A 72,089-nucleotide genomic window follows, 5' to 3' on the forward strand; every position below is an offset into this window, starting at 1 on the left:
GGAAATAATGGAGGTTGAAAATATCCACCGTCCAAACCTTTATAAGACCCATCGTGATATTTATATTTATCAGGTGATTCGGTACAAGGATAAAAGGAAAGCACAAATATTAGCCTATTCCAACACTTTTGTGGGCCCTAATAAAATTTCAATAGTGGGAATTCAATATTTACTATTTCTCATGGTGTGGCCCACTAGACCATTGGATATGATTCATTTCCAAGAGATGAGTTGGCTTTTTTTTAAAAAAATAAAATAAAATTTTATATATATATATATATATATATATATATATATATATATATATATATATAGTCATGCTCACCTGTGCACCTACACACATGCACACGTGTCATGGGTGTCTAATCTGAACGGTCCACGTGATGCGGAATCCCATGAAACCTTATGTGACAAATTTTCACCCTGATTTAAAATTCTGGTGGGCCATAGCAAAGAGAAATGCGAATCAAGGGAGGAAACTGTTTTCATTTTTCATGGCCCATCAAAGTTTTAGATCAAAGTAAAACTTGGGCCCGGGGTGTTTCATGAGGTGCTGCTTCACATGAACGGTTCAGATTTTGGATCGACATCACGTATGATGGGTTCTCGAACAAGTTCGCACCAGTTCTGTCCGAACTGGTGCGCAGATGAGCAATTCCCTATATAAATATATATATATATATATATATATATATATATATATATATATATATATATATATTAAATTTTAATACTTAGGACCCATTTTAAAATTTATTAGGTTAGATGTGGGTCCAAAATTCTAATCCACTTTTCATATGGATGTTTATATGCCATCCTAGTCGTTCTTTAGGTTATTCCCACCGGGGTGAAGGGAACGTCACAAATAGAAAACTCCCCCATGAATATATGAATGGTAGGCGTTGAATCGGCACTGTCTGTGGTGTGGCCCACTTAAGATTTTGAATCACCTTTCTTTTTTTTAGATCATATATTAACATCGGCCGGACAACCGATGAACGGAATAGATATATCAGATACACCCCACGGTGGGCCCCACAGAGCTCAGTGTTGCAGGGAATTAGAAATAGCCCCAACACTTTTGTGGTTGCAAATTGACAGCACTACAATAGTCAGCTTCAATGGCTCCAAAACAACGGCTTAGGTTTCACCACACAAATCTTATCGTCTCTTCTTGTTTCTGATGCTGTAGTCTTTCCTCGAACATCCAAGAAGATCTGCAATATCCCACGCGGCCATGGATGCATTGTATGCATAGATATCCAATTCAAACAAGTGGGATCCATGGTTGGGTTATCTGGACCGTTGATCTGTCGTATCCCACCTTGGATGGATCATGATGCCTCGTAGAATGTCCTTGATGTAACTACGTTAATCCCTGAATTTATGGCCCACTTATAAGTGGTTAAAAAGAAAAATGCATGTGTGTCAATGTGGCAGACAGGTAGAATATCCAGTCCGTCCATTAGGTGGGGCGAACCGTGTGATTTCCAATCCCAAAAAATCTGGCTGCTATACTCACTAGATGGGCCAGATGTTAGAAACAGTTGGACGGTGTGGAGAACTTCGGTTACGTTATCTCAGCTACAAATCTATTTTGTAACTTCATCCTACCTGGTTAGTGGGCCCACATGATTCTTGGCTTGGATATCAAAATACTGGTCCCTCATGATGGATGGATTAAATCTCGTGCGTTGGTGGTGTATACATGAGCTGGCTTACACACGCGTGTACGCTTAGCACAGCCCTCCATTGGAATTACCACCAATTACCGTTTGACCTCTAGACCCTATGTTGGTTTTCCACCATTTAAAAATGGACAGTGACTGATCATCCTCACTTGTGGCACTGAAAAACAGCTATCCAGACCAACCAAATTGAGGGTCCCATTGGGGATGGACCATATTTTTAAAATTAGACTGATCATGCAATCCTAACCATTCAATTAATGGGCTATCAAATGGATGGTTAAAAGTAAAATAGTGGGCTGTTCAAGTTCTATAGGAAAACCCAGAAGGTTAATGTTATCATCTCAGTGCAATTCGTTGGTTATGCTCTATCCATAGTTGGGTCAGCGATTTGGACAGTCTTGATCAACCTACAACTATGCCACGTGTACGGTGGAAGAGTCACCAACCCTTTTTAAACTGTGAAACAATGTCCGCATATACAACAAAAAAACAAACAGGTTTAAGGATGAGAAATTTACGACTGTACGACCCATTTACGCGTTGAGGCCACCGCATTTTACCTTACCGGAATAAGTCCCAGCTGTACGGACGACTCGCCAAAGGTCGAAAATGTCCCTGCTTTTTCACCTTATTGAGTTGGGAAAGCTGGGGGTTTACCTTTGGCTACGGATTATAACCGTAGCTACAACCATACCATAACCCTAGAAAGCTGGACAGTGAGTTGGGGTCGACCAGGTTTGGATCCAGTCAACTTCGAGTCACTGTCCCACTAACCCAGTCGACCCCAACTCGCTGTTCCACCTTTACACTTTTTATTTTTGATTTTTTTACAAGGAGAACTTTTTCTCTCCTACATTTTTCTCTAATACATATTTATATAAATATGTATATATAAGCATATAAAATTTTTTTCTCTCTTTTTATTCATTTCGTTCTTTATTCATTTAATAAATATATCTCTTAAACCAGAATGAGTTACCTGACATACCATATAGGATTTGGGGTAGGAGATGCTACTTTAGCTAACCAACCTACTTATTTTCTAAGATTCCATCAGGTCGATGGTCGAAAATTCATTTCATTCACTTCGAGGCCAATTTCAATCAGTTCGTGGTCAATTTCATTCATTTCATTTCACGGTCAATTCCCTTCACTTTCACGGTCAATTCGCTTCACTTCACGATCAATTCCATTCATTTCATGGTCAATTCGCTTCAATTCATGGTCAATTCCCTTCACTTCACGGTCAATTCCCTTCACTTCATGGTCAATTCGCTTCACTTCACGGTCATTTCCATGCATTTCACGGTCATTCCCGGTGATTCTGTGTTGATTCACGGTCATTTCCACGCATTTCACGGTCAATTCCCTTCACTTCACGGTCATTTTCACGCATTTCACGGTCAATTCGCTTCACTTCACGGTCATTTCCATGCATTTCACGGTTAATTCCCTTCACTTCATAGTCATTTCCACGCATTTCATGGTCAATTTGCTTCAATTCACGGTCATTTCCATGCATTTTATGGTCATTCCCGACGATTTCGTATTGATTCACGGTCATTTCCACACATTTCACGGTCATGCCCCTTCCCTTCACGGTCATTTCCACACATTTCATGGTCAATTCGCTTCACTTCACGGTCATTTCCATGCATTTCACGGTCATGCCCGACGATTCCGTATTGATTCATGGTCATTTCCACGCATTTCACAGTTAATTCCCTTCACTTCACGGTCATTTCCACGCATTTCACGATCGATTCGCTTCACTTCACGGTCATTCCCAGCATTCCGTGATTCACGCTCATTTCCACGCATTTCACGGTCAATTCCCTTCACTTCACGGTCATTTCCATGCATATCCATGAAGTGAAGCGATTGGAAGTTAAAATGCGCGGAAATGACCGTGAAAATGCGTCGAAATGACCGTGAATCAACACGAAATCGCCGGGAATGACCGTGATATGCATGGAAATTACCGTGAAGTGAGGTGAATGGACCGTGAAATGTGCGGAAATGACCGTGAAGTGAAGGGGCATGACCGTGAAATGCGCCGAAATGACCGTGAATCAACACGGAATAGGCAGGAATGACCGTGATATGCATGAAAATGACCATGAAGTGAGGTGATTGTACCGCGAAATGCGCAAAAATGACCGTGAAGTGAAGGGGCATACCGTGAAATGTGCCGAAATGACCGTGAATCAACACGGAATAGGCGGGAATGACGGTGAAATGCATGGAAATGACCGTGAAGTGCAACGATTGGACCTTGAAATGCACGGAAATGACCGTAAAGTGAAGGGACATGACCGTAAAATGCATCAAAATGGCCGTGAATCAACATGGAATCGCCCGAAATAACCGTGATATACATAGAAATGACCGTAAAGTGAGGCGATTGGACCGTGAAATGTGCGGAAATGACCATGAAGTGAAGGGGCATGACCGAAAAATGCACCAAAATGACTGTGAATCAACACAGAATAGGCGGAAATGACCGTGATGTGCATGAAAATGACTGTGAAGTGAGGTGATTGTACCGCGAAATGCACGAAAATGACCGTGAAATGCACGGAAATGACCGTGAATCAACACGGAATAGGCATGAATGATCGTGAAATGCATGAAAATGATCGTAAAGTATAGCGATTGGACTGTGAAATGCGCGAAAATGATCGTGAAGTGAAGGGGCATGACCGTGAAATGCGCCGAAATGACTCTGAATTAACACGGAATAGGTGAGAATGACCGTGATATGCATGGAAATGACCGTGAAGTGAGGTGATTGTACCGCGAAATGCGTAAAAATGACCATGAAGTGAGGGGCATGACCGTGAAATGCGCAGAAATGACCATGAATAAACACGGAATAGGCGGGAATGAACGTGAAATGCATGAAAATGACTGTGAAGTGCAGCGATTGGACCGTGAAATGCGTAGAAATGACCGTGGACTGAAGGGGCATGACCGTGAAATGCACTGAAATGACCGTGAATCAACACGGAATAGGCGAGAATGGCCGTGATATGCATGGAAATGACCGTGAAGTAATGCGCCAAAATGACCGTGAATCAACACAGAATAGGCGGGAATGACCGTGAAATGCATGGAAATGACCATGAAGTGCAGTGATTGGACTGTGAAATGCACGGAAATGACCGTGAAGTGAAGGGGCATGACCGTGAAATGCACCAAAATGACCGTGAATCAACACGGAATTGCCGGGAATGACCGTGATATGCATGGAAATGACCGTAAAGTGAGGCGATTGGACCGTGAAATGTGCAAAAATGACTGTGAAGTGAAGGAGCATTGATTGCTTGCCTCCAAGTGCAGAGGTTCGTAAGTAGTATCCCATGAATACAGGGTCGATCCCACAGGGAGATGAATTGTGAGAAGGAAAAAAAATTAAATGCAAAACAAACTAAGTAATAAAAATTAATCTGATGATTTGATTTTGGAATTTTAGAATGAATGTAATTCAACTGAATAAAATAACACCCAAGCTTCAAAGTTCCACATATAGATTAATGTTCCAAAATCATGATGACTTGGATAACACAACTAGGATCTGAGCACTATGGTCAGCCTAATCGAAAAATAAAACAGTTTAAATATTTTAATAAATGATATAAAAGATTAAAAAATAATGGATTTGCACCATGGACATATATTCTCGAGCGCCAGTGATTTTAAGTATTCAATATCTATAGGATAATGAATATCAAAGAAATATAACAGGTTGAGAGCATCTCCTATTAAGAAAATCTGATTGATATAGGATAAGCCTATCCATCAATGTGGATCTCATATGTTGAAAACATATGGATCTCACTAGAGGATAAAAAACAAAACCTAAATAATAGATAACATGCATAAACTATTCTTCTCATCATTAAAACAATCAATCATCATAACTTTAAAAAATTATTAAACCTATGTGCTTCCCTTCTAGCTTGAGCTAGAAGGAACTTAGAAAAACATAATTAAATTGCAGAAATAAAAAGCTACAAGAAATAAAAAAAAATTTGTAAATAGAAAAGATCTAAAAAAATAACTTACAAAGCTTTAATAAAACTAAAAATTCTTAAAAAATCCTAAATTTTGCTTTGAGATGCCTTGAATAATGCTTAAGAATGCCTTAGGAAGCCCTATTTATAAGTAGGGAACTCCAATTTTCGTATAAAGTTGAAAAACCCTAGAAAATGCCTCATATATACGTATTTTTTCAAAATAGACTTCTCGCTGTATAGTTCGTGTAAAACAGACTTCCTGCTATGCAGTTTTTTAAAATAGACTTCAGAGCTTTAGAATACACTTTTCAGGACGATTTCAGGATTCTTCACTTTAAATCTTTGATTCCTTTCATTCCTCACTTGACTTTCTTGGATCTTTGGCATGTGAATTCTTCAATCTTGGTCTCCTAAGATCCATCCCTTGCCTTGGTGATTTTTGAGCATCAAATTCTTACTTTTTAGCACTATTTTTCAATCCAAGCTCTTAAATTCACCTTGCAACACATACATGAGTAAAATAGAATATTAAGATGATTTATGTTCATAAAATCAAGATATAAATGGGGAAAATTATGCAATATTTGAGTCTCAACAGGCATGACCGTGAAATGCGTCTATTTTCACCCATTTCACGGTCCAATCGCCTCACTTCACGGTCATTTCCATGCATATCACGGGCATTCCCGGTGATTCCGTGTTGATTCACGATCATTTTGGGGCATTTCACGGTCATGCCCCTTCACTTCACGGTCCAATCGCTACACTTCATGGTCATTTTCATGCATATCACGGTCATTCCTACCTATTTTGTGTTGATTCACGGTCATTTCAGCACATTTCACGGTCATGCCCCTTCACTTCACGGTCATTTTTGAGCATTTTAAGGTCCAATCGCTTCACTTCACGGTCATTTTCATGCATATCACGGCCATTCCTGCCTATTCCGTGTTGATTCACGGTCATTTTGGCACATTTCACGGTCATGCCCCTTCACTTCACGGTCATTTTCGCGTATTTCAAGTCCAATCGCTTCACTTCACGGTCATTTCCATGCATATCACGGTCATTCTCGCCTATTTCGTGTTGATTCACGCTTTCAAGCATTTGATCAATTCTCACTTCAGCATTTCCCATTCACGGCTCGGATATTCTTACGCCATTTCATGCAGATGCCTGAAATCAGGAAATGACTAGGCGAATGACCGTAAATGCTGAAATTCTAATGGACCAGTGGTCGCCTGAGGAATCCCGTGAAATGGCAATGCCGTAAATGACGAATTACATGAAATGCGGAAATGACCCAGTGAAGGGAATGACCATGAAATGCGTGGAAATGACGGTAATCAACACGCATTGTGGAATGACCTGAAACTGGGAAAATGACCTAAGTGAAGAATTAGCCTGAAATGTGGGAAATGACCTGAATGAAGGGAATCGTGAAATCTGGAAATGATTGTGAAGTAACATTTTAATACCACTGAAATGCGGGCCAAATGATCTGAAGTGGAAGGAATTGACCGTGAAATGATGGAAATGATAGAATCAAGGGTGAATACCTGAAATGCCGTGAAAGCTGGAAATCGACCGTGAATCAAATGTTGAATGACCAATTTGTTTCACCATGAAAATGAAGTGAGAACTCGACCGTGAAATCTGGAAAACCATGAAGAAGGAATTAACCATGAAGGTGGAAATGACTAACAACAGGAATTGCTGGGAATGACCGTGAAATGAAGCGAATTTACCGTGAAATGCATGGAAATGACCATGAAGTGAAGTGAATTGACCATGAAGTGCGTGGAAATGACCGTGAATGAACATGGAATCGCCGGGAATGACCGTGAATGAACATGGAATCGCCGGGAATGACCATGAAATGTATGGAAATGACCGTGAAGTGAAGCGAATTGATCGTGAAATTCGTGTAAATGACCGTGAACTGAAGGAAATTGACCGTGAAATGCGTGGAAATAATTTCGAATACACCATTTCAGTAGAACGCATAATACCGGAATAATCGACGACGTGAAATGTGTGGAAATGACCGTGAAGTGAAGGAATGACCGTGAAATGCATGTAAATGACCATGAATTAAAACGGAATCGCCGACGATAACCAGAATGAAATTGACCACGAAATGAATGAAATTGACCGCTAAGTGAATGAAATGGATTTTCAACCATCGACCTGATCGAATCTTGGAAAATAACTAGGTTAGTTGGTTAAAGTAGCTTCTCCTACCCCAAAATCATATAGGGTACATCAAGTAACTAATTTTAGTTTAGAAGATATTCTTGTTAAATGAATAAAGAAAGAAATGAAAGAACGAGGGAAATTTTTTTTTACATGCTTATATATACATATTTATATAAATATGTGTTAGAGAAAATTATAGGTAGAATAAAGTTCTCCATGTAAAAAATAAAGAAAAAAAAAAAATGCACAGAATGTTGTCATGGTAATCTGTTAATAGCTACGGTTATAATCCGTAGCAGTAAGGGGGCCGCTAGTTCGTGAGCCCACATCAGATGGTCCTTTATGGCTACGGCCTATTGTGTAAAAAGCTACGGTTATAATCCGTAGCCATAGGTCTGATCGTAGCATATGCCATTACCATTCTGCTTTAAACGTCTACCATTGAAACCCTTTTAGGGGTCACCGAAGTTTTGGATCATTATGAAATTTGTTTTTCCTGTTCATCCAGGTCTTTGTGACCTTATGAATAGATTGGATGGAAAATAAATGTTATGGTGGGCCCTACAAAAGTTTCAATGGTGAAAATCAATTTTCTGCTGCTCTTTGTGGTGTGGTCCAGTTGATCTTTGGATATGATTTTGTTTATTTGAATAATGCTCCGGAATGAAACAAAACCTAAATAATAGATAACATGCATAAACTATTCTTCTCATCATTAAAACAATCAATCATCATAACTTTAAAAAATTATTAAACCTATGTGCTTCCCTTCTAGCTTGAGCTAGAAGGAACTTAGAAAAACATAATTAAATTGCAGAAATAAAAAGCTACAAGAAATAAATAAATGATATGGACAGCTTAGATAAAACTAAAAATTCTTAAAAATCCTAAATAAGCTTACCCTGAATAATCTATAAGAATTTAGGAAGCCCTATTAGTATAGATCCATTTGATAAAGTTGAAAAACTCCTAGCAAGCCTCATATATTTTTTAATAGACTTCTCTTTTTCGTTACAAGGACAACTCCTGCATGCGCTAAATAGATTCATTTCAAATACACTTTTCAGGACAATTTCAATTCATTAAAATCTTTGTTCCTTTTTATCTCACTTGACTTTACTTCACTTTCATGTGAATTCTTCAGATTGGTTCACTAAGATCCATATTGCCTTGGTGATTCTTTGAGCATCAATTCTTATTTTAGCACTTTTTTCAATCGGCTCTTAAATTCATTCACTTCACTTAGGATGATTTATGTTCATATCAAATTTATTATTATGCATATTTTCAACAGGCAATTACCGTGAAATCGATTTACATTTCACGCAATTCACTTCACGGTCATTTCCATGCATATTCACGGGATTCAATTCCTTGACTTCACGGCATCAATTCTTTCACCATTTCACTTCACGGCCAATCGCTTCACTTCATGGTCATTTTCATGCATATCACGGTCATTCTCGTCTATTCTGTTGGATTCACGATCATTTCATGCATTTCACGGTCATTGCCCTTCACTTCACGGTCATTTTAGCACTCTAGGTCCAATCGCTTCACTTCACGGTCATTTTCCATGCATTTCACGGTCATTCTCGCTATTCCGTGTTGATTCACGGTCATTTTCAGCATTTCACGGTCATGCCCCTTCACTTCACTGGTCATTTTCAGCGATTTCATGGTCAATTTGCTTCAATTCACGGTCATTTCCATGCATTTCACGGTCATTCCCGACGATTTCATGTTGATTCACGGTCATTTTCACGCATTTCACAGTCATGCCCCTTCACTTCACGGTGATTTCCACACATTTCACAGTCAATTTGCTTCACTTCAGGATCATTTTCATGCATTTCACGGTCATTCCTGGCGATTCCGTGTTGATTCACGGTCATTTCCACGCATTTCACAGTTAATTCCCTTCGCTTCACGGTCATTTCTGCGCATTTCACGATCGATTTGCTTCACTTCACGGTCATTTCCATGCATTTCATGGTCATTCCCGATGATTCCGTGTTGATTCACGGTCATTTCCACGCATTTCACGGTCAATTCCCTTCACTTCACGGTCATTTCCATGCATATCACGGTCATTCCCACCTATTCCGTGTTGATTCACGGTCATTTCAGCGCATTTCACGGTCTAATCGCTGCACTTCACGATCATTTCCATACATTTCATGATCATTCCCGACGATTCCGTGTTGATTCACGGTCATTTCGACGCATTTCACGGTCATGCCCCTTCACTTTACGGTCATTTCCGCGCATTTCAAGGTCCAATCGCTTTACTTCACGGTCATTTTCATGCATATCACAGTCATTCCCGCCTATTCCATGTTGATTCACGGTCATTTTGGCGCATTTCACGGTCATGCCCCTTCACTTCACAGTCATTTCCACGCATTTCACGGTTAATTCGCTTCACTTCATGGTCATTTCAATGCATTTCATGGTCATTCCCGGCGATTCCGTGTTGATTCACGGTCATTTCCATGCATTTCACGGTCAATTCCCTTCACTTCACGATCATTTCCATGCATTTCATGGTCATTTCGCTTCACTTCATGGTCATTTTCACGCATTTCATGGTCAATTCCCTTCACTTCACGGTTATTTCCTCGCATTTCATAGTCAATTCGCTTCACTTCACGATCAATTCCATGCATTTCACGGTCATTCCCGGCGATTTCGTGTTGATTCACGATCATTTCCACGCATTTCATGGTCAATTCCCTTCACTTCACAGACATTTCCACTCATTTCACAGTCATTCCCCGCGATTCCATGTTGATTCATGGTCATTTCCACGCATTTCACGATCATGCCCCTTCACTTCACGGACATTTTTGCGCATTTCAAGGTCCAATCGCTTCACTTCACGGTCATTTCCATGCATATCACAGTCATTTCCGCCAATTCCGTATTGATTCACGGTCATTTTGGTGCATTTCACGATCATGCCCCTTCACTTCACAGTCATTTTCACGCATTTCACGGTTATTTCGCTTCACTTCATGGTCATTTCAATGCATTTCACGGTCGTTCCCGACGATTCCGTGTTGATTCACGGTCATTTCCATGCATTTTATGGTCAATTCCCTTCACTTCACGGTCATTTCCACGCGTTTCATGGTCATTTCGCTTCACTTCATGGTCATTTCCATGCATTTTACGGTCATTTCCCTTCACTTCATGGTCATTTCCACACATTTCACGGTCAATTCACTTCACTTCATGGTCATTTCTATGCATTTCACGGTAATTCCCGGCGATTCCGTGTTGATTCATGGTCATTCTCACGCATTTCACGGACAATTCCTTTACTTCACGGTCATTTCCTCGCATTTCACGGTCAATTCGCTTCACTTCACGGTCATTTTCATGCATTTCATGGTCATTTCCATGCATTTCACGGTCATTCCTGGCGATTCCGTGTTGATTCACGATCATTTCCACGCATTTCATGGTCATTCCCGGCGATTCCGTGTTGATTCACGGTCATTTCCCACGCCAGGAATGACCGTGAAATGCGTGGAAATGATCGTGAATCAACACAAAATCGCGGGGAATGACTGTGAAATGCACGAAAATGACCGTAAAGTGAAGCGAATTGACCATGAAATGCGAGGTAATGACCGTGAAGTGAAGGGAATTGACCATGAAATGCATGGAAATGACCGTGAATCAACACGAAATCGCTAGGAATGACCATGAAATGTATGAAAATGACCATGAAGTGAAGTGAATTAACCATGAAATGTGTGGAAATGACCATGAAGTGAAGGGAATTGACTGTGAAATACATGGAAATGACTGTGAATCAACACAGAATCGCGGGGAATGTTCGTGAAATGCATGGAAATGACCGTGAAGTGAAGCAAATTGACCGTGAAATGCGGGGAAATGATCATGAAGTGAAGGGAATTGACCGTGAAATGCATGGAAATGACCGTGAATAAACACGGAATCACTGGGAATGACCGTGAAATGCATGAAAATGACCGTAAAATGTGTGGAAATGACCATGAAGTGAAGGGAATTGACCGTGAAATGCGTGGAAATGACCGTGAATCAACACGGAATCGCCGGGAATGACCATGAAATGCATGGAAATGATCATGAAGTGAAGCGAATTGACCGTGAAATTCGTGGAAATGACCGTGAAGTGAAGGGATTTGACCATGAAATGCGTGGAAATGACTGTGATTCAACACGGAATTGCTGGGAATGACCGTGAAATGCATGGAAATGATCGTGAAATGAAGCGAATTTACCGTGAAATGCATGAAAATGACCATGAAGTGAAGGGAATTGACCGTGAAGTATGTGGAAATAACCGTGAATGAACACAAAATCGCCGGGAATGATCGTGAAATGCATGGAAATGACTGTGAAGTGAAGCAAATTAACCGTGAAATTCGTGTAAATGACCGCGAAGTGAAGGGAATTGACCGTGAAATGCGTGGAAATAACCGTGAATCAACACGGAATCACCAGGAACACCATGAAATGCATGGAAATGACCGTGAAGTGAATCGAATTGACCGTGAAATGTGTGGAAATGACCGTGAAGTGAAGGGAATTGACCGTGAAATGCATGTAAATAACCGTGAATCAAAACGCAATCGCCGGGATTGACCGTGAAATGCATGGAATTGATCACGAAGTAAATGAAATGAATGAAATTGACCGCTAAGTGAATGAAATGGATTTTTGACCGTCGACCTGATCGAATCTTGGAAAATAACTAGGCTAGTTGGTTAAAGTAGCTTCTCCTACCCCAAAATCATATAGGGTACATCAAGTAACTAATTTTAGTCTAGAAGATATTCTTGTTAAATGAATAAAGAAAGAAATGAAAGAACTGGGGAAATTTTTTTTTACATGCTTATATATACATATTTATATAAATATGTGTTAGAGAAAATTATAGGTAGAATAAAGTTCTCCATGTAAAAAAAAAAAAGAAAAAAAAAGCGCAGAATGTTGTCATGGTAATCTGTTGATGGCTACGGTTATAATCCGTAGCAGTAGCGGCCACTAGTTCGTTGCGCCCACCCCCAGATAGTCCTTTATGGCTACGGCTTATTGTGTATACAGCTACGGTTATAATCCGTAGATATAGGTCTAACCATAGCGTACGCCATTCTGCTTTTAACGTCTATCATTGACACCCTTTTAAGGGTCACCGAAGTTTTGGATCATTATGAAATTTATTTTCATCCAGGTCTTTGTGACGTTACGAATAGATTTGATGGAAAATAAATGTTATGGTGGGCCCTACAAAAGTTTCAATGGTGAAAATCAATTTTCTGCTGCTCTTTGTGGTGTGGTCCGGTTGATCTTTGGATATGAATTTTTTTTTTTTTTTGATAATGCTCCGAAATAATCTCAAAATAGGGATGAACGTTGTGGATATAATAAATACATAATTGTGGGGCCATGTAACTTTGATTTCCAACCGTTCGTACAACTCGGAGTTCCAGGAGCGCCAGTGCTCGTCCTCGAGCACCAGCCGATCCGGTTGAAGGAAAAAGAAGGGGCATTTTCGACCTTTGGCAAGGCGTCCGTACAGCTGGGGCTTATTTTTTGCAAGGTAAAATGAGGTGGGCTTGGTCTCCTAAATGGGCCATAAATGGGTCGGAGATGGAGATGAACCCAAACACGGATCTGACTTCACTGTTTCACATGGAGTACTATAATAAGAAATTTTGGTGGACCACATGCATGCACACGTATGCTGACATGCATACATGTCAATCTAGACCATTCAAATCATGGGTCCCACTGAGGATGTCAAGCAAGCCAAAAATCAAACCAATCGGATGATCCAAACCGTCCGACCATTTGGATCAAGAGTCCACATTCACTGGGTAAAATCCAACCATTTGGATCATTGGATTAATGTGATTTCTGGGCTTTGCCATGTCCACAGTAGGGCCCACAAAGACATGTGAGACAGCTAAGGTGACGAGGTTTATGATTTTCATAGATGGAAATGATCCAGTGCTCTCAGGGCACTCTTAGTTCTTGAAGCAGTATCAGGACATTTGGACAGTCCTATCAATTGATCAGAACCGTCCATTATGTCCATCACATGTTTACAAGCTACCACACAAAAAATGGCACACTGATCAAACGATTATAACCATCCAATTAATAGCCAATAAAATGGAAGGTCCCCATCCTCCATGGAAAAATAGGCTCATCGAACAATTAAAGCCACCTAGATGCTGGTTCTCATCATGGTTCAGGGCATTTGGACAGTACCATCAATTGATCGGGACCGTCCAACAGGTTCATCGCTCATTTATAAGCTACCAGGCAAAAAATCACATTGATCAAACGATTCTAACCATCTAATCAATAGTCAATAAAATGGAAGGCTGAGATTCTTATAGAAAAATAGGCCCATTGAACAATTTAAGCCATCTAGATGCTAGTTCTCATCATGGATCACTCATCGTTCATGAAAAATCACTTTTATCAGACAATTCTATCCATCCCATGATTCCCATCTATGGGTATGAAAATGGATGGCTGTAAAAGATAAAGGAAATGATTGAACGGATCAGATCAGCTAATTCTCAAACCCAAACTTACAAAACTGCAGAGAAGAAAATAAACACATTGGAGATGACAGATCATATACACAAGGATTTGAACATTGGTCATGTCAAAACATTGGCATCTAAGAAGGAAAATGTCTGCATCTGATGCATAGAAACAAAACAGATTAAATACGCATTTGATCATAATCTCCCACTAAAAACACCATAAAATCCTATGAATTCGATCAGATCAGTTTCCATGATCTGAAAATGCTGTCGAGAAAAGATTTCAATCTGTTGTCGTTATGGTTAATATACACCATAAGCTTCATTTCATTCACTGGGGTCCATGTAGGAGGTGGGCCATCAGAATCTGCTTCTCTCATCGATTTCATTCGAGCGGTCGATCCTGGAAACTCATTGGGAATTAGCTCAAATGGGTTTACGTCCAATCGCTGCTTCGACCGTCCGATGATCTTCAAATGCAATTCAGATATCCATAGCATAACGGAGATCAGGCTTGAAAATTTGAATCTCAGCGGTTGGATCAACGCGGATTCGCTGTGCAAGCTTCCATCACTGCAAGTCCTTAGCTTAGCGAAGAATCACATCATAGGAAGTATTCCTGATTCGATATCCAACTGCACGAGCTTGACCCACCTGAATCTGAGCAGTAATTCATTGCATGGGCGGGTCCCAGCCTCTCTAACCAACTTGAAGAATCTCAGAAGCTTGGACATATCAAACAATAGCTTGTTTGGGCCTGTCCCGAATTTTGAACCAGATCTTGAGCTGGTCTACTCAATTACAATGGAATCGAATACAACCGACAATGGAACACATTCACCAAAACTGGACTGGGAGATTTCACCTCAGCCTTCTTCAGAAGATTCAAATAGAAAGAGAGGAGGAAACCTGAGATGGGTCTATAACTACAGCCCACTGCTTCTTGTACTCATGTGTTTTGTGCTCTTCGTGGCCGTCTCGAGAAACAGAGTACCGAAATCATCAGAGGAGAAGGAGAAAAAGGTCTTCCTCCAGGACTCTCCGAGTCCTATCAAGATTCTAACATCTGAAGCGAAGGAAGAAACGGAAACAGAGAACGAACAGTCGGAGCTTGTTTTCTTCGTCAACGAGCACGAGCGATTCAAGCTAGAAGAGCTTCTTGGCTCTCCAGCAGATTTACAGGGGCAGAGCTTTTACAGCACCCTTTACAAGGTGACGTTGAAAAACAACGACAGCTTTGCTGTCAAGAGATTGAAGAAATTGCAGGTCTCGATGGAAGCATTCCGGCAAATGATGAGGTGGGTGGGGAGCCTGAAGCATCCAAACCTCATACAGCTCGTCGCATACCATTCTTCAAATGAAGACAAGCTTCTGATCTACAGATTTCAGAGGAACAAAAGCCTATTATACCTGCTCGAAAGTAAGTATTTCAATTCAAGTAGAGCTACGCAATGGCTACTCGAGATAGGAACTGATCCTACTCTCATCTCAGGCAGGCCTCACCATTTATGTGACGTGGCCTGACAACCCGGCCAGTTGAGTATCAGGTGGGCCACCCATGTAGAACAAATGTGGACAATCGGATGATTTGGTCTAGTGTTTTAAATAGTCAATAGCGTATACCATAGCGTTCACCCTTCTGAAGCATGAGGCATAAGCTACATAGCGTGTAGCATAAGCTACACACTATCCCAAGATTTTCAATAAAGGTTGTGCTTGGTTGCACTAATTCATGATATTCTGCACCAAATTAAACTGATAAATAATGAAAATTTTACAAAATTTCATTATATTTGGTGCAACCAAAAGCAACCTAAAGTAATAGAAAAGGGCAATGATTAAGTATAAAAGGTAAAGAAAGAGCAACAAAACTGATTTAATAGTGTTACTTATATTTTTTTTTTGAAAGCATTGAAAAGATTAACTAATTTTTATTGAAAATAGAAAAGCATAACAAATCATTAAAAATACTAATTGATTTTAATGTTGTAATGAAAAATAACTTGTAATGTGAGCTACGTAGCATGTAACGTAGTATATGTAACATGTAGCATATGCAAATTATCATGTGGTGTAAGCTACACACGACTTAAGCCATTTTCATGAGCTATGTAGCGTTAAGGCTAAGGCACACGCTACATAACACAGCATGGTTATTTAAAAGACTGGTTGGTCAACTTGATGACTGCATTGGCCTTAACACATGGTGGGCCCCACCAAATGAATGGGCAAGATCTCGCCACACATGCCCCATTGGCACACGATCCTACTAAAGGGCACACACGTCTCTTTAATGTTTTTCTTACCATAGTTTAAAAACCCGAAAACTTCACCTTACTCGACTTGGTGTTCATCCAGGTGGCTTCGACTCGAAGTTTCGACCCAACTAGACTCAATATTAATAATTGTAAATTAAAAATAAAGAAGATTTAATTACATATGCATGCGTATTATTAACTACAAAAACTAACAGCAACCCATACCATAACCTCTGAGGGTAATACAAAAACTAACAGCAATGGATACCATAACCTCAGAAAGGTTTGTCTTCCCAGGTCCCAGATGAGTCAGTTTCAGAACCAAGTTTCAGAAGGACTTGGTTCCAAAAGTCGCTGAGTCGAGTCGACTCGGCTGAGTTTCGAGTTCAGTCAGCAAATTTTAGAACTATGTTTCTAACATCCTCTCTATGTTTTCTGATGAAATTTACATTGGTTTTTTTTATGTTGTGAAGATTATGCAGACGGCAAGAGAGATTTTCCTTGGCGGCACCGGCTATCTATCGCGAACGGGATCGCAAGGGGATTGGACTACATATATAGAAAGTCAGTAGATGAACATGTCCCACATGGGAACCTCAAGCTTTCTAATATCTTATTAAATGAGAATGAAGAACCTTTGATCAGCGAATATGGATTCCAAAGATATATAGATCCGAAGAGAGCGGTGCTCTATGCTTCGAACGGGTACAAAGCCCCTGAGAAGAGCTTAACAGAGAAGGCCGACGTATACAGTTTCGGTGTAATTCTTCTCGAGTTACTGACGGGAAAGACGATAGAGAGGACTGGCTTGGATCTTCCAAAATGGGTCAGGTCCAAGGTAAGGGAGGAATGGACGGGAGAGGTTTTCGACAGGGAGGTGAACAGAGTGGGAAACCAGTGGGCCTTCCCATTGCTCAATGTCTCTCTGAAATGCGTGTCCCACTTGCCTGAGAATCGACCGACCATAGCAGAGGTCTTGGACAAGATCGAAGAGGCCGTGATTGGAGCGGATGACTACTCTTTCTCGTCCGCCTCTTCTGTTGAATCCACACAACGAGATGGTTGTCTACTCCAAACTGTTATACCCGAGGGAGGGGAAACTCCAGGTTGTCTACTCCAAACTGTTATACCTGAGGGAGGGGAAACTCCAGGTTGTCTACTCCAAACAGTTATACCCGAGGGAGGGGAAACTCCAGGTTCAGACCTTTAAATGATTGCATAGCATAAAGGAATTAGAGGACAGTTGATGAGAGGAACAGGGATAGTAACCTTGGGTTTTCAGCTTGTAAAAGTGGGATACATGGTAAATGATCCAGATCGTTGATCTGATGGGCCCCTGCTGTCGAAAGAACACGCCCCAAAAAACCAATGGGAGATTCTACTCATACAATCGTCAGCATTTTTCCAATTGAATGTGAACCACCTACTTGCAGGCCATCAATCAAACAGTTATGACTCTGGGTCATCAAGGTTTGAGGCGTGGCCTACCCGTCAGATCAATAGTCTAGATCACCATTTATACAAATTGAAAACCATGGATCCTATAATTCCTCATATTTCAGAGGGCTTTTGGTATGGGGTTGATTTTGTTTTTCTTCATTGAGTAGGAATAAACAAAGCATGTATTAAAAAATTAATAAATAAATAAAGCATGTATTGTAAGATCATATTCAGTCAGTTGTACCTTTCCTGCAAATATAGGCGGGTGGGCAATGTGGTGTAGAAGATCTTTTACCTGCAATGGATGCTTTCAGGTTTCAGATTAGAATTACCATAGAAGAGAAATTGGAAGACAAATACACATTGATGTAAGAGGTATTACATGATCCTTGATCCATGGATATGTGTGGTGTCCTCCAGTGCTAGTTCATACAAATGGGGCCCATGGTTCGATGCACGGTGGGGCAGTATACCAGGACCATTGATTTAGCATGTGTCCTATCCTTCAATGGTTCTAGGTCAAAAGTCACGCTGAATGGACTATACTAGCCATACAAACAATGGCCTTGAAATGGTTAACAGTCAAAATCAAACTGATGGTAGGATCATCTGTTTGGTGAAATTCAATGACCAGGGGCCATCAGTAGTACCCACTAGATGGACGGCCTGGATCCACTACACAACCTCCCACATGTCAAGTATTAGGCAATCCAACGTGACAATCAAAGTTGTTTTTTCTTTCTTCTATTTTTCTCATCCACTCTTTATATCCAGAACATAACCTTCTTCTTTTAAAATGCAAGCCAGTTCTCTGATCATCTCATATATCTGCTCTGTCTGTTCATGAGATTTATCTCCCACAAAGAAAGTATGGACCTCTCTCTGGACCTCAATCCAACTGCAACCGGGCTCCTTACTCATCCCTGACTGCTTCATCATTTCACGGACAACTGCAACATTTTCCCACAACCCAAAACCAGCGAAAGCATTCGACAGCACCACATATTTCCCTGCATTCTCTGGTTCCAATTCAAAAAACCTCTTCGCCGTAATCTTTGCCAACTCTATGTCACCATGAACCCTACACGCGCCAAGCAAAGCACCCCAAATCACCGCATGTTGCTTGCAAGGTGATTTCCAAACTAAGTCATAAGCCTCATCTAAGCGGCCCGCGCGGCCCAAAAGATCGACCATGGCTGCGTAATGCTCCCCACTTGGCTTAATTTTGAAGTCTCTTGTCATTGATGAGAAATACATCTGACCCTCGGTAATCAGACCTCCGTGGCTACAGGCTGAGAGGACAGCAAGAAACGTAATGTAATTCGGCCTAAATCCTTCATCTATCATCCGATGGAAAAGACCTAAAACCTCTTCTACACACCCATGCTGGCCGTAACCCGATATCAGAGCAGTCCACATAACGACATTCCGCTCCGATGACTTATCAAAAATACGGCGGCCATCATCAGGACTGCTACATTTGAAATACATATCCACAAGGGCACTGTTTACAACGATGTTACCCTTGATTTGGGTCTTGATCATGACACCATGGGCCTGCTTCCCCTCCTCAAGCGTTGCCAAGCCAGCACACGCCCGGAAGACCGATGCAAACGTGAACTGATCTGGTTTCAAACCAACCCGTCTCATCCCATGGTAGAGGTTCAGACCCTCCTCTTCAAGACCCTTTTGCACGTACCCAGAGATCATTGCATTCCAAGAAACCAGATTTCGTTCGGGAATTTTAGCAAGCAGTCGGTGGGCGGTTTCCAAATCCCCCTTTTTTGCATACAATATTACCAATTTAGTCCTCAGATATTCATCGATAGCGAACCCAACAATTATCATTTGGGCATGAATCCGTCGCCCTAACTTAAAATCTTTCAGATTTATGCATTCCTGAAGTAGGAACGCATATGTTTGGGGATTTACCGGTGACCCTTTTCGGCACAAAATCTCTACGGCTTCGAACAACCTTCCAGAAAAGCAAAGACCCTTCAACGTCTTGTCAGGTTCGAAGAAGTTCTTGCAGATTCGGCGTGAAAAGTGAAAATTTCGCAATACTGATGAGGGCATGGAGAGTGAGAGAGAACCTCCAACGGTTTTTGAATTTGTGAATAAAGCGGGAATCGCAACGGTTAGATGGAGCCTAAATGACCAAACTGCCACTGGGCTGATTCCAGGCGCGCTCCCATCACAAACAGCCCACACGTGCCTGCGTGTCCCACGTGTGGGATCAAGGCCGTTCTTTAGATGGTCCCGCAAAGTGAATTGTCTGTATAAAAATCATGCCGGCGGACTTGGTCAAGTGAGGTGAGAGAGAGACAATAGCGAGCGTGTTGAATGTAGGCCGTTGATTATTATTTGCTGAACCGTCCATTTCTTTGTCCACGTTGTGGTGGCCCATTTGACCCAAACAGGTGGGGCCCATGGTCTAGTGATCCAGACCGTTGATACTTTGTTACCAATTTGGATGGTGGATGAACGACAAATCTCCTCGATGGAAGAAGCTTATGACCCTTGAATAGGTGGCTCGACAAATTGACGGTTGAGATAGAAAGCAAATCAAGGGTCCACATTCAACCGAAAAAGGCACAGATATTCTGTATCTATGATCTTTCAATGTTTATTTTATTCATTTACTTATTTTTTTTGGTGGATGAGTAATCTAAGGTGAGATCCATCATATCCATGGTTTAGATCATTCAGCCCTGGGGCCCACTGATACAAAAGCCTACTAGACCACATTCTTTTACAGCTCTCCATCAAGAGGGCCCCACATGAGTAGGAAAATCAATGGCCATTACTCGCCTGTCTTGTGGACAAAAGCACAATCACTCCCTGCCGGCCTAATAAACGGCCTAGATCTTGCGTCCGTGCCAGCTGGCATGTACACGGCCTATTCGTGTCCACAACTGCCCGTGTCCTGCAAGTGTATTTTTAATCCGTACCGTCCATCCGGTGGTTCTATTTGGATGGCCGAAGATAGAAAACTCAGGTTTTAAAAAAAAGAAAAAAGAACGGCGATGATTAATTGGCTATTTTCAGCCACATGATGCAAAGTTGAGAAAACTTTACAGATGTGGCCAATGGTCTGGTGATCCGAACCGTTGATTGACCATTCCACAGAATGCCCAACATTCTCACCACAAATCTTGCCGTATTTATGATCTTAACCATCTATTTGTAGCGATCTGGACCTTTGATCTGATGGGCCCCACATGAATGGACCTTTGATCCTGGCATCCACCGTTTGTACAACTGGGAAAATCCCAACCATCAAATTGGTCGGAAAATAGGCAGGTAAATCAAAGAACTCCATCCAGCTTGGGACCCACCAAAATGGGCTGGACCGCTGAACTATGTGCCCCACACCGTTACTTTTTAAAAAAAACAATTTTAATTTCATATTATAATGTCCATTTCGGTTTGGGCCGGGCCTGTGTTCGACTTCGGCCCAATTTATAAGAGATTCCAGACGGGCCTGTAGACTGTAGTGGGGACCCATTTAAAATTGACGGCCCTAATGAGGCCACCACAACATTCTTTTAAACCTTTCTTTCCAATCATGGAAAATGAAATTGCACTTGGGTGTGTGTTTGGATGCTCTAATAGATTGAATTGCAATTTATCAGTGTGATATTGTGGAAAATGCCACAATGTTATTTCCTTCCACCGGGACCCCTAGGATTGAGAGAAGCGAATTTTGGGCTGAAATGTTCCACCCAAGCTCAATCCAATGGACACAGAAGAAGAGGCCTAGATCAGCGCTCGAGTGGGCCGCAAATGGAAAGCGCCCTTAACAAATAGGGGTCCGGCTCGCTTATTCTTTGGGCCAAAAATCAAGACCCAGCCCACTTCCACAGGATTAAAAATAAATGCCGGGCTAGCCAGAAGTGGGTTTGATCAAGAGCCCGATTAGCCGGCCAGACCCACTGAAAGACCTCCTTCCTTACCACTTACATTGAGGGTCTAGGCTCCAAATTGCAATTACAACTTTCACCATTTATTATTATTAGTATTATTTTTTTTTTTTTGTATTTGGTTGGATTGATCATTCACAATTCAATTGGTTTGCACATCCAAACAGGTGTACTTACATGATTTTAATTCCAAGTAAAACAAAACTGGCAACCAAAGAACCTGGGGTTACCTAGACCGGACAAGGACCGAACCACACCAGATACAATATCTAACTCCATGACCAGGTCGAACTGGCCCAGTCCTGAGTCTTGAGTTGAGTCAGGGCTCATTCAAGTTGGGGAGTGAATAGAGCCAGGTCTATTAGGGGATGACTTATGGCACCAAAACGAATCAGAATTAACCAAGTCCGAGTCAACTCAGCTGAGTCTACAATCCATTATTTTGTCCAATACATGGTACGTCGGATCGGGCGGGTCGCTCTGTGCATAATTGCAAGTAAACAATAACATATGCCCATCATGGATTTGGACCGTCCATTCATTCACAATGCTTGTGAAGAGTGCCGCATCTATGGTCCATACAAGGCAATGATATGACAGCCCCGTCATGGAACCACACACTAAGTGAGCCCCACCATGATGATGATTGAGATGCTCCAAAATTCAGGCCTATCCAATCACCAGGTTGGCCATACCATATAAATCTACTTCATCAATAATATGGGAATAGAACCACTTGGGTCAGTAAAAATAGCAATCTAGATCGCAAATGGCTTGTAATCTGGATCACAAGGTTTGGAATGGAAAACATAGCAAATGGCCCATAATCCGGATCACACGTTTCGGAGTGGAAAACATACTGGAGTTGATAATCTAAGAAGGATTGCTTGAAACATCAAAATGGCCTGGACCAACTATGGTATAGAAGGCGGCATTTGAATGCACAACTCAAATGAATTGCAATGAGGAGACAGGAAATGCCCACATTCATAATTGGTAAAAAAAATCCAACTTGAAAAGAACATAATTGCAATTTGGGAACATAGCCCCCTCATCAAGCTATTATTGCAATTCACTTTGATTGTGCATCCAAACGCGGCCATATAGAAATAGGTGCATTGATACTTCTGCTCATTCGCATTCCAACGCCACTGAATGCTCAGTGCACTCGCTCACATGCTGATGGACAGGGTGACTTTGTTGCACCTGTGTGAGATCTGGGCCATTCATTAGGTAGGACGCACAATAAGCATACCCTAGACCTAAATCAAGCATCAATCCATCCATAAGGTAGGCCACGTGTAAATACAATATTCACCATTGATCACTATTTCTTACCCTTCGTCCAATGGGCCACACACATATATAGAACATGGGCCATTGTTTTTTACCCCCCTCTCATAACAGTGTCCCACTTGATGAGTGACCAAACTGATTTATCAGGTAGATCAAGTCCAGAGCGTGTCCTACCTCAAATGGTCCTGATCTTTCACATGTGTGCATGTTGGCACTTGTTCTTTGCCCCGTCCATCGCACCGGAGCGAGTTCACCTAGCCTTCCTCATCTGGCATCACAAGTTAGATGGGCCCCACCTGCTTATTGATACATAATCATATCTGATTAAAGATGTATTATACAATACATGGACTGGAAGCTTGTACTGTATATTCAGGTTTTCAGTCTCTACAACTGGGGCACATGGTTCATGCATCTAAACAGTCAATGTTCAGCTAGGATCTTCCAATCTGGGGGATTTCTAATGCACAGATGACCAACGGTGAGGCCCATCGTATCAACGTTCTGGATCATGGGATCATGGGACCATGGGACACTCCTGCACAAATAGAAAACCAGAACAGCACCATACAACCTTTCAATGCAAATAGCATAGACAAAGAAATCATTAACACAACAAAGCAGAAAGATACAACAATCTCAAACACATTTTCTAAGTAACTTGTATTTCTACATGCCGCCACACATGACAACCCGGCACATGTGCCGGACATCCAGGGCATAAATTCGGACAGCCCCACCATGCAAATGACCTGGCCTAAAGTCAGGTCATGGATTAATCAGATGGGCCACACATGTATTAAAACAATGGATAGTTCAAGAAAATGTTGCCTACATTCAACATACTCCATACAGTGAGTTCCACCAAAGGTAGCTGGCGTAACGCCGGTCCATGTATCAGCCCTAACATGCTCATATTCATCTATTATGGATTCATATCAGCCCATCAGGGGCTCGTAACAGTTACAGGCCTTCTTTTTTTTTTTTTTTTCCTTCAGATCGGGTGTAATAGCCCTATATCAAGTAGCGGGTCCCACCATTATCATTACATTACCATTTTTGAATACCTTGGTCCCACCTGATCCATGGCCGTGATGTCCCATTTATGTGCCACGTGGGCATGTGCAGCAACATGTGGAGATGCATGGACTTAGAAGAAATCTACAGTTCAAATAGCACAAAGCTGGCGAAAGAAACATCTACTGCTATAAAATCAGTCCTATCTCAGTTATATTTTAGAGTCACCTGTATATCCTCTGAAGCTGTCCAAAAGAAGCTCAAAAGAAGGCTCTACTCCCATAAAACACTCTCGATCCAGTGCCCTTTGATGCTTGTAATTTCTGATCAGAGCTCGGATTCACATTCTCCAAATCGGTGCTGCCGTTCTCGATATCCATTGGGAGCTTCATCTTCGCCAACGATTCCGTGAATTGCTGCATGCTTTTCATGTACATGTTGACTATATCCTGCTGAACGACTGACTGCTCTGGTTCGATCTTTATATTGAGAACAGATTGTGCGAATGTGTTGTTAGTTGGTCTGCCTGAGGAATCGGCCTCACTGTCTGTGTTGTCGGAGCTTCTCTCTTTCTGAGATGAAACAGCCTGGTCATGATTCGGAGATTTCGAAACTCCCAGAGGGTAAGATTTAGAACTTGTTGGAATGGGAGTGGAGGGAGAGAAGTTGATCGGAATGCTGCTTGGGGGATTATCACTTTTTAAAGCTTTGATGGTATCAAGACTCCCTGTTGAGAAGCTTTCCACAACAAGAACACCTATTTCCGAGTTCAGGTGATTGCCATCATCTGAAGTGACCAAGCTCTTGGAGCTTTGGGAATCCATGTCGGTAGTGCACGGGAGGCCGATATACTCCGAAACCATTAGACAGTTTTCATTTGCCATCTTCAGATCAGGGAATTCGATCTTATCGTATTCACATGCAGGTGGACTATCTGTCTCCGAATAAAGCAAACTGCTATTCGGGTTCACAGATGAAGGCGGCCTGGAAACAACCATGACTTCCGGTGACGACCCACTATAGGAAAGTGACAATTGGACGAAACCTGCGGGAGAATGGAAGAGATTGGTAGACGAGAGTGGAAACTCTTGCATCAGTCTCCCATTTCCAACCACCACCTCCGATAACGGCACCAATGCAAATCCGAGCAACTGGTCTTCGAGATACTTCTTCACTCTACTCAACATCCATATCTCGCACTTGAGCGATGATTCGATTGTACGGACGTTGAGCTGAAGAGTCTCGTTGAAGACTGGATTCTTTCCTCCTCCATTGATGATTTGGGTTGATGCCGTAGATTCGGGGTTGCTGGTCAGGCAGAGCTTGGCATATACATCTTGTTTATGGTATATGCAGATGTTGTGGATGTCCCTAGCTTGATGTATGTAAACCTCAAGAACGCCAATGTAACTATCTACATTCGGGATGCCAATGCCTGAAGAGAAACTGCTAGAATTCTGCACATCTAGTAATGTGAATCCTTGCTTCTCCGAATGGAGAATGATCGGAGAGTTAGAGAATGGTGAGAATGATTGTTCAGAATCCATCATCAGATTGCTGAGAGTCCCGAATTGGTGAAGGACACTTCCAAATGGCAATGCAAGAGAACAGAACAAAATTAAAAAAACTTCAGTTCGATATCTGAAAATGGACTCCTCCAAACACAAAAAACAGGAAGAGATTGCTTGCAGACTTGATTCTTGAAAACCTCAAAAGCTAAAACCCTAACTTGGGATTGCAGGTTAAGTCAAGAAATCCTAAGATCCCTAATTTTTTTACTTAGAATCTGAGAGCGAAAATTGAAGACTGTTTCTTGAAACCCAAGATTCACATCCCAGATATAGAATTGCAAAAGAGATTATTGAAACAAAGAAAACCCAAATTCAAAACACAGAACAGATGGATACTGCAAGATTCAAAAACCTTAGTAATGGGATTCCAGGCTCAATTCTCAGAACGAAGATCCAAGATTTGAAACCTGGATTTGGAATTACAGAAAAATTGAGAGGACCTAAAATTCAAACCCAGATGAGTCGTCCAAGATCCAAAACCCCAGTAGTGAAGTTGCAGACTGGTTTTTAACACACAAGCTCCAACCTCCAACACCAGATAGGGGATTACAAAAAATGCATGGAAAACCCAAAATTCAAAACCAAAAACAGACAGATCTCACAAAATGCAAAACCCTAATGACGGAATTGAAACTCAAAATCCAAGAACCATAAAGAGAGATTAGGAAGGGATTAGGCTCTTTTCCAGCCTAAAACCCTAACTTAAATCCCAACAATGTCCAACAACAGTTGCAGTAGACATGAACAGAATCCAATAAAGCTACAACCTTTCTTTCTTTCTTTTTTTTTTTTCTTTTCTTTTACAAAAGAAGAGCAGAAATCCGTACCAGCAGAACCCAAAAACCCAAAATTCAAAACCAAAACACAAAATTACAGAGAGATTATTCAAACCCAGAAACCGAAATCCATTTGAAACACTTTACAGATTGATTAGACTATAGACATGAACAGAATCCAATAAAGCCACCACCTTTTTTGAAAGAAAGAAAGAAAAAAAAAAGAATCCAAAAACCCCATAATTCAAACCCAAACTCGGATTTATTATTATTATTTTTGAAAGGGTAACGGGAAATATATTGAAAATAAAAGAAGAAACCCAAACTCAGAATTACAGACAGATTCTTAAAAAACCCCCAAAGAAAAATCCATTAACAGAATCAGAGCTCAAAATTACAGTATCAGAAGAATCCAAAAACCCCAAAATTCAAAACCCAAACTCAAAATCACAGACAGATACCTGAAACCCCAGAAACAAAATCCACGGAAAACAGAACACTCAGATTCTTTCAACCCCACATTCCAAACTCAAATCCCAACAAAACCCAATAACAACTGCATCAGATATGAACAGAATCTAATAAATCCACTACCATCCTTTGAAGAGAAAACCAAAAAATACAGTATCAGCAGAATCGAAAAACTCCAAAATTCAAAATCCAAACTCAGACTTACAGAAAGATTTTCAAAAGTTGCAGTACCAAAATAATATTAAAAACCCCAAAATGCAGAACCCAAACTCAAAAGAACAGACAGATTCCTGAGACCCAAAAACCAAAATCCACGGAGAACAGCACAAAATGGATCAGATTATTTCAACACGACATTCCAGACTCAAAACCCAACAACAATCAACAGCAGACATGAACAGAGTCCAGTAAAGCCACCACCTTTCTTTGAATAGAAAAGTCAAAAACACAAAACCAGCAGAATAAAAAATCCCCAAAATTCAAAACCCGAACTCAGAATTACAGACAAAAATTTTAAAACTACAGTACCAGAAGCATCCAAAACCCCCAAAATTCAAAACCCAAACTCAAATTCACAGACAGATTCCTGAAACCCAAGAACCAAAATCTACAGAAAACAAAACACAAATGGATCAGATTCCTTCAACCCTACATTCCAAACTCAAATCCCAACAAAACCCAACAACAGTTGTATCAGACATGAATAGAAAATCCAATCAAAGCTACTTCCTTTCTCGCACAGAAGCAAAGAAGCGAAACAAGAGAAAAGAGAAATCACAAAGAAAATCCAATGAATTTAGAATCTATAAAGCTTTAAAAAAAAAAGAAAAAAAAAAGGTGGTATTCTTGCCTTTGGTCAGAGAATTCAACTGATTTCCGTACTGAAAATTCGGGTTTTCCTTGTCCAGAGACCTTGAATCGAAGGAATTCAGATGGGAATATGCGCGAGTTCCTGGCGTTGCAGTATCTGTAGAGCGAAACTTTTATACTCTGGCGGAGTAGGAATATTGATACACACACTGAGAAATCGCATTTATGAGAGAGATCAATTCGAATCCAACTGTTCAAATAACGGGTCCCATTTTAGATGTGCGGAAAATAAAAAAAGTTAATATTTTAGTTAATGTGAATTTCTAAGTGATGGGCATTTATTGGACGGTTGATCTGAAAAATCCAACGGCCATATTTCAACAAACAAGTGTCCACGAATCTCCGGTTAGGTTTATTCAAACAATCTGAATTTGGGAGTGTGGATTAAGTAAGTTTCATGCCGTCCATGAATTAGGTCTTTATTTTGAATTGAGGTACGGTAGGTATACAATTTCTGAGTGCCAGGGTATCAAGCATCATGAACTGCCCGTGTATGGAATATCTGCTCCCAGGAGTAATCACCTTTTCTCTGATCTTATCATGGCAGGAGTTAGTGTACCAAATTTAAGGTTTTGTAACTCTCTAACTCACTTTTTTTTAGATTCCTAGAAGACAAAAATAACCCAATGCCATAACTCCTACGGTGGGCTTTTATCTAAAAAAGGAGAAATGCCCCCTTTAAAAAGGGACACGTGGCCATTGGCCCACCTCTTAATTGATTTAATTCATTCATTTTAATTGAATAGTCGAGAATTTGTAATAATTTTTTTTCTCTTATTTCATATTTGAAGTTTTCGCGGCCCACAATTATATTAATATTATGTGTTAATTTTGAATAATTTTCTTCAGTTTGATACATATGTAATTAGTTTTGCCCTCGAACTTGAAGTGATGACATAAAATTAAAACCCCTTAAATGTGGATGGGTTAGATTTACTTCACAACAACTCAATGGGCCCCACATAAGATGTGGATCCATTCAAAACGTGGGGCCTTCTACATGAAGGCCATTTGGCCATTTGGTTGTTTTTTTTCATGGGAGGGATGGATGGTATTTTTTAGTTCACTTTATATCTTCTTTCTTTCTTCATTGATTTCCTTTATAGTTATTTTTGGAATATATATATATATATATATATATATATATATATATATATTAATGAATAGTGAGTGCTCGTAAAAGGGAAGGTGGTGTGAAAAAAATACTTTAATAGATGAATTTTTATAATTCAACAATGTTGTAATGAATAGATGTTGTAACATAATAATGTTGTAATAAGTGAATTTTGTAATGGATGAATGTGATGAACCTTTGAATGGATGAATTTTGTAATGAATGAATGTTGTAATGTAAGAATGTTGAGATGGAAGTATGTTGTAATGGATGAATGCGATATGGTGGATCGTCGATATTTACTATAGATCACTAATATTTGCAATATGGATTGCCGATATTTGGTGTAAATCGTCGATATTCACCTTGGACCACTAATATTAAGAATGGACTGTTGATATTCACGAGGTACTAATGATATTTTCACTGTGTATTGTCAATCCTATGAAAACGTCCATAATTCCCTGGTTACATGTTCGATTTAGGTGATATTGTGCTTGTTAGAAAGTTAATTTGATAAAATTTTAAATGAATTTGAAATAATCTTATTTGAACACTGTTTTATTTCCCAAAAGTGGGCCCAAAGTTCATAATTTATTATGAATTGCTTATATTTATTATGGGTCATCGATATGATGAAAATGTCTATAACTCTCTCGTTTTATATCCAATTTTGGTGATCTTATACTCCATGGAAAGATAATTTGATAAAAATTTAAATGACTTAAAAATAATCTTATTTGGACACCATTTGACTAGGGTTGATATGAATCGAGTTAGGTCGGTTAGCTCGCTCGACTCGACTCGAAAAAGCTCGATTCGACTCGGTTCGAAACTGAGTTCGAGCCGAGTCAAGCTGATTTTTTTAGCTCGAAAAAATTTTGAACTGAGTGAACTTGCCCGAGCTCGACTCGACCTGGATCAAACGAGTTCGGTGACTCATTTACTTTCATATTGATTGTAACACCCTAGTTCTCATAACCCGAGTATAGTCACTTGCGAATGAGAACCCGAGTATTACATTATGAAGTGAACTACTATACATCTAAATTATATAAAATTCCATGACATAAAGTAAGACAACTACTACACAAACCATATATGTCAAGAACATTAACGAAGAAGTTTAATACATGTAAAAGTCAGCAAAATGAAATCCCTCAGCAAGGGATTTTAATTACAATCCGTGAAATAAAAAACATAAGGTTCTAATAGTGAAAGCATGTAAATTATAGACTACTAGCTAAGCTCAAACAGCTTAACCACATTGGTATGATATCCTCTCTTGCCAGAATCCTCATCGGTCACGTCTGGGATTCCAACCGGGGGTCTTTCTCCATCAATAAACCTGCATCTATTTGGTGCAACCGCATGATAGTGTGAGTGATAACTTAGTAGGAATTTTCCTCAAAGATTTCATGCATATCAGAGTATTCCAATATAGTTTAAACCAACTTAGCAATTCATAATGAGAGTAATATCATATGAACATGTGCATAAATGTATGAATGTAATCACAGACCTGGGGATGCACATCCAGCTGTCAAAAGAAGGGGTCACCCACGGTAGATTAACTACCTAAAAAAGATCATGTAGTGAGAGCGCCCAAAGTAATTTAGCCTCCTAAAAAAGTATTCAAGATACACCCGAGGAGGTCCTAAAAACCCGGAAAAGCCTCATGTAAAGAGAGCGGCCCATAGTAGTATGAATGCACTCAACCTAAGGGTTATGCTAGAATGATAGAATTTCTAGTAGACTTAACAGGAGGTGACTTACATCAAGCACCCGATAAAGCTTATATGTTATGCATAAATGTTATGCACCATGATGTCCACATGCATGTGTATCTGTTCCATGTAGTAATTTCAATTCTCCAACTAAGACAAGAATATTGTAACATGATCTTTCTTACAAGATGTAATAACAGAATATAACATGTTTCCAAGACTTGTATCATGAATATTAGAAGTAAAAGTAAACGCACAAGATTTATTAAATAAAGCAGGATAAGTAGCAATGAGATCAAGTTCACAAGACTTTGCATATTATAATTATATTATATAGATTTCATATCATGGAATTCAATGACTGTAGAAGGCCAAGAGGGTAATTCCTCGCCTTAAGTTGTGGATTCATTCCTTGCTTGATTAGAGATCACTAAGGATCACTAAATGCTCATTCTAACCTAAAATATCATATACGAATGGTTAGGATTTAATGGATTCAAATGTACTCCAACGGTTAGGGATCAAAATATGAAAATTGAGAAACCTACTTTCCACATTTAAATCAGTCATTTAACATTTGTCTATGAAAAGCTTAATTAAATGGTTCAAGAGGTCTTCATGACCCAAAAGTGCACTCAAACTAAGTTCCAAGCTAGACTTGCATTGAGAATTTGGACATCCTACATTCAATTCAAAGAGGGCTTAATAATTCCAATTAAACTATAATTGATGTTCAAATTAAGGGATATATGACTAACTCACCTTCATAGGACGACTAACTTTGTTGATTGAAAGAAATGGATTCCAATATGAGGATAAATGATTTTTCATACAATTAAAATATTAAAAACTAATAATAACCCTAATCTAGTCCTTAATTTAGCTCAAAAAAGTATGAAAGCAAAGAGTTACCTCACCGAGTTGACAACTCAGCCCACTTGTGCTTCAACTCGAAACAATCTCCTTCCTTTCTCTCGATCCACTTTTCTTCTCCTTCTTATCCTTCTTTTCCTACCTCTCTTCCTTCTCTCTGGAAGTCTAGAGCTGCCCAAAACCAAACCAGAGGTTAGGTGGTGACTCAGGGGTTGGACCGAGTCACGCCAGTGTGATCGAACTCACCAGCAAGTCGACTCGAGTTCTCTGCTCTCTAGTTAATTCTCTCCTTCTCTCTCTCTCTCTCTCTCTCTCTCTCCATTTCATTTCTTCCTTGCTCTCTCTATCTCTCTCTCTCCCTGGGCTTTCATAGGTTATGGACTCGGGCAGAGCTCGACCTGACTCGGCAACACTTGACCCGACTCAACTAACACAATGCAGCACTACTGAGTCAAACTCTCCTTCTCCCTCACTTTCTTCTTTCCTTCCCCTTTTGTTTCTTTATTGGAAACAACCAGGTGAAGCCCTGAACTCGGCCCGGACTCGGCTTAGACGAGCAGACTCGGACCGACACGCTCGACTCATCCGAACGCAATGAGTCGCTCGGGGAGTCGGTCTCCCTCTCGATCTCTTCTCATTTCTCTTCTATTCTCTGCTTCCTCTTCTTCCTCCATCTCTTTTACTCTTCTTCAGCTTCTTCATTTTTCTACAATCATTGTGTAGCAACTGAACTCGATACAACTCGCCTGGTCTCGCACGGACTCGGACGAGTGGACTCGACGTGGTGTGGCTTCGGAAATGACGCTTTCTCTTTTCTTTTTATAGCTTTCCTTCTCTGGCAAAGGTTGCCCAAAATGGGTTTTATTAACCTCATTCTAGAGGTTTCGTAAACTAATCCAGGATTTACTCTTTAATTTAACCGACGAGCTTGGGTTATTAAACTTGGATTCTTGACAATAAGGTTTTAAACCAACCTTATAGATGAACCTCTGACATGTTGGTCCATCTAATGAACGACCTAGATCAACAAAATGAGGTCCTACCCAAGATGTGCGGTTTATAGTCAAACGAAGAAGATAACGTGAGCTGCAATGGTGGATTTTAATGGGTTTATTGAACTATTGATCCGGACCATTGTATTGGCGCAGATCTATCCATTGATTGTAGTGGGGAACCCTAATTGGAGGGATGAGGTTGAGCTACCAAAATCCCGCCATATTTTTTGATTTAGTGCGGTATCTGAGGCGATGATACAACACACGAGTCCTCCGCTTGGACGTTAGCAGGGATGGGTGATGCCCTATTAGGAACGTCCCAGATGAGCTGTGAGAAGTTTATAGAAATGTACGGGTGGCTAGGATTGAGCGAGGTGTTTAAACGGAAAAGATTTCTTTTGTAACGCCCTAGCTTGTTGCAAAAGCCCTAAAACAGCTCAAACTTAGCATCTACGGCTGAGATCACTCCAAATGAGGGGTGTAGATGGCGCTCTCGAGTTGCCAGCTAAGGGAAAAAGCAAAGCTTCTGCTATCGGAAACCAACCGAGCGTATTCTCCTCTTGCGCACGCTGCTGTGCATTACTTCCCGTCGATCTCATGTTCTTAGTCAGAATCATATGCTTGACACGATGAACGGCTCAGATCTCTAGTACGGACTGTAATAGTGGCCCGATCTGGATCAAATGTCTGATGTACGTTTGAATCCTGGTTGCTTGTGATCAAATCTGTGTGCTCCTATGTGAGTTGTAACCTGGACTTCCAATAGGGTTTTGCTCTGAGGTCGATGCCGTGTTAGTTGGACAGTTCAGATTATATGATGGTGGGCCACAACGACTGCAAACGGACACTGTCCGTTCGAGCTACGCTGGGCGAAAACTCTGAGAGGTTTTCTCTCTTTTATCGGGTCAGCGCCCGTTTGACTAGGCTTGCTGAACCCATGCACTGTGAGTGGGCACACTCTTGGTGCACACGCACCATAGGTATGGGGTCCAAATTGATGCACAGTGAAATCCACATCGACCATCAGATGTCGCGGCCTAATTAGGACTTTTAGTTAGTGATTTAGTAGATCCAAAGCTTAGGTGAGCCATACGTTTGGGTTTTGGCCTTCTAATTGAAGATTCTGATCGATCCGACGGTCAGATTGCATTTAATGTGATTGTCAACAGTCATCAGGGTTCGTAGTTTTACTTAGAGTAGATTCAATAACCCGACAACTCAATCGAACAAACGATCGCAAGTATAGACAGCTAAATTATTTCAGAACCGATCATTAATGGTTTAAATAATGATATTAAGCAATATATCGATTGGATTGCTATCGAATGTGATCAACCCCAGTCCTAAAGATTTTTCACCGTTACCTGAGGGAATATAAGGGTCAATTTTACATTCTCATACTTTAATTGGTGTATTTTAATGATAGATAGCCTCAATCTACTGTGTTGGCTCGATGAACGGTGAATCTAACGACTTGGGTCCTAGTATTGATTACAGATGGTTCATTTTACTCACTGAGGAGATCGAGATCCTATAAATGGATTTTCCAGATGATGTGATGGTTGGACTTGAACTTCAACGGATGGATGACGTCTTGACTTAAGGTCGGATTGATGACATACATATATATATTTAAGCATGACATGGTGGTTCAGATTGAAAGTTAATGAGTGGATGGTTTGATCTATGGAAGACGGTCTCCCAACAGTCAAAAATAAGTTGAAATGAAGCTAAACGTTAAAATAAACTAAATTGTGTCACTAAGTTAAGTCTTCATGGTAACACTCGAGTAGTGAAAGTACATGGTGTTACATTGATGTTGCTCACCAAGTGTTTGATGAAATGCTCATAAAAGTGTCGGCTGGTGGCAAGGAAGGTATGTATATGAAACAAATACCTTTTTTTTCTTCTTCTTAATTTTGATGTTGCCTACAAGGTGTTTGATGAAATACCTATAAAATCACTGCTGTTGTTTTACACATGCTAATTTGAAGGTGCAGTCCATATGTTTGTGAAAATGTTGCATAGGCGAACTCGGCTCGAACTGGCCCGAGCTGCTTACTAAATTAAGCCGAGCTGGCTAGTCAAGCTCGAGGACCAAGCCGAGCTGAGTTCGAGCTGGTGTCAGTTAGTGGCCTAGTCGAGTCGAGCTGTGTCAAGTTTGACTCAGTTCGACTTGTGTACAGCTCTACATTTGACTAACCAAAAGTGAGCCCAAAGTTCATCTATAATTCATAGTGAATGATGAATTTTGAACCTATTTTTAGATAATCAAATGGTATCCAAATGAAATAACTTTAAATTCATTTGGAGTTTTATCAAATTACCTTTTCAACGAGTATAAGATTACGTAAATCGGACATGTAACGAGGGGGTTATGCTCATTTTTGTTATATCGTTAGCCCATAGCGAATATCAACGATTCATAGTAAATAATGAACTTTGTAATTACTTTTGGACAATCTAATGGTGTTAAAATGAGATGATTCTAATGCCATTTGACATTTCATCAAATTACATTTTCAATAAGTACAAGATCACTCAAACCATAGATGTAGTGAGGGAGTTGTGATCGTTTTCTTTATATCAATGGCCCATAGTGAATATCACTAATTCATAGCGAATGATAAACTTTGTGTCCACTTTGGGCAATCAAATGGTGTCCAAATGACATGATTCCAAAATCATTTGAAATTTTATCAAATTACATTTCCAACGAACATAAGATCATCTAAATCAGGCATGTATTGAGGGAGTTATAACCGTTTTCGTGGGATCGACGATCTACGGTGAATATTTGCGATCCACGGTGGAAATATCAATGATCCACAATGAATAACAGTGGCCCACTCGTAATATCAACGGTCCACATAAAATATTGGCAGTCCACTCTTAATATCAGCAGTTCACAGTGAATATCGACGATCTACACTGAATATCAATGATCCACTGCGACTATGGGCAATCCAAAATAAATATTGATGATCCACTATACAACATTCATCCATTACAAAATACTTCCATTTCAATATTTTTCCATTATAGAAATTCATCCATCACAACATTCATCCATTTCGACATTAGTCACATTCATGTATTACAATATTCATTTATTACAACATTCTCCGGTTATGAAATTCATCCATTACAACATCCTTCATTATAAAAATGCATCCATTACAGTATTCTTTCATACCCTCTTCCATTCTACAAACTACCATCATTCATACCCAATAAATTTTTGTTTCAAAAAATAACTATAAAAGAAATCAAATAAGGAAGAAGGAAAGTAACCAAAAAACACAAATCCTCCATTTCCCCACGTTTTTAATCCATCCACATTTTATGTAGGGGCCGTTGGGTTATCATAAAGCAAATATAACTGGTACACATGTAAGATGTTTTAATTTCATATTTTCCATCTAAATTTGAGGTCAAAAGTCATCATGTGTACCATACTAAAGAAAACAATTTAAAATTAACGCACAACATTTGTGTAGTTGTAGAACACATGTAACTTCAAACAAAAAACTGAAAATTTCTTTTATGCGTTTACAATTATTCAGTTAAAATGAACGGAATAAATCACCTAAGAAATAGGTTGAATTTCAATTTTTGGTGGGAGCTACGTCCCTTGAAAAAAAAAAAAAAAAACAAATCTTTCTCATTTTCATTTTGAGGTAAGAGCCTCCTGTCATTTTTGCCCTCGGATAGATGAAAAAATGATTCAAAGCTACAAAAACGTATGTTTCGTCTATACAAGCAACAACTACATCTCAGCACAGAGCCATCTTAACCAAAAAAACCCTTTTCTCGCGGCTACTGATTTGCGAGTGGATCCTGTGATAATCCATAGGAGATTTTGCTCGGCTAACTCGCGTTTTTAGTTCTGATAGTCTGAGCCATGTTTCGGTGATCTAGACCGTCGTTTTGTTTCTTTGCCCCATGGATGAACGGTTCAAAACAGAAAAACAACAGTTCACATTCAAATAAAAATACACAAACATTGGTGGAAAGGATATTTCAAGCTGCAGAATTTTGAAAATGTAACCCAACCATAGCTGGATGAGATAAATCAACGGTCTGGATTATAGAACTGTGGGCCTCAGTGGACAACTGATACCCGAGGATAGTATGCAACGCCTTGGGTCGAGGATCAGTCAGCCCTCTGAAAGTGAGGTTGGCCTCAGAGCCCCTCATGGTTAGAAGAGGAAGCTAGAGGATGAATGATTAGTGCACTCTATCCGGCCACATGGACGAGATCTGACCGTTCATCAGGAAGGGCACATTAGAATCTACCCCCACAAGAATAAAAAGAACCTGGTCCGTTGAACAGGTGGGCCATACTTGTGCGAGAAAAATGGACGCCCAGATTAAAATGATGGAAGGCCCCTGTCTTGATTACATGCACGCCTACACTACTGGCCTAAGGTACGATCTCCATCAATCTGGTCCGTCGATGTGGCAGGAACTATAATGGGTGGCCCATGTTTAAAAGAAAACAGCTATCAGTCATTCTATTAGTTACTGCATGGGACCCACTAGTTTGATGTCCATTGATCAGACGGCTAAGGTCGTCCCATCTATAAGTATGTTAACCATTTATCATTCACCCAGTACGGGCAACTAGATCAACGGTCCCGATGATAAATTGGAGCGGTGGATCTACAATGATGTTCACCTGATCTGAAAATCAATCTGGTTAACCCGACTACAATGACTCTCCATTGATTTTGATGTCGTGTCCCACTCAACGGGTGGATTGTCCTGATTTTCATCTTGGACGATTATAATAGTGTGGTCCACCTTTTGCACGGACTGGATATTCTATACATATAACATGTTGGTGGAGGCAAAAATGGCTGTTTCAGAAGTTGTTATCATTTCTCTGTTATATCCTTCTCATTTTGATGCATGTGTGGCTGATCTCTTCAATGGATTGGCCTAAGTTTTGGCCCATGACGCATTCAAAACGTGAATCTGTGGATAAACGGTCAGGATCTCATGCACATGTGCCTTACGTGTGGGGAGAGTAGAGTCCAGATGGCTACACCTCAAACTATCATTCCCATTTCTCTAAGGGGGGATTTTGCTTCGGTTTTAAAAAATCGTCTACTTGGTGGTAGTGGTGACTAGTCTTCTCACACGTGGCATTGATGCAAGCCATCCAGACCATTGAAACTGTGTGTACCATTGTGGATGGTGGGTATGTCTAAAATCATTTTGATCAAGCAATCCTAACCATCCAATTAATGGCTATCAAACAGATGGTTGAAAGTAAAATATTGAGTGGTCTGGTCCACATTTGAAGAAAAAATTCAGATGGTTAATATCATACTCTCCACAAAACTTTTGATTCTGCTCCATCCATAGTTGAGTCAGTGTTTGAACGGTCTAGATTTCCATACAACTATCCCAAGTGGTACTAAACTAGGATAGGGGTGTGGCCTATTTGAGGCATGTGTTCCATATATATATACATATTTGCAATAAAGCACGTGTTACATTGTTTAAAGAAAGTTGGATTGTGTGGACCAGATAATAGAGACCATGGCTAATGATGGTGGGGCCATGGCCAAGTTCAATTGACTAAAAGGGTCCAATGGTGGGGCCCATGGTCTACTTGAAATAACTTAAAAGGGATATAATTCAATGATTTCAAGGATCTCATGAAATGATCCATCAATCCCATAGACTTTCGAGGAATGTTGCAGTTTTAACTTTTTATTTTTTAAGAGAATGGGTGAAAAGAAAGGGTAGCGGATTGGATGGTGATCCCAACTCTTCTGGGCCCACCTTGATGTGTGTGTTTTATCCACACAGTCCATCCGTTCTGACAGCTCATTTTATGAGGTCGAGATTGAAGCAGATTGGATGGAGTCGATTAAGCCATCTCCTAGCAAAACTAAATTGGATCCATTCGACGGTTGAAATTTCACCGTGGAACTGAATGGACGGTGGAGTTGTGGAGGCAATAAATAGTGGTGCCTCTAGAGGGACCAAATGACTTCCCAATTGTAATTAACATTCATAAAACTAGAGCAATGATCCAATGTGATTTCTCTCAAGTGGGCCCACCTTTGATCATTATAAACCGTCCTCTTTCTCTCCCTATCCAACGGCTCTGATCATTCCATCTGGTGATTTTAGAGTCATATTTATCTAATGGCTCACATGGATCTATTAGAGGAATTTGCACGTAGGGTGATGGGCCGGACTAGTTTAGGCCCATACAGGCCCATACTTAAGACCCAAGCCCGATATAAGCATTAGACTACAGGCCCAGATAAAGCCCAAAATAATTAGTCATGCCTGGGCTTGACCCAACCCGGCCTGAAAATTGATATGTTTCTAATCTATCCACCGATCAACAGCTAACATAATATGAACAAAGAAATAGATATTATAGAAGAATGAAATAAATGGTCTAGATTAAAAATGGATGGATTGGCTAACGGTAGATTGCAATGGCGTATTTGCAGAACATGACACATCCATTAAAATTCAGATCAGTTAAAAAGGCTTGAGCCCAAGCCCCAAAAATCAATTGGGCCATGCTTGGAGGCCCAAGACCGGCCCACCGGCCTGTTAAGTTCCTTTCGATTTCAACTTTAAAATATTGCAGTGCGGGACATGAGACGAGCTTGGCCTAGCTCAGCTCGGCTCAGCTTGGCCAGCAGGCTACCCCAGCTTGAACTCGGCATGGCTTAGCCAACAAGCTACCTCAGCTTGAACTCATCACGGCTGGATCCTCGAGCCTAATTAGACAGCTCGGATTGATCAACAGCTCCGGTCAGCTCGAGCCGAGCTTGAGCTCGATCTTTCGAGCCGAGTTCAAGTTCAAACCTATGAGCTAAGTTTGAGTTTGGATTTTATAGTTTTTAATATATTATTATAATATAAATAATATATAATATATAATACCTAATTTATTTAAATATATAAATATATAAAAAATATTTATATTAAGTGAATTGATTCAAACCGAGAAAAGTTCGAGTCAAGTACCGAGCTGAGTTGAGACAAGTTCTATCTAGTTTGAACTCTGTTTCCACCTCAAAAAATCAGTTTGACTCATCTCGGACCCAATTTGGAGCCGAGTAGAGTAGAGCTTTTCTGAGCCAAGTGGAGCGAGTTAACCAAACTAACTTATTTTGTGGACAACTCTATTTAAAATCACAGATTGAAATTTGAAAATGGGCCCACTTTGGGCCCTTATACAAGTAGCTGTCTGTAGGGGCCACTTTGGTGTGTTTGTAGAATTTAACTTGGATATTAGAGTTGTGGTATGATAAAAATGGAATGCTGAAAATATGAGCTGATTTAATAATCTTACAAACACTAGAAAAAAATTGGACAACCACACATAAAATACCTAGGTATGATATGGTGGGCCATGTCACGATATGGATTATCGGGATGTCCCAATTTCGTGGTGGGTTACTCTGTTGAATGTGTGGAAGCTGTATACATAACATGGTGGGCCTCACATGCAACAAATTGCAGAAATTTTCCTCTTCAACGGTTGTAGAGGCTCACCAACATCTAATATGAATACCAAGGAAGGCAAATTACAATTTAAATTCGATTCAATACTTCACCCAAACGGCATGGCTGTGATCTGACACATGACGTTGACATTTCACCTCTTTAAGTCGTAGTCGATCGCTACGGCATGATGCATGCACCTTCTTGGTGAGGAGTAGTTGTTTTGGCTTTGAAGACATGAATAGACAAGCACCCTAACTTCTCCCGTAAGGATGCGTTTGGATGCGCAAACAATTGCGATTGCAATCAGTTCAGTTGTAATTAAGAGAAAATCATAGAAACCATTGATGTTTTCTACTGCAGACAGTATGGAAGTAGTTCCCATTCTACTCAAGTACAAATTTTAAGCAATTTGAGGTAGGAATACCTACTTAAGCCAACCAACCTGCTACACCCTGATGCCCACATTGGATTTGTGAGATTCTATCAGATTGACAGTTAAAAGTCCCATTTAGTTTCATTTTTACTATAAATAGTAAGTTTTAGTTCGAGTATAACTTTTGATTCTTTTAGTCGTAGATGTAGAAGTGGTGCCCAACACGAAAATGACTTTAAAAAGTTATGAGAATAACGTGGTTGGGCCAATTTGGACACCTACTGTTTTTGGCACTATAAATAAGTTACCTTTTTATAGTAAGTCACTTTTTTAAGGTATTTGAGTTGGAGTCTAAGTTTAAAACTTTGTCCTAAGTTTGATATCCTTATTCAAACAGTTGTAATTTTTATTTTTATTTTTTTATTTTTAATCATCAATCAAGTTATTTCAAATTTATTAGGAATTATTTATGCTTTTATCCTTTATTGATTTGAGGAAGCTCTGTGAGGAGTCCAGAGAACTTCATGGAACCAGAGTATTTATCCCATGAGGAAGACGATGTTCGACCTCATCACGTCCCTCGCCACCATCCAACATATGGGCTGAAAAATAGATGCTTAGGAAAGTGAGGGAAAATTATGTATAGTTCATGTCATCCCATGACTCTTGAATCCTCTCAATTCCTTCCTTTTAGGAGGCATTCTCTTGTAAAGTCATCTCATCCAAGAGAATTCCTAGACGGAACAATAAGAAAGGACCACTTATAAGATATCGATTGTTAATTACAGCCATCTCTAAAGGATTTAAACCATTGATTATTTTGAGAACCATACTAATAGTAAGATCAAAGGGGTGATAAGATCCATTCCACTATTCAACTATTGTAGTAGTTTGGTAGATTCCCGGAGATGGGTGTACATCTTTGACTTTGGATGATGGTCGTGAAGATTGTACAGATACTGTAAGATCTCGCGGACTCATCCAATGGAGCTTTTTAAATTGTGTGCAACACACATTTTTAGGCTATTGTGATTGTAGTAGGGCTTGCTTTATCTTATTAGATTTTTCCTCCTTATCTCAATCTTCTTTATCATTTAAGCTCACATTTAAAATTTGAACTTTGAGAAAAAAAAATGAAAGAGGAATATTAACTCAAAAAAGAGTGGAGGATTCATTCACCAGTGGTTGCTTACAAGTGGATCTTACGAGCCCACATCCAATACAATTGGCAGTATGGAACAATCAGATGGGTTATCCCAGTGCCCCAATGCAGCTAGGAGAAGTTTGGACTTTTGTAGACCAAGGTAAGTGGATCCCTGATTGTGGGACCCAGTGTGATATATGTGCCTTACATTAGCAAGGCCCATCAATTTTGACAGCTCATTTTAGGGAATGATCCCAAAAATGAGCTAGATCCAAATCTCAGGTGTACCACACCACAGGAAATAGCAGTGGTTGACCACTAAAAACTTCTTGTGGGCCACAAAAGTTTCGGATTAAGCTAATATTTGTGTGGTCTATTGATTTATGTCTTTGTGAACTTGTCAATAGGTTGGATGGAAAATAAACATTGTGGTGCCTTTAAGAAGTTTTTAATGGTGGGTATTCAATCACCACCATTTTTTGTGGTGTGGTCTACCTAAGATTTGGATATGCTTCATTTTTTGGATTATACCTTAACATGAGTTGTCAAAATGGATGGACGGCATGGATGTCAGACACATACATCATGGTGGGCCCCACAGTCAGTGTTCCACCAACCTCTATGGATCCATTGGAACACTATAACTCATGATGCTTTCAAAGTTGTGTACCATTAGAGTTGTACACCAGTCAAACTGAGTCAAGCTTGGCATAGCTCGGCTTAGCTTGGCCAATAGCTAACCCCAGCTCGAATTCGGCTTGACTCAATCCTCAAGCCTGACTGGCCAGCTCGATTTGGTTCGGTCGGCAAGTCGGGCTTGTTTGAGCTGAATTGGAGCCCGTGTGACATTTTGTCAAACGCATAAAATGTCTCTTCAAATTTTCACAGAATGCAAAACCGTAACAACTCTTTACGAGTATTTCATCAAACAATCAGCAGGAAAAATCAAAATTAAGATACGAAGGCAGTTTTATGATGTAAAGTTATTACTATTTTTATTTTTTTGGGAATGATTTGTTTTGTATCTAAGTCTTCCTCGCCACCAAGTGATCCCGCGAGAATGTACACACCCTCAAACAACACTTCGTTCAATCATTTAATCAAACACTCGGCAAACAACATTAATATTAAAATAACCGAGTCCGAGCTAATTCAATTTGAGTCAATTCGAGTTGAGGTTCAAGATCAAACTTGGCTCGAAATTTTTTCGAACTCCAAAAACTAGTTCGACTTGGTCCAAATCCAATTTTGAACTAATGCCAGTCAAGTCGAGTCGAGCGAGTTGACCGAGCTAACTCAACGCATTTACAGCTCTATGTACCATTTCCCAAATAAAGGATTTTGCGTGGAAAATGTCCATAGATAACTAGTAATATTTCTTATAGTGAACTAAACGTCAGGTGGACCATCGAACTTGTTAGTAATCAGAGTGGTTTACTGGGACACATGATTTCTATTGTGTTTTTAGGGAATCAGAAAGTTTTAGGGTGCCTCATGGCCCTAGCCTGGGATGGGCTGAGGTCCATCCAAGCCCAGGATCAGGTTCATGGGCTCTCAATCGAGCCTAGCTGGGCCAGCTTGGTCCATTGATAATCCTACTTGCAGGAGTAATGTATCCTACCAAGTAGATGGTTATTCCATCTGTCTTTTATCCAATGTAAGAAATGCCAATGTGGACCCCACTCTTTTCTCTAAGAACGAAGGAATGAATGATTTACTACTATCTATATAAAATAATCTATGAAATTATATGCATAAAAGTCAAGATGGCCGAGTTGGTCTAAGGCGCCAGTTTCAGGTACTGGTCCGAAAGGGCATGGGTTCGAATCCCATTCTTGACAATTACTTTTTTTTGTTGGATGTTTTGTATGGTCCAGATCATTCGAAATCAGGTTCATGGGCTCTCAATCGAGCCTAGCTGGGCCAGCTTGGTCCATTGATAATCCCACTTGCAGGAGTAATGTATCCTACCAAGTAGATGATTATTCCATCTGTCTTTTATCCAATGTAAGAAATGCCAATGTGGACCCCACTCTTTTCCCTAAGATTGAAGGAATGAATGATTTACTGGTATCTATATAAAATAATCTATGAAATTATATACATAAAAGTCAAGATGGCCGAGTTGGTCTAAGGCGCCAGTTTCAGGTACTGGTCCGAAAGGGCATGGGTTCGAATCCCATTCTTGACAATTACCTTTTTTTTGGAAATTGATATTTCTTTGATGTTTTTGTACGATCCAGAATTTTGGAATTCAATGGTCCTGATCATTGGTCTAGTGGGCCATTTTGAAATTGATTTTTCATTGATGTTTTTGTACGATCCAGATTGTTGGAATTCAATGGTCCTGATCATTGGTCTAGTGGGCCATTTTGAAATTGATTTTTCATCGATCCAGCTCATTGATCTAGTGGGCCGTAGTGGTATAAGCTTTTGATTTTTTTTCATTGATACAGACCATTGGTGTCGTGGGCCACTATAAGCTTTTGAAATTTGTTTTGTTTTTTCAAAGATCCAGATTATTAGTTTTGTGGGCCAATATAAGATTTTTGAAACTAAAATTTTGACCATCCAGATCATCAGTTCAATAGACTGCAGTCGCATAAATTTTTTGAAATTGATTTTTCATCACCAAGCTCATTGGTCCATGGGGTTAGGCATCTTATTTATTTTAGTTATTTTTTCATATAACGTTTAGTGTCGTTTACCTCTAATCTGATTTTAAAAATGTTGAAACTAAAAAGCCTTGAACTTAGAGCTGTCCTATGTACACTGAGTCGGGCTGGCCTCAGTTCAGCTCGGTCCTCCAGCCTGGCTGGCTAGCTCGGCTCAATTTGGTCAGCAGGTCAAGCTAGTTCGAGCCAAAATTGAGCATCCACGGCATTTTCACGAACACATGCAATGCATTTTCAATTTTTCACTGTATGTAAAACAATCGTAGTTATTTACAAGTATTTCATCAAATATTTTATACGCAACATCAAAATCAAGGAAAAATTGAATTTGTTTCATATACATACCTTCAATGCCACTAGCCGACTCTTTGTAGAGTCTTTTTATTAAACACTTGGTGAGCAACGTCAATATCAGAGTAACTGAGTTACCACCGAAGTAGTTCGATCTGAGTTTGATTCAAGTTGGGGTTCGATCTGAGTTGAGCTGAGCTCGGACAAGCTTGAACTTAGTTCGAATTTTTTTTGAATAAAAAAATCAGCTCAACTTAGCTTGAACTCGGCTTCGAACCGAGTCGAATCGAGCTTTTTCGAGTCGAATTGGAGGAGCTAACCGAGCTAACTCAATTTATGTACACCCCTAGCTGTACATAAATCAAGTTAGCTCGGTTAATTTGCTCGACTCAACTCGGCTTGAAACTGGGTTAGAGTTAAGTTGAGCTGATTTTTTGAGCTTGAAAAAATCTCAACCACTTGAGCTGATTTGATAGATTAGCCTTTTGGACAATTTTAGACAATATTGATTAATCGAAATATTTGATCAATCGATCGACATAATTTAGAAAATATTTGTAAACTTTATGGATGTTTTTTTAGCATATTCGATTGTTAGAACATATGGGGCTAGATCGATCGAAGGTTGCTCAGTCGATACTTAAATCAACGACGTGCACATTTTTGCATAATTATGTGATTAGTGTCTTATTCCAATTATTTTATTACAAATATGTGTGTAATAGAGACTTAGGATAATGAGGAGAGGGCTTAAATATTTATAGAAGTGTTTTGAAGGGAGGCAATAATTTTATAAAATTTTAAAAGGTTTCACAATAGTAAGTAGTTTTATTTCTTATAATACTGAGCTGGGCACGGCTCGATCCGCACCATTGATACTTGTCACTAGTTAGGAGCCGTACAAGATGGGTCCACCAAAATAATCTAAATGTGGGCCCATGGATGTGGGAACACAAATGAATTAGGTGACTCTCCTTATGCTGTGTTGAGGTTTGCTCATCTCAAACGCGCGTGGAATCCTGCATAAAAAATTTTCCACTTGTATGGTTGAACAATCACATCAATTTCTAAAACGGTGGCGAACTGCCATATGAAGTCTAGCTGGCCCTTCATTGACGCTGACGACCAAGAAAAAATGAGGAGTGTTTAGCGCTTGAAGTTTCTATTAGTTGCATCTGGATGTGGAGAATCCAATTATTATATCTGGACCGTCCATTTGGTCAAGCCCACACTTTATGGTCTACCAACTGAGAAATCAACTGATTGGATGACTATACAAGTCTGATCAAAGCATGCAAAATAGACAGTTAAAGCTTGGATTGCTTAAGGTTTCGGACAATCGCTTCATCAGATGATCCTAACCATCAAATCCATTCCTTTGGTGCTATAAAAGAAGCAAGCCAATGAAGGGATGGATCAAATCGTGGGATCGAGATGAGATCTTCCACATTGGCCTGTAACGAGGGGCCAATCCTTATATTCGTACCATATTAATTTCTGGACCATGTGTCCCAATGGACAATAGACAATATTTCCAATTTAAGATTGGAAAAGTAGATTATTAGGCTGCATTATTTCTCCATCACCTTTGAAACAAGCCCCAAGCCCCAACTAGCTTTGTACATGAGTCGCGCTTGGCACAACTCACTCGGGTTGGCCAGTAGATAACCCTAGCTTGAACTCGGCTCAGTCCTCGTGCTTGTGTGGCCAGCTCGGCTCGAATCGGTCAACAGCTCAAGCTAATTTGAGCCAAGTTCGAGTATGTACAACATTTTCTCAAATACATCGGTCGGGCCAGTAGATAACCCTATTTTGAACTCGGCTCGGTCCTCAAGCTTGTCAGGCTGGTTTGGCTCAGTTTAGTCAGCAGCTCGAGTCTATTTGAGCCGAGTTTGAGAATGTACAACATTTTCTCCAACACATAGAATGGATATTCAATTTCTCACATAATGCAAAACAATAATGACACTTTACGGGCATTTCATTAAATACCCGATGAGCAACATCAAAATCAAACACCCGGGGTATCTATTCCTGCCTCGCTAGCTCCTTGTTGAGTCATTTCATCAAACACTCTGCGAGCAGCATCCATATCAAAATAACCGAGTCATTGAGCTGATTTGATCCAAGTTGGTTCAAGTTGAGGTTCGATCCGAGTCGGGTCAAGCTTGAGCAAGCTCAAACTCGGCTTGAAAATTTTTTGAGCTCCAAAATCCAGCTCGACTCGGTACGAATCCAATTTCGAGCTAAGGCGAGTCGAGCTTTTCGAGCAAGTTGACCTAGCTAACTCGACTCGTGTATAGCTCGAGCCCCAACATTGGCTTGGCGAAAGCATAGTAGGCCCAAGCCCAGGACTAGCCCAACCTGAAAATTGATAAAATCCCTATTTTCCCATTTGATTGTTCCTAATATCTCAGTCCATCAAGTGGGCTACACAAGCACAAAGAAAAAAAAAAGGCACTTAAAAGGATTGAAAATCCACGGTCTACTTTCAGCTCGAAGTTGGGTTAGGCTTAAATGACATGAGCCCAAGTCCGGCCCATGTGCTAAGGTAATAGGTCCATGGGTGGGTCCCGTGGGCTGCCTGGCCCATTGCCACCGTTGCACCGTGTGGCCCCACAATGCTCGATTCCACTCTGGTCATTTCAATTCCTAAAAAGATTTTTCTTTTTCTTTTTTGACAATATGAAAGTGGAATCCATACCAGAAATGAACGATTGAGATTGAATGAGACTCCCTAACTAGAAGTCTAGAATCATACATTAGTTCCAAAAGGTAGGCAAGCATCTTCTTAGAACAAACGCTACCTTGTTGATAGATTTCTATGAGCCGTGCACTAAGTGGCCCATCTATGATGCGTTATGGAGATTGTAAAATGTCGTTTGCATGATGAAATAATGGCTGTTGTTTTGGATGGTTTTGTAAAGACGTGGATTGCCAGCAGCCCTAAGCTTTGTGAGGCCCACCATGATGTATGTGATTTATCTATGCCGTTCATCTGTTTCTCCCTGTCATTTTAGGGGAGGATTCCAAGCAGAAGGCAGATTCAAATCCCAGGTGGACCACACGACATGAAACAGTGGTGATTGAACACCCACCATGCAAAAAATTCCTAGGGTCCACTATAATTTTTATTTGCTATCCAATCCATTCGTAATATGAATGTAGGGCTGTACATCGAGCCCAATCGAGTAGAGGTGGGCCAAGTTCGGATTGATACGACCGTGCTCTACTTGAGTTCGAGCTCTAGCTCGAGCTTGCTCTCGATCTCAATAGTGAAGCTTGGCTTGTTTGCTAAAGCTTTCGAATCGAGCTTACCTCAAGTCGAGTCAAGCTTACCCAACCTAACGCCCTGACTCAACTCAAGGCAGCACCCAATTAGATCTAATCTAACGCCCAACTCGACCTATGACCCAACCCAAATTAAACAGATAATCAAATATTCATTGATATATAAAAAATTAAATAAATCATTTATGATAGATGAATGTAACCTACATTTGTGGTGGGTACTGATTGCTGAGAGAGAGTGACAAAATTGGAGCAAGTGTTTGAGTGTTGAGCCTGGCTGAGATGAGTCAGGCAAATGCTGACCCGAGTGGCCGAGAGAGAGAGAGAGAGAGAGAGATTGCCGCGGCGGGTTGGATAAGGGAAAGGGAGGAAAAGAGATAGAAAGGGATCAAGACATGTAGAGTTTGTTTTAAAATTTTCACTTATATATATATATTCGAGCTGAGTTGAGTTGAGTTGCATTATGTTTGGACTTATCTCATTTTTTTTATCGAGCTGGGTAGTATAGGGCTTGACTCATTTCGAGTCGTCTTTCAAGCCAAGTTAATTTAAACTAACTTGAGCCCAGCTGAGTGAGCTTTTTAAGCTAGCTTGACCCGTGTATAGCCCTATGTGAATCCCACCAAGATGAATGGAAAACACAAATGGCAGCTTGATAAAAAACTTCCATCGGCACCAAGAAGTTTTAATGGTGGGATTTCAATGCCACTTTTTTCTGTGGTGTGACCCACTTGAGCATTGGATCTGTCTCACATTTGGGCTCGAACCCTAAAATGGACTTGTAAAATGAATGAACGGAGCAGATATAACACATATATCAAGGAGGGCCATATGGATCTTTAGGGCTGCAGGAATTTTGTTGGGGTGTTCCACTCTTGTAAATCTCCTCACCCACGCACAGGTGCCCATGAGGACGTGTGCAGTATCTGAGCTTCCCTTCATCTGTGCTACACTCCTCAGATATTGTGGGTATAAATCTAAGTTGTTTCACACCTCAGGTGGGCCATCGCATACAAAAAAAATGGATGGCTGTAAAAACGTTTAACAGTCTTTCTATATTGTGGCCCTCAATGGGGCTAAAGGGCCACACTTTTAAGCCAAGATGTAAAAACCGTGGCCCATCCGATGGAAGGCTCTGATCTTGCACACGCATTCCATGCTACATCGTTATGTTATTTACATGGGTTTTAAGAGAGCGGATTGCCTGAGTAAGCTCTTGGGGCTCAACCGTGATGTAAATGTCTTATCCACACCGTCCATCCAATTTTTTGGCTCATTTTAAGGCACGAAATCCAAAATTGAAACATATCCAAAGCTCAAATGGACCACACCATAAGAAACAATGAGGATAATGACATCATCCACCCTAGAAACCTTACTAGGGTCCACATTGTTCACAAAGGTCACACAGAAGGATGGAGGGGTCCGTGGACCTTTATGAGAACATGTTGAATAAACATACGTTGGCCTCTAAGAAGGTTTCTATGGTGGATGATGTCATTATCCTCACTATTTCCTCTGGTGTGGTCCACTTGAGCTTTGGATATGTTACAACTATTGGCTTATGGTTAAAATGAAGGGGAAAAATGGATGGACGGTGTGGATATAACATATACATCACGATGGGCCCCACAGTCTGGTTACTCGTGTGTCTTGTGGTAGCTTGTCATTACCGATTTCTACGCGGCAGACAGGTCTGAAGTGCACTCAAAGGATTTAAGCCTCATCAGCAGCAGTTAGCAAATGCTAATTAATCACACTCACGTGGTTTAAAAAAGGTACCTACTCGTACTTTGATTGGTCCACACAGATGGGTGGGGCCCACACGTCCAATCATAACCACCTATTTAACGCACGTGCGACCAAGGAAACTGCGTGGGACACGTTCCAGAAAGGGACTTGTAAGACTAGCAGGGCTGCTGGTTTTTCTCATACGACCGGAATCCTCTACAACAATCGTTTATGCAGTGTGTTTGCAAACACCTGAGTTTTGTGGGGATAACCTTATTTTATATAATATCTACTCCGTCCATAAGATGAGAATCATTATATTAACCGTCCATATAAAAAATAATCCCTATCCATAGCTCAGGTCAGCCACACTACATGAAATAATATAAAATTCTGATTAAAACCTATCTGTTCACTTGGAATGGCCCGCTTGAGTTTTGGGTCAGACTGTTTTTGTATTAATCCTTCATCTTGATGTGAATCACATGATTTACGGTTTGGATGGATTACACACGCCATGTTGGGCCCCACACACAATTAGCATCTCCTTCCCATTGTTCCCTTTGGTGTGGCCCACCTGAGGTTTTTTCTTAGGATAATTTTATTCGTTAAGGTTAATATTTATTAATCCTACCTTATGGACGGATTGGATGTTACAATCAAAGACAGTGGCCCACAGAGAATGGATGTTTTACCCAATCTGTACAACAGGTGTTGTATTGTATTACGGTCTACTTTCATATAGCTGGTAACATACAAACCAAACCAAAAGGGAAACCCGCACGGGGTATATACTGCAGACCACAAACACGTGTGCATATGTGCCAGCTGGAAAACTGTGTGGACACATGATCAGTGGTTAAGGTGGTCCCCAAGAAAAGATCAGTTCTGTCCACTCAACAGGTAGGTGGCACTTGTATCCAGCTCATGGGGGCCAAGAGTTATGAAAACCCGACTACAATATTCAACGGAGCATCAGTAGAAGATCCTACGGTTCCCCTTTCGCACGTATCGCTGCCACTGCGATAGGATACATTGGATACTTTTCTTAGCAGGTGGTGAATGAATTCTACACTTATAGTAGAATTATAATTGACATGAATGCATTCAAGCGAAGTTCAAGGCAGATAGCATGATGTTGGACGGACGCAATTCATTCCACACCAATAAAAACTTAGATATTTCCGGCAAAAATCATCATTTCATGCCACGACTATTTATTTTTATATTATGAGATGTATGCATGATGGACTCGTGCATCCCTTTTTCATGGGGATGGAATGCATCTACAATCCTATTGGGTGCAATCCTCTAGTGAATTTGAATGTGAGTGAGAGTATGGAAATAAAATGAAATGTCGAAGAAAGGATTTAAAAGCAAATACGGTGAAATGCTTTTTTAACTCGTCCCGAGAATCACACAGGTAAACAAAGGTACTGTCACACATCCCTGCCACGCACGGCCAAGCTGATGATACTCCGAAACAATTCAATTATCGGTTACATAATTAAAATGACACTAAAAGAATGATCCAAACCATTCAAAAGTTAACTATCAAATTTGATTATTAAAAAAATAAGCAAGTTGCATATTTGTGATTCTTATGTTTACTGCATGCCCACTTGAGGTTTAAATTTTTTTTTTTTTTTGGCAAAAGTTTATATTTTAGTGGGCTTATTATAATCATTTTGTTAAATATCACATACGTACACTAACTTAGAATATTAAAGCTGATTTAAGATATCATATATATTTTTATGAATATATTAAAAATTTTCACTGCATTCCAATTCCTCCCATGTATCCCACTTAAATGGAATATTTGAATTTCAAATGTAGTTTGTTTACTCCTATCCAAACACAACTCAATAAGCTACTTGCTCTCAATTCATTTACTTCCAATTTTATTTCTTCGTTACCTCCATTTACAAGTTTTCATATGAGTTTCATTGCATGCAGTGGAAATGTAGAGCTGTATCATTAAGATAAGAGGAATCTTAAAAGGACATGGGTGAAGATAGTAAAAAAATACCTGGCAACCTATAATTTGTTGGAATATTTGGTTGAATTAAATATACTATTAAAAAATCGAGAATCAAAAAAGAAAATAAAATTGGAGAAAAAATACTTATTGAATTGAGTCGAGGTGTGACGTGAGTCACTCGGCTTGTAACACCCTGAAAATCGGGGGTCGCGCATACACTCGACTCCCAAGTTCCCGGGTATCACTTATGATAATGTTTACTAATATACGTTTAATCAAGTTTAATTGCGTAACATGAAATTTCTTAGAACATGAAACATAATCACAACTGGTCTACTGAAATGAAGGAGGTCAAATATAAATATACAGGTCCAAAAGAATATAAATGGGTCGCACAGGGCGTTGCCCAACAAACGTACAAACAAAGTATGTCCAAAAGAATGATTCACTAAGTCCCCTACTTAGCAATCCAAGTCCGCCCGCAAAACTAGGGCGAGCCGCCCATCAACTGGAAATAAGACAGCTCATCCTCCTCGTTAAGAGTCGCGCCGTCAGGCTCCTCGAACTCATCGCTATCTGCAACTATTGAAGAGTCTGGTTGGTGTTTTAAAACACTGTCCCAGAGTGAGAGTGAGTGATCAACTCAATGGGTGCTATTAGTCTTAAGTTGTAACAAGCATCAATTATATTATGAATTTAATGAAAAACAATCATTCATAAACATCTAACTAATCTTATTAATGCGCATGCATGATGGATGATATGATGCATGCCCTCGCCACAACGCTCCCTCGAGCGACTCTATTTAACGATCGCGTATGACTAACACTCTCTCAGAGCGACCTTGACTGCCGAGTCGCTACTCTAACTAGTGCGATGCAATGTGATCGTGTTAGCCGAGTTCTTAGTTAAGTCCATTCATTCAACAGGTTGGGAAATCTCATACACCCCACATATCAATGTCTCAACTAGTTGCGATGCCAAGGCCCCTCAACGCGCGAGGCCAGGGCACCGCGATCCTTGATCCCGTCGGGTTCCCCATCCTCTACTTCAAGCACATAGGGAGTGTCGAGAACTGGGATTACTCGCGGTCACTACGGGGAGGTTCATCACCCTAGCGTAGGCCGACAACTCGGCTACAGTGTCCCATTACACCATGTCCGGCTCACGAGTCGGTGGATCGGCTTTAGGTGGTTATCGATGGGCTACAACGGTTGTAGGATATGCCAGATTCCATACATGTATGAGCAAACAAGGTTAACAAACAAGGTTGGTCAGCCAATAGACTAGACCGCATGAGTTCAGGCAAGTACGTGGCGGAACGACATCGGGTATGAGCGACCCATGTAGTCTAACTACTGTTGCCTACACGCACTCGCCCAAATCCATGGGTTTAGCCTCAAGATGGTCTTACCAACGGGGCTGCCTTCTCTCTCCTCATATTCCTGACCAACCCAAGGGTTTGGGTGGTGATTCATAACATGCCAACTAACAGGGTTATCAACTAGCATAATCAACATCATATTCTCATACTCCTCAACATACAATTCAGAATCTCCTAGCAAGAGAGGCTAATAATATCATAATTTAATAAAGGTGTATGTACGTTGTGTGGGTTTGTGAGGAAGTTAAGCACAAGGATTAATAAGGCATACATGCTATAGGGCAACATCATGTGAAGAAAACCAAACAAGACATAAGCATGAGATCATCAATTTATACCAAATTATGTGAGAGGCAAGAACAACATCATATGAGGAAATCAATATGGCACACAATTTCATACAATTCCAAACAACTTAATAATTCTTAGGTTTTTCTCTAGATTCTCCAAATGCATCATCCAAACAAACAAAATCATTAGACTCATGTTATAATTGGTGTTAGGCCACCTAAGGATAATAGTCCGCACCTATGAATCGTTGAGAGCTCTAGGAAATGATCTAGGGTTGCCAAACTCGCGGTCGATTCGTAGAGATCCTGAGTCAAATGAACTTTGCATGTTAGGATTACATGCAACATCTAGCTCAACACAAGGGATCTCAAGGAGATGGGTGCTTACCTCTCTAATCAGTTGGAATTCGAATTTTGAGTGGTGGGTGTGGGATCTCTTGAGGAAAAAGGAAGTAGTTGTAAGGATCAACTTCTCTCGGGCCCCACCGTCAACTACGGCCCACTTTCTCTCCCTCCTTCACTCTCCTTTCCCCTCTTCTTCCTTGCTTTTTTCTCTCCTTTCTCTCTTCTTTCTTTCCTTTTTCTAGGGTAAAATCGTATGGGGAGAGGGGGTGCCCAAATGAAGCTCTTTTATAATGCCAGGTTTGGTGTAAATGGCCCCAAGGCCTAGGTTTTTACTATACTAGACCTATGGGAGAGTCTTTCTAAGCTCTAGGGCCCACTATGGGGTGTACATATTGATATACACCGTAGAATAGTTAGCTTTAATGATGATCTCCGTATGTATATAATCGGTCCGCCATTCGGATGCGCCGATCGACAGATATGATTAGAAGTCTGTTCAACGGTCACCAATAGTCGATCGGGGCCGCGGCTATACAGATATGAGCAGGAAAATATCCTTACTCCACAGGTAAAGTTTAGTCGTAAACCGACGGTCCGAAATTCTCAACTTTGCATAAGAGTGGATGACCCAATTCACTTAAGTTTCAGTTCATTCTTTTTAGGTATTTGCACTTCTCATGCACTTGTCCTTTAGCTCAAGTTGAGCGGTTCTGGATTGTACTCAGGTCTGACTCCCGCGATGGACGTTAAGCCCAGTAAGACGGATATTACTCTGTAGTTTTAGAACTAGTGGCCCATTAACGAGCGGTCTAGAGCTTGTTCGAAAAATCAAGGCATTTATCGAATGAATTTAGTAGTGAAATTTCTCGTGGGCCATGATTAGGGTTTAGATTAACTATATGCATTGTGTGACCTATTTATAACCAGTGAAAGTGGAGATTTGGTTATGATTGCTCTAAACCGTCGGTTTTAGACTAAAAGAGTAATGGGGTTAATTTTGTCTTTTAGTTAAGATCTAGGCCTTATCTGACTCGACTTCGGTTAGATCTTTGATTTAGTTATATATGCTTGTCTTTGTCACGCCTCGAACTCAGAAACTGGGCTTACAAAATTTTCTATTGCTGAATCCAGCGCCGACAGCCTCCATAGTATCCCATTCTCGGCTCCCGGCACCCAAACGCCAGGTTCCGATCCTGGGATGCTACAAGGAGGATTTCAAATAATCAGTTTAATTATAATGAGCATAATAAAAAGCATAACTCACGAACAATAATCACAAGAATACCATCACAAAATCCACTATGATAAAAAACTTTTGGATACAGTGCGTATGAAAGGGAAATACAATATGACGAAAGCAACAAAACTCTAGAAGCTCGTCTGCATGCTCCTGCTGCTACTATGCTACGGCTGTGTCCTGGCGTCACCTGCATGCATCAATTGTGCATAAGCTTATAGAAAGCTTAGAGGGTGGTGTAAGTGTGTGCGCAATATAAGCGTGCTTAGAATGCAAGGTCAGAGTAATGTGGAATTATGGTGATGAGTACATAAATGCAATCAGCCGTACCAAGGCTATGTGGTGCAAGATATGAATGCTATACACGGCCTTGCGATGCGAGATGCAACCCAATCATGCCAATCCCCATCATATATCAGTACAGTTCTCATTCTGGATAATCACCGGGGTTTAGTACACTCCAAGAGGCATTGCCACTCTCCAAGCCGCACAGTCCAAGTGAGCGTAAGAAACCTCACTATCCGCCTGGCCAATAGTCTGTCAATACCTATCCGGCATATCGATAGGGGACCCATTCACGAGATGGTCAAACTCAGCCTAGTATTGCCCCTACCCTCAGGCGAGTAAGGCCACACCCTTTTCCAATTGACCACGATACAGTGGGAGACGCGACCTCCTGGTATTAGGCCCTCGTGCGCTCATATATCCACTCGGTCTCGACGTTGGAGTCATCCTCTGGTACCATTGGGTTTAAGAATTTTCACTCAGGGACATCTATGGCGCCCGTATGCTAGAACCAAACATTTTCGGTATCCAATCCAGCCACCCACGATGTGTCTGTGGAGGCTATGACCCTGATGTCACTAGGGCATACAATGAGCGCAATCACACGGATGCGAGTGCATGAATCATACCATCAGACATGCAACAACCCTGCGCTTACCGCGCTCTCATGTAGGGCAACTTCGCCTATCAGGGAGTCCATAAACCATCTACCCGAAGGCATGTGCAATGATCATTCAATCCTCACATCAGGCATACATATGATGCGTGTGATCATGAATCATGAATCTATACTAAGCATGTTACGTGGTGATGTGTTCTGATCAAAACGAAGATGAGCCTAAACGGCCTACACATTACAGGTATGGGCCTATTAATGGGCCCTAGGGAGAGAGTAATAATGCGGACATTTAACTAACATCATCCTTACAATGTGGACATCAAACCATCATTGCTCCCAAGGTGTAGCCTGTTATAAAATCAACACATATACCATGGTGGAATCATATTACAATGGACCTTATGTATGTCCTATAAGGCCTTGGCCCATGGGCCTCCAGTACATCAAATGGGCCTCATACATGGGTCTTGTATATAAATTTCAAGGTGGGCCTCAACGACAGGCCACAAATGCATCAAGATGGGCCTTGTCACATGGGCCTTGCATACATCACAATGGGCCTCATAATATGGGCCTTATACAAATCAAGGTGGGTCTCAATGAATGGCTCACAAATACACCAAGATGGGCCTCATCGCATGGTCTTAAAAAAATTTCCAAATGATTGGACGGGTTGGATGAAACACATGCATCATGGTGGGGCCTACACTAATGGAGGGTGTGGTTTACAATACATACATAAGTGGGTCCCATGTGGGGCCTTCCATAATGTTTATTTTCTATCCAACCCATTGATAAGGTCACTCAGACCTGGGGCCCACAGTAATGTTTATTTGCCACACAACTTGGGCCCACTATAATATTTATTTTCCATCCAACCCTTTGATAAGGTCACTCAGACCTGGGCCCACGGTAATGTTTATTTGCCACACAATCTGTTCAAAGGGGTCACGTGGACCAGGGTAGGGCCCACTGTGATGTTCATGCCATCCAAACTATTCATAAAATCACGTGGACCAGGATAGGGCCCATGGTAATATTTATTTGCCATTCAACCTGTTTATAAGGTCACACGGTCAGGGGGGAGGGCCCATCGTAATATTTATTTATTTATTATTATTATTATTATTATTATTATTTTATCACGTGGACAGGGAGCCCACCGTGATGTGGTTCACAAATCCAGCACACTCATCATGTGCGTCCCACTTGGCTGAGGGTACATACCAAGTTTCAGCCACATCCAAATTTCAGGTAGGCCCCACCAAGTGATTTTTATATGTTTAGGCATGTCTTCATATGATTTTAAATGGCGTGGCCCACCTAAGTTCCGTATACGGCTGATTTTTGGATGGTCCACAGCCAGGGAGGGGGACCAACAAATGGACGGCATGGATGTAGAAAACACACATCATGGTGGGGCCCACGGCTGGACCGTGGGTCCAGCCCGTCCATCCGCCAGCGCGCAGGCGCTGCCTGCGGCGTCCTGACAGCAGCAGCGCTGCTGCTGCTTGCTTTCCCCCTTTTTTTTTTAAAAACCAAATTTCTGTGGTTTTTCACAGGTGGGGCCCACATCGAGGAAATCTGCCCCGCCCATTGTATTCCCCGGCTCGATACAGTCAAACAGAGTCCAATATTCATTAGGATTGGGCGAGTAAAACGACACTGCGGGTTTTGGACGGTAATAATACTGATTCCTAAGGTATGGCCCGCCCGAGAATCGGATTGCCCTCAAATTTCTGCTCAACGCCTAAAATGAGTGGGAGAGAAGGATGGATGGCTTGGATTGAGCACATACATCAAGGTGGGGCCTGCATAAGTGGCCCACCCCTAAAGCATACTCTTTTTTTTAATTAGCTTTGTTAGTACACACCCCTATCGGTACATGAACTCTCTGTTAACTACCCCTGCCTCACGTCCAGCGTTTGCTGGGATAAACACTGCATCATGGTGGGTCCCACATGCATGTGGTCCACCTATTCGGGTCAACATGATATTTATGCTTTTCCTTCCATCCGGGCCCACTAATGAGCTAGACGGTGTAGATCCATTACATCCATTAGGTAGGTCCCACATGAAGGTGAATGGCATGGATAAAATTTAAACTTCATGGTGGGACACACACAACAGATGGGCCTCACACCCATTCATCATCACCATCATACAAAGAATGAGAGAGAGAGGAAGAGAGAGATACGGTGAGAGAGAGAGGAAGAGAGAGATACGGTGAGATAGAGAGGAGGGACCCTGCCACTATGGGCCCTCCATAGATACAACGCATAAATCAAGTGGGTCCCACAACAAGTGGTCCCTTAAAATTGAAAACAACGGTAGATCACCCACCTTTAGGCCTTCTCCTTGCTCCCTTAGGCTCCTAAGCTCCTTGCCTTCAACTTTGATGGAGGTTGATGGGGTTTTGATGGTGTGGATGAGAGATGAGAGGGTGGGCCACACTTGATATTTTTTGGGAAAACTTGGGAATGCTTGGACATGTGAGGCTTTGAGTTGCTTGGGAGAGAGTTTTTAAGAAATAAGGGGAAATGGAGAATTAATGGATGAAGGGATGGGTGGAGTGGTGTGTTGAGGGTCAAATATTGCATATCAGACCCATTTATTGCATGAATTTACAAGCATGATGCCGTTTAATAGCCTGATTTAATTGTATTTGTGATGCAGAGTGTATTTACAAGCATGAACTGAAAAAGGGTGCTTAAACCATGAATTTGACGCTCTGATGACACCCAAGGCAAGGGACGGACTCCAGGGGACCAAGATCGATGGAATTACACACTAGGGATCCGAGGAAATCAAGTTATTCACGTTAAAGAGGCCCGAAAATGGTGAAAAATGCAAGATCATATAGTTATCGCCATCTGATTGGCTCAAAACTTCATACATGGCCTGAGGGCCATAAATTAACCGTACATATCAAATTTCAGCCCTTGGATCACTATGGAAGTGCCCCAACTGACAGATCAGCCCATAAACCGTTGATTCTGGGCCCACCTGATATCTGAAACTGTCTCAACTTTGGTCTCAGCGGTTTAAATTAGATGAGGAAACAAATGGATGGATCGGATCTTGCATATACATTACAGTGGGCCCCGTATAACCAAAGTGTGTACATGAGGTACACATGTGCCGAGCCGCACCGTACCGTGTATAACGGGTCAGCGCGGCTGACCCGTATCTTCTTCATTAAAACGGCAATTGCCGCATTAAGCTGTATAACGGACGGAAACTGTCCGTTTTTGCGGACGCAAGTGGGCCCCACCCATGGCCTATACGGATAATCCAATCCGTCCATCGTGTAGAGGGCCACGAATTCATCGAACCCATGCTGAGCTTTTGGACCCATGCAATCACACGTGCGCGATACAGAGGCCATAAGTGGACTGCCCTGCAACGTTCAAATTGATGTTTGGATGATTTCTTCTCTGATTCTTAGTCAATAAACATGAAAAGCCATCCATTTCTTACCGAAATTTCGAGGGCAATCTAATGGACGGGGTGAATTTCCTTGAAAACACCTCTGTGGGGCCCACCGATCACGTCAGCGCCGGACGTGCGAAAGGCTACGCACGTCCGCGAAATCGGACTTTCCAGGCAGTTGTGGCCCACCATCTTTGATCATATGGCAGATCTGAACCGTCCATCGTGTAGGCCAGCCAAAACACTTCCAAGAGACGCTGATTTTACAGAAATAATGCAAGGAACGCGAGAGTTATGAAGCCCTAAACTTGGCTGCAAAAAGGCTTTCGTTACGCGTACGATAGCTTCCCAAATCCGATTTCCACCACTCCAAAAGCTATAAAAAGAGTTCCAAACGTGGAGAAGGGGGTATGCTTGAATAGGGGACGTCAGATAGAGAGAGGGAGGCGGAGAGAGAAGTGTTTGGAATTTTTATGTATTTTTTCTTTATTTTTCTTCTTTTTCCTATGATTATGTTAGGCTAAATCCCTTAGCTAGGGCTAAGAGGTGAAGCTTGTGGTGTGATGGGAGCTTCTACAGGTTTGATTGAACTGAACTGATTGACTTTGTTTGATTTAAGAAATTCTTTTAGTCATTAATGATTTGTTGTGATTTAAATTACAGTAGATCTGTGATGGCTTGAATAATTCCTTTCCTTTTATTTTGATGTTCAGAAACCCTATTGTTCGCCATCGTCTCATAGACATGGGTGGATGATGGGATCCTTCCTAGCACTCATACATCTTTTGATTGGTTATGGATTGGTCTAAGTTCTGTTGTTTACCTTGTCTCTTAGGCATGGATTTGTGATGGAATCATACCTAATTCTTATACCTTTCATCTCTTGAAACTATATCAAGTAAGTTCAGTATAATATCCATGAAGCAGGCATAAGATCTCCCTGATCTCTACAAGTGGATCCTCTGAATCCCTAGTTCACTTTCTCTGAATTCTTTAAGTTTAAATTAATATTTCACCATATTCCTCAAATCACAATTGGTTTAAATTTCATCTTAGCCTAGTTCTAGATCTGGTTATTTTCAGATAACGTACAGGTTTCAGTCCCTGTGGATTCGACCTCGGTCTTACCGAGTTTATTACTACATCACAACCCTGCACTTGGGGAGTGAACAAGTTTTGGCGCCATTGCCGGGGACTGGCGGCTACGTTTCCTGAAGATAACTGGTTTTAGGATTAGGACTTTTCTGATTTTTAGGATTTATTTTAGAATTTTCTAATTCCATGTTTTCCTTTAATTTTTAGAAATCTTCTATTTAAATAACTTTCTATTTTTAGATAGTTTTCCTTTTTTAGACAATAACCAAACTTTCTTATTTTGTAGGATTCTGAGATAGGTTTCTAAATTGGTAATTTCTCTCTTCCTTACTATTTCTAGATTAGGATTCCTTTTTAATGAGTTTCTAATTCTAACTTTTTTAGAATCTAATTTTGTTTCCTATTTTATTTTTAGAAATTTTCTATTTTAAGACTTTCTGTTTAGAAACTAACTTTTTTGTTTTGTAGGCTTATTAGAAATTTCTAAATTTGGTACGCTCTTTCTAAATTGCTACTTTCTAATTTAGGAATTCTTCCTTGTTTCTTTTTATTTCTATATTTCTCTTCTTAGGAATTTTATAGGCTTGCCATTCTTAGAAACTAACTTGTTTTGTTCTATTTTGCAGGTTTCAATTTAGGGACTCCAAATTGGTAACTTCCTTCCAACCCTCTTTTTCTGTTTAGATTTTTATTTCCCTTCTTAGGATTAGGTTTAGAATTTGATTGAGGGCTGCGAGTGATTCATGCCCAAGTGGGCTCGTGACAACACTCGACGTCTCTTGACTGAAGGAGGATTAGTTGAGGGGTTAACTGTCCATCGTAGGACTAGACACCGCTCGAAATCCCCTGAGTTAATGGAGGATATGGCTGGAAATCAACCTCTTCTACCCCAACCTAGGGTAGAAGATCTCCAAGATGAGAATGAGGTGCATCAAGCACCCCCGCCTCGTACCTTACGAGATTACTTACAACCGGCGGGGGTGAGCACGCCCTCATGCATGGTTTTTCCTGAGAATGAAGGACACATGGATATCAAGCCAGGGGTGATCCAACTCCTCCCTAAATTTCATGGGCTTGAGTCAGAGAATCCTTACTTACATTTAAAAGAATTTGACGAGATCATAGCTACCTTATACTTTCTTAACGTATCTGATGACACGGTCAGGTTGAAACTCTTTCCCTTTTCTTTGAAAGAGAAAGCCAAGACGTGGTTACATTCACTACGTCCTCGATCAATTGGCAGATGGAATGACATGACAAGGGAGTTTATTAAGAAGTTTTTCTCATACCATAAGACGAACACCCTAAGAAAGTCGATCATGAACTTCGCCCAAAGGGAAGATGAAACATTCTTCCAATGTTGGGAGCGGTTCAAGGATCTTGTCAGTTCATGCCCACAACATGGTTTTGAAACGTGGCGCATCACGAACTTTTTCTATGATGGACTGACATCTCCCATGCGCCAATTAGTCGAGACGATGTGTAATGGAGAGTTTATGAATAAAGGAGTTGATGAAGTGTGGGATTACTTTGATAAACTTGCTGAGAACACACAAACATGGGATATCTCTCCTAGACCTAGTACTGCGTCTAGGCCGACTCACTCTAAGGAAAGGGGTGGAATGTATCTCCTGAGAGAAGATGATGATATTAATGCTAAGGTAGCTAATCTCACTAGGAAACTCGAGGCCATAGAATTTAAGAAGGATAAGGCTAAGGAAATTGTTTGTAGCATCTGTGGTTGCAATATTCATACTACTGAAAACTGTCCAACTATCTCTGCCTTTCAAGAGGTATTAAATGAGCAATCAAATGCTGTAAGCAATTACCAAAGACCTTTCGTGGGCCCACCTCTAACACATACAATCCTGGCTGGAGAAATCATCCCAACTTCAGTTGGAGGAATGGACAAACCGCTACACCTCAAGGTTACCTAAATCAAAATCCAACTCAAGAGAAACCTCAAGAGGATTCGGTTCTGAAACATTTTCAAAAGCAAGAGCTTTTCAATCAGGGTATGCTACAGGCCTTCCAAGACCTAACAAAAGCAATACAAGGACTTAAGGCTGAAAATACGATTGGGAACAAGGGGAGCTTCCCAGCTCAACCTCTTCCCAATCCTAAACCGCAATATGAAGTTAGCGACCCAAGCTCTTCAAATCAGATGGAGCAAGCTAAATCCATCACCACTCTTAGGAGTGGAAAGATCATTGACAAAACCATTCCGGTTAGGGCTGAAAAACCTAAGGACCCGGAAGTGGATAAAGAAGATGGAGCTAGTCATACCCCACCAGAGTTAGAACCGGAACCTCAAGGAAAGCCGGTTGTTCCATTTTCCCAACGGTTGGTTGCACCAAAATCGCTCTCTAACTCTCAGGATATTCTAGAGGTGTTGAAACAAGTGAATGTCAATATTCCACTACTTGATGCCGTGAAACAAATACCTTCATATGCCGAATTCCTGAAAGACTTATGTACGACCAAAAGACGGCAAAATATTCAAAAGAAAATCTTCCTAACTGAGAAAGTGAGTGCCATCCTAAAGCAAGATGTGCCGCAAAAATTCAAAGACCCCGGTAGCCCAACCATATCATGTGTAATTGGGGACCATCGAATTGATCACGCACTTCTTGACTTAGGAGCGAGCGTTAATCTTATCCCTTACTCGGTATATAAACAGTTGGGCTTAGGTGAATTAAAACCCACCTTAACCACACTACAACTTGCTGATCGCTCTGTTCGTATACCAAGAGGGATAATTGAGGATGTGTTGGTCCAGGTTGATCGATTTTACTACCCAGTTGATTTCATCATCCTGGATACCGAACCCATCGGTAACACAAGCACTCAGATTCCCGTCATTCTTGGTCGTCCATTCCTTGCCACTTCAAACGCAATTATCAATTGCAGGAATGGTGTCATGAGTATGTCTTTCGGGAATATGACATTAGAAATGAATATCTTTTTCAACACGGCCAGACGGATAGAGGAGGATGACGATATCTACGATATTAATATGATCGATACTTTTGTGGATAACAGGACACCCCTTACTTTATCCTCTGATCCTCTAGAGACATGCCTGGCCCACTCCCATGAGTTTGATGATGACATAATTAGGGAGACGTGTGCCATGCTTGATGCGGTACCGGTACTTGAAGTTAACCGGTGGAGGCCACAATTTGAAGAATTACCCCAAACTGATGAAGTGCCTCTACCGTCTAACCTCAAGCCACCGAAGCTTGACCTAAAACCTTTGCCCTCTGATTTAAAATATGCATACTTAGGTCAAGATGAGACATACCCGGTGGTGATTTCTGCCCACCTTGAGAAAGAACAAGAGAGTATGCTCATATCTACTCTCCTGGAACATAAGGGAGCCCTTGGATGGACAATCGCGGACCTCAAGGGAATCGACCCCTCGATTTGTACTCACCGCATATATCTTGAGGATGATGCGAAGACCGCTCGGCAACCACAACGTAGACTAAATCCAAACATGAAGGAAGTGGTTAAGGCCGAGGTTCTTAAACTATTGGATGTGGGTATCATATACCCTATATCTGATAGTCAATGGGTGAGCCCAACTCAGGTGGTTCCTAAGAAGTCCGGGATCACCATCGTAGCCAACACCAATAATGAACTCATGCCAACTAGAGTTACTACTAGTTGGAGAATGTGCATTGACTACAGGAAGTTAAATACCGTCACGAGGAAGGACCACTTTCCTTTGGCCTTCATCGATAAAATTTTGGAAAGGCTAGCTGGTCATTCCTATTACTACTTCCTGGATGGGTATTCGGGCTACAACCAGATAGAGATCGCCCCTGAAGATCAAGAAAAGACTACATTTACATGTCCCTACGGTACCTTTGCTTACCGAAGGATGCCGTTTGGACTATGTAATGCTCCTGCCACCTTCCAGCGATGTATGATGAGCATATTTTCTGACATGGTGGGGCAATATTTAGAGGTCTTCATGGACGATTTCTCTGTCTTCGGTCCATCTTTCAACGAGTGCTTGGAAAGTCTTAAATGCGTACTGAAGAGATGTGAAGAAAAGAACTTGGTACTTAATTGGGAGAAGTGCCATTTCATGGTTCAGAAGGGAATTGTCCTTGGACACATTATTTCATCCAAAGGAATCGAGGTGGATAAGGCAAAGATCGATCTTATTTCTAACCTACCTCCACCCAAGAACATAAGGGACGTGCGATCCTTCTTAGGACACGCCGGGTTTTACAGAAGATTCATAAAGGACTTTAGTCTCATCTCTCGTCCTCTATGTAATCTACTTCAAAAGGATGCACCATACGAGTGGACTGAACCATGTCAGGAAGCTTTCACTAAGCTTAAGGGCATATTGACTAGTGCACCCATCATACAGCCACCTGACTGGAGCATTCCTTTTGAACTTATGTGCGACGCGTCTGATTATGCTCTTGGGGCAGTTCTAGGCCAGAGAAAAGATAAGAAACCCTACGTTATTCATTACGCAAGTAAGACTCTAAATCCTGCCCAAGTGAACTACTCGACTACGGAAAAAGAACTCTTAGCTGTAGTGTTCGCCTTGGACAAATTTAGGTCATACTTGATTGGATCCAAGATCATTATTTACACTGATCATGTGGCGCTTAAGTATCTTCTGTCTAAGAATGATGCTAAGCCCCGCCTGATACGATGGATCCTCCTACTCCAGGAATTTGACCTAGAGATAAAAGATAAAAAGGGAGTAGAGAACGTAGTGGCTGACCATCTTTCTCGCCTTAATCCCTCTGATTCCCTTGAAACAACACATATCAATGACATGTTCCCCGATGAACAATTGTTCAGAGTCTCCCATTCACCTTGGTTCGCTGATATTGCTAATTATCTTGCCACAGGTTCCATACCGACACATTGGACTGCGCAAGATAAGAAGAAATTTTTCACCAAGGTACGTAACTTTTTCTGGGATGATCCGTATTTGTTTAAATATTGCCCAGACCAAATCCTGAGGAGATGTGTGCCAGATGATGAGCATCAAAGTATCATCTCCTTTTGTCACTCACAGGCCTGTGGTGGTCACTTTTCTGCTAAAAAGACCACGGCCAAGATTTTGCAATGTGGCTTTTATTGGCCCAATATGTTCAGGGACACTCACGAGTTTTGCAAAGCTTATGAGCGTTGTCAAAAATTGGGAGCGTTGTCCCATCGAAATATGATGCCTTTGAATCCCATTCTTATCATTGAGGCATTTGATTGCTGGGGCATCGATTTCATGGGGCCATTCCCCCAATCTTTTGGGAATTTATATATTTTGCTTGCCGTAGACTATGTCACTAAATGGGTCGAAGCGATTCCATGTCGAACTAATGACCATCGCACGGTCATTAAATTCTTGAAAGAAAACATCCTTTCCCGATTTGGAACGCCTCGAGCTATCATTAGTGATGGGGGCTCACACTTTTGTAATAGACCATTTGAGAGTTTAATGAAGAAATACGGTATCTCTCATAAGGTGAGCACCCCATATCACCCACAGACAAGCGGGCAAGTTGAGATTTCCAATAGGGAGATCAAACACATTTTGGAAAAAACGGTTAACCCTGACCGTAAGGATTGGTCAATTCGATTAACCGATGCCTTATGGGCGTACCGTACTGCTTTTAAAACCCCTATTGGAATGTCTCCCTTTAGACTTGTCTATGGGAAAGCTTGCCACTTGCCTGTGGAGTTGGAACATAGAGCCTACTGGGCAATCAAAAGTTTGAATTTCAATTTGGACAACGCTGGCTCGCTACGCAAACTTCAATTAAATGAACTCGAAGAAATCCGGAACGACGCTTATGAGAACTCGAGAATTTACAAGGACAAGATGAAGGCGTTTCATGACCAACATATTTTACGAAAATCATTCACGCCAGGCCAGAAAGTCCTCTTGTATAACTCTCGATTACATCTCTTTCCGGGTAAGCTTCGATCTCGTTGGACCGGCCCTTTCACTGTTATCACTGCTTAGTCTCATGGGGCCGTCGAGATAAGAGACCCCGACAATGGCAAGGAGTTTAAAGTAAATGGACATCGCTTAAAGCCATTTGTCGAGAAATTTAATTCAGAGGACATGTCCATGCCTCTGACTGATCCTGTTTACCAGGATTGATCTCCTAGTCTGATGGAGGTATAGGTAGGATTCCTGTTTTCATAGGAATAAGATAGTTTCCTTTATTCTGTTTTAGGATAGACGGTAAACTTAGCGCTCCTGGGAGCCAACCCAGCTTTTCTTTCTGTTTCATTTTCCTAGTTAGTTAGTTCAATGTTTGTGGGTAACATTGCTGCAAACCCTCACGAGACTACAACTCGTCCACTAGGGGCAACCTAGGGGTTTAAAGGCTTGTTGCATACGCTAAATGCAATCGAGAGTACCTGCGAAAGTGGTGTAGGTAGGATTTCATTTTTGTTATTTTTATTTTTATTTTACTGGTTTCTCTCTTGTGCTGACCCGATCTTACGTAGATATCTTTGGAAAGCCTTTTGATTCTTTCGTCCAGGTACTATCTTTCCATCACTCCTCTTATATTTTTGTTGTCCCATGTGCATTGCATGCTTATTTCTTTTACATTGAGGACAATGTAGATTTTAGGTTGGGGGTGGGAGATTAGGTTTCCTAATCTGTGTTTTCTTGGTCTTGAGCAAAAATTGTGAAAATTTTTAATTTTTATGGAATTTCGTATGAATTCGAAGTGATTTTGACGGCCATCTAGGGCACTTGGAATTACAAGATGAGTGATGTTGGTAATTTATGACTCTTAGATTCAGTTATTTATTATATTAGATTTCACAGTTAAGTTTGAAGTGTTAATCTCTGATTAGAAGTTGTAAACATTGATTGAGTTATGATCTCACATGTCACATCTCGCTTTCACATTAAGGTTTCAGTTTGATATTGAAGGATTTACTTGGTACTCACTAAGCTTGAAGGGAACCAACCTGAGAAATTGAAAGGATTGGGCGAATGGTCTACACCATAGGTTTGCTCCCTATAGGTGTAGATTTAATTCCCTATGAATGATATGTGAAAAATTTAGGTGTACAGTCTTCATCATAGGTTTGCTCCCTGTAGGTGAGGATTTGATTCCCCTTCTTGGCGTTACTTTTAATGAAAAAATCAAAAGCTGAAGGAATGAAAAGATGATCTGTGAGGCAAGTTTTGGTTATCATGAATCTTCTTATTGGTTACCAGTGATATCCTAAAATAGAGAAGTGAATTTTAATGATGATAAGCTGAGATTACACTGTACGCTCATAGATCTCAATGATTAGAATTTTTCTAATTAATGGAATAATACTTTGAACTTGACTATGAAGTTTACCGTGCGCTTGAGTCTAGGAGGAAGTAATATCCAACATTCATGAATCTGGGAATTCTCATATCTGGATTATTCTACAAAAATCACGCGAGTTTATAGAAATTGTTCTGTAATTCTTAACTTACTTTTCGCATATTTTGCTCGGGACTAGCAAAATGCTGGTTGGGGGTTGTGTTGAGGGTCAAATATTGCATATCAGACCCATTTATTGCATGAATTTACAAGCATGATGCCGTTTAATAGCCTGATTTAATTGTATTTGTGATGCAGAGTGTATTTACAAGCATGAACTGAAAAAGGGTGCTTAAACCATGGATTTGACGCTCTGATGACACCCAAGGCAAGGGACGGACTCCAGGGGACCAAGATCGATGGAATTACACACTAGGGATCCGAGGAAATCAAGTTATTCACGTTAAAGAGGCCCGAAAATGGTGAAAAATGCAAGATCATATAGTTCTCGCCATCTGATTGGCTCAAAACTTCATACATGGCCTGAGGGCCATAAGTTAACCGTACATATCAAATTTCAGCCCTTGGATCACTATGGAAGTGCCCCAACTGACAGATCAGCCCATAAACCGTTGATTCTGGGCCCACCTGATATCTGGAACTGTCTCAACTTTGGTCTCAGCGGTTTAAATTAGATGAGGAAACAAATGGATGGATCGGATCTTGCATATACATTACAGTGGGCCCCGTATAACCAAAGTGTGTACATGAGGTACACATGTGCCGAGCCGCACCGTACCGTGTATAACGGGTCAGCGCGGCTGACCCGTATCTTCTTCATTAAAACGGCAATTGCCGCATTAAGCTGTATAACGGACGGAAACTGTCCGTTTTTGCGGACGCAAGTGGGCCCCACCCATGGCCTATACGGATAATCCAATCCGTCCATCGTGTAGAGGGCCACGAATTCATCGAACCCATGCTGAGCTTTTGGACCCATGCAATCACACGTGCGCGATACAGAGGCCATAAGTGGACTGCCCTGCAACGTTCAAATTGATGTTTGGATGATTTCTTCTCTGATTCTTAGTCAATAAACATGAAAAACCATCCATTTCTTACCGAAATTTCGAGGGCAATCTAATGGACGGGGTGGATTTCCTTGAAAACACCTCTGTGGGGCCCACCGATCACGTCAGCGCCGGACGTGCGAAAGGCTACGCACGTCCGCGAAATCAGACTTTCCAGGCAGTTGTGGCCCACCATCTTTGATCATATGGCAGATCTGAACCGTCCATCGTGTAGGCCAGCCAAAACACTTCCAAGAGACGCTGATTTTACAGAAATAATGCAAGGAACGCGAGAGTTATGAAGCCCTAAACTTGGCTGCGAAAAGGCTTTCGTTACGCGTACGATAGCTTCCCAAATCCGATTTTCACCACTCCAAAAGCTATAAAAAGAGTTCCAAACGTGGAGAAGGGGGTATGCTTGAATAGGGGACGTCAGATAGAGAGAGGGAGGCGGAGAGAGAAGTGTTTGAAATTTTTATGTATTTTTTCTTTATTTTTCTTCTTTTTCCTATGATTATGTTAGGCTAAATCCCTTAGCTAGGGCTAAGAGGTGAAGCTTGTGGTGTGATGAGAGCTTCTACAGGTTTGATTGAACTGAACTGATTGACTTTGTTTGATTTAAGAAATTCTTTTAGTCATTAATGATTTGTTGTGATTTAAATTACAGTAGATCTGTGATGGCTTGAATAATTCCTTTCCTTTTATTTTGATGTTCAGAAACCCTGTTGTTCGCCATCGTCTCATAGACATGGGTGGATGATGGGATCCTTCCTAGCACTCATACATCTTTTGATTGGTTATGGATTGGTCTAAGTTCTGTTGTTTACCTTGTCTCTTAGGCATGGATTTGTGATGGAATCATACCTAATTCTTATACCTTTCATCTCTTGAAACTATATCAAGTAAGTTCAGTATAATATCCATGAAGCAGGTATAAGATCTCCCTGATCTCTACAAGTGGATCCTCTGAATCCCTAGTTCACTTTCTCTGAATTCTTTAAGTTTAAATTAATATTTCACCATATTCCTCAAATTACAATTGGTTTAAATTTCATCTTAGCCTAGTTCTAGATCTGGTTATTTTCAGATAACGTACAGGTTTCAGTCCCTGTGGATTCGACCTCGGTCTTACCGAGTTTATTACTACATCACAACCCTGCACTTGGGGTGTGAACATGGTAGTTGTAAGGAGAGGTATGGGTTGGGTTGAAATTTTGGTTAAAGAGGAATGGTGAGGGGAGAGAGAGAGTTGACTTATGGAAAAGGAGGGATGGGTTGATGTACTTGGGGTATGGAGTGACCTGACTTGTACTTGACATTGATTGATTGATTGATTGATGAGTATATCGTAGAGATTCCCTCGTTATTCGCAACACGCGACGTTTCTTCGAAACAAACACTGGCCTACATCTCCTGGCCTGGGCATCGGTTCAGTGTGCGAGTCGCGGCGTTGGAACCGCGGCGACGGCGCAGTCGCTAAGATATAAGTTTCTGTTCGAACCAACTTCGGTATGCGGGACCTTGTTTAGGATCGTGCGCAAACGTCAGAATGGTGCGAAGGTTGCCCAAATTCGACCGGAACGACCGCGGAAGCTAATGAAACGGTACGGACTAGGACACGGGTCTTACAGTCTTGATTTGTTAGCGATGTGTTGGTTAGATTTGGGTCCTATGTGAGTAAATCATGGGGCTACACCTGATGTTCAAGTGATCAGGTGGATTCGTTGGCTTCCTACGGTTGATTAATCGGACTTGTGCGGTTCTTTACTGGTACCAGCCGTGTACAACTAACATTGAGTGCTAATGGTCAGTAAGTGATATTATAAGCTAATTACAGAAGAAAATTTCAAGGATTTTTGAAAATTCAAAACAGTGAAAAATCCAGGATGTTACACGGCTTGAAATCAAATTTGCTCCCCTTGGACAGCATCCTAAGTGCAATAGGTTTCCAGACCAATCGACCTCTAGGATACAACGACTATGACCCGGTTTCAGCGATGCACTCACTGTACGCGGGCTCGAACCACTTGCAGTTTAACCCAAAGTGCTGAGTTGACTCAGTAATGAACTCAGAAAAAATTGATTTTGTTCATACTTTGAAATCGGAATGAAAGTCCTTTTATAAACTCCGAAGTGGTGCATTAAGCACCCTTTATAAAGAGTTAGGTCCGTTGGGTTTAAACCCAACAGGTGCGATCAACCAAACAGTTACATCTCTTTGTTTTAAAACGAAAATGCGCAATTGCGAGTACATTCTCGCAAATAAAGTCCCGCGAGTACCCATACACACACTCTTACGCGAGTACACCCACACTCGCACCTGCGCCTAGCCCATCCCGTCCCGTTGTGCATGCACACATGGACTCGGCACGGCTTGACACGCGTGTGTGGTTAATGGTATAAATTATAGTTATTAGCATAGACCCCCACAAGGCCAAATTCACATGCTCTCTGAACAAGGTTTAAGCCCTAAGGTAAAAAACTTAACTAACATACATGAATATTTTCTTTGGTAAATCCGATGTATGACAAAACCCACAACTCAAAATCAACAGAAATTTCAAATGTGGAGGGAAACCGAAATATTTGAAATTTAAATTTAAATATTAATTTTGAAACAAAATACAACATAGTTTAATTAAGGATCGGTGGTTGGAGTGAAATGTTGGAACATGATTCATGTATCTTACTACAATTAGTTGGTTTTTAAAGCTTTGATGATGGCGATGATATAAGAACTGTTAACGTAATACCTGCATGAATTGAAGCTATTAAATGAAGGGATTGACCTTATCGGAGTCTTGGATGAATCCGAGTAAATTCCTTAATAACCTATCATTTTCATGATACCAACTTCCTAAAAAAAATGTAGCATCTTAGCAAACAAGATGATTGGGCATCACAACTTGTGGTATAGTTAGTGTGGGTGGTCAGTTCTCATGGAAACAATGTTTAGATCTCAGGCTTTAAAATCATGCAACGTAACGCGCTAAAATTAGAAAGAACATTTATAGAAGATGTGTTGCCGGACACGAGGAGTCGCTTTGACTAGATTGAGTTACCAACTCAAAGTGATGGAACGACACTCACAAGTTAGTGATTCAGCTCAAAATCTCATCGAGTCAAGTGGGAAAGATTTATCATAGATGTAATTGCTATGTCGCATTATGAACACTTAATGGATGGTTTAGATCCCACACACATGCAACATGTTAGCACCGCATGGGAAGGCAGACCAAGTCCAATTGTTC

At 40.9% G+C, this 72,089-nt stretch overlaps 3 protein-coding genes and 3 non-coding genes across 8 annotated transcripts; 3 read left to right on the forward strand and 3 right to left on the reverse strand.

Annotated features, from left to right (window-relative positions):
- Window positions 1-14,382: 14,382 nt before the first annotated feature.
- LOC131219532 (pentatricopeptide repeat-containing protein At4g16470) lies at window positions 14,383-21,060 on the reverse strand. 2 transcript variants are annotated; one of them, XM_058214727.1, is made up of 3 exons: window positions 18,550-21,060; window positions 18,412-18,462; window positions 14,383-15,845 (listed from the first exon to the last, which is right to left on the reverse strand). In XM_058214727.1, exon 1 carries the CDS (start codon window positions 20,241-20,243, stop codon window positions 18,921-18,923), a length of 1,323 nt encoding a protein of 440 aa, XP_058070710.1. In that variant the 5' UTR covers window positions 20,244-21,060; the 3' UTR covers window positions 14,383-15,845; window positions 18,412-18,462; window positions 18,550-18,920. The 2 variants fall into 2 exon arrangements, with proteins under 2 accessions (XP_058070710.1, XP_058070709.1); XM_058214726.1 differs by having other exon boundaries at window positions 18,412-21,060.
- Window positions 14,734-18,018, forward strand: LOC131218216 (probable inactive receptor kinase At2g26730). Its single transcript, XM_058212897.1, has 3 exons — window positions 14,734-15,889; window positions 17,201-17,788; window positions 17,879-18,018. Exons 1-3 carry the CDS (start codon window positions 14,734-14,736, stop codon window positions 17,935-17,937), a joined length of 1,803 nt encoding a protein of 600 aa, XP_058068880.1. The 3' UTR covers window positions 17,938-18,018.
- Window positions 21,061-23,390: 2,330 nt separating the features above from the next.
- On the reverse strand, window positions 23,391-28,162 carry LOC131219534 (uncharacterized). Of its 2 annotated transcripts, none has more exons than XM_058214730.1 (2): window positions 24,632-28,161; window positions 23,391-23,682 (listed from the first exon to the last, which is right to left on the reverse strand). In XM_058214730.1, exon 1 carries the CDS (start codon window positions 25,951-25,953, stop codon window positions 24,664-24,666), a length of 1,290 nt encoding a protein of 429 aa, XP_058070713.1. In that variant the 5' UTR covers window positions 25,954-28,161; the 3' UTR covers window positions 23,391-23,682; window positions 24,632-24,663. The 2 variants fall into 2 exon arrangements, with proteins under 2 accessions (XP_058070713.1, XP_058070714.1); XM_058214731.1 differs by lacking the exon at window positions 23,391-23,682 and adding an exon at window positions 23,814-23,924 and having other exon boundaries at window positions 24,632-28,162.
- Window positions 28,163-43,568: 15,406 nt separating this feature from the next.
- Window positions 43,569-43,649, forward strand: TRNAL-CAG (transfer RNA leucine (anticodon CAG)). Its single transcript has one exon. It is a non-coding gene; the product is annotated as a tRNA-Leu (tRNA).
- Window positions 43,650-43,918: 269 nt separating this feature from the next.
- Window positions 43,919-43,999, forward strand: TRNAL-CAG (transfer RNA leucine (anticodon CAG)). Its single transcript has one exon. It is a non-coding gene; the product is annotated as a tRNA-Leu (tRNA).
- A 17,769-nt stretch (window positions 44,000-61,768) lies between these two features.
- Window positions 61,769-61,875, reverse strand: LOC131219783 (small nucleolar RNA R71). The gene has a single exon (XR_009158427.1). It is a non-coding gene; the product is annotated as a small nucleolar RNA R71 (small nucleolar RNA).
- Between the last annotated feature and the right edge of the window lie 10,214 nt (window positions 61,876-72,089).

The sequence above is a fragment of the Magnolia sinica genome, chromosome 11 (genome assembly GCF_029962835.1).
Source record: "Magnolia sinica isolate HGM2019 chromosome 11, MsV1, whole genome shotgun sequence".
In the NCBI taxonomy this organism is placed as follows: domain Eukaryota; kingdom Viridiplantae; phylum Streptophyta; class Magnoliopsida; order Magnoliales; family Magnoliaceae; genus Magnolia; species Magnolia sinica.

Excerpts from the sequence above, each read along its gene's own strand:
- LOC131218216 (XM_058212897.1), top strand. The coding sequence starts at position 14,734 with ATGCTGTCGAGAAAAGATTTCAATCTGTTGTCGTTATGGTTAATATAC. Across the intron at positions 15,890-17,200 it reads CCTATTATACCTGCTCGAAA|ATTATGCAGACGGCAAGAGA; the intron begins GTAAGTATTTCA and ends TATGTTGTGAAG. Across the intron at positions 17,789-17,878 it reads TGAATCCACACAACGAGATG|GTTGTCTACTCCAAACAGTT; the intron begins GTTGTCTACTCC and ends GGGAAACTCCAG.
- LOC131219534 (XM_058214730.1), bottom strand. The coding sequence starts at position 25,953 with ATGATGGATTCTGAACAATCATTCTCACCATTCTCTAACTCTCCGATC.
- LOC131219532 (XM_058214727.1), bottom strand. The coding sequence starts at position 20,243 with ATGCCCTCATCAGTATTGCGAAATTTTCACTTTTCACGCCGAATCTGC.